This window comes from Neoarius graeffei, chromosome 16 (genome assembly GCF_027579695.1).
Source record: "Neoarius graeffei isolate fNeoGra1 chromosome 16, fNeoGra1.pri, whole genome shotgun sequence".
Classification (NCBI taxonomy): domain Eukaryota; kingdom Metazoa; phylum Chordata; class Actinopteri; order Siluriformes; family Ariidae; genus Neoarius; species Neoarius graeffei.
The window spans coordinates 60,622,595-60,694,683 of record NC_083584.1 but is presented as its reverse complement, the minus strand read 5'-3'; the positions used below and the strand labels follow the sequence as shown (position 1 = coordinate 60,694,683).

At 43.2% G+C, this 72,089-nt stretch overlaps 1 protein-coding gene across 1 annotated transcript; it reads right to left on the bottom strand.

Annotated features, from left to right (window-relative positions):
• Nucleotides 1–21,584: 21,584 nt before the first annotated feature.
• On the bottom strand, nucleotides 21,585–55,364 carry LOC132900927 (interleukin-1 receptor accessory protein). Its single transcript, XM_060943311.1, has 11 exons — nucleotides 55,275–55,364; nucleotides 51,431–51,516; nucleotides 37,667–37,943; nucleotides 37,190–37,364; nucleotides 34,726–34,891; nucleotides 34,320–34,388; nucleotides 33,707–33,839; nucleotides 33,397–33,545; nucleotides 23,943–24,086; nucleotides 23,660–23,803; nucleotides 21,585–23,324 (listed from the first exon to the last, which is right to left on the bottom strand). Exons 1-11 carry the CDS (start codon nucleotides 55,289–55,291, stop codon nucleotides 22,897–22,899), a joined length of 1,788 nt encoding a protein of 595 aa, XP_060799294.1. The 5' UTR covers nucleotides 55,292–55,364; the 3' UTR covers nucleotides 21,585–22,896.
• Between the last annotated feature and the right edge of the window lie 16,725 nt (nucleotides 55,365–72,089).

The window sequence follows — 72,089 nt, the reverse complement described above, 5'->3', positions numbered from 1 at the left end:
CTCGCTACTACTGTTGTCATGCCGACCGAGGCTGTCGTGTTTCCCGCTTGTGGTCTCGTCACTCGTCACTTCCGGAAGGGGCAGTGCTGAAGTAAGTAGCTCGACTACGTATCTCGATAGGGTTTACATGCACTAAGTAGCTCGGCAAAAAATCGCATAATCTAGGTCGTGTAGCTCGATTACGAGAAATCAAGTTCGGTTCAATTTCAGCCTAGCTAAGGTGTATCCATGGCATTTAGAACTTTGATTTCAGTCGAGCAACGGCAGAAATTCGATTTTCTCTATGTGCATGTAAACGCACTCACTAAGAGCATCTTAACTAGGAGAGAGAGTGTTCATTGTGATGCTCGTGTGACCATTTAATGATGATCTTTGTGCTACGATGCTTTTGGGAAACCCACCCCTGGCCATTTTCCTCTGACCTCTCTTATCAGCAAGGTGTTTGTTTCCACCCACAGAACTGTCCCTCACTTACTTGATGTTTTTTGTTTTTCGCACCATTCGGTGTAAATTCTAGAGACTGTTGTGAGCCCAGGAGATCAGCAGTTTCTGAAATACTCAAATAACCCAGTCCATCTGGCTCAAACCAACACCCATGCCACAGTGAAAGAAAGTCACACTTTGAGATCACAGTTTTTCCCATTCTAATGTTTGAAGTGAACATTAACCGAAGCTCTTGATTTGTATCTGCATGATTTGATGCATTGTGTTGCTGTAAAGGGATCGGCTGAGTAGAAAACTGCATCAAACAGCAGGTGGATGGATGGGTGTTCCTAATAAAGTGGCCGGTGAGTGTACTTGTTGTATGTTGTGTCCTTTGCCTTGTCTCTCTTTTGGTATGTTGTTATACCTGATGTCAGATTGCGCTGAAAAGATGTGAAAGCAACCCAATAGAAAAACAAGCAGAGTAATAAACACGACAACAAAACTAAAAATGTCAGTTGTTTATATAATTTTGTCACAAATGGAACCTCACTGTCTGGTGTTAAACACCAGGTTCATTTCAAGTGTTTCTAATCTTGGATAAAATTCATGTAATTCAGAGATACCATCCAGACCCATTTTTCCCCGCCCATAAATTAGCTCCGCCCCCACCCAGAATGGAGCTGTTCAGCCCTGCTCTTCAGGCTTACAGAGTAAATATACTGTATACTTTATTAATTTGCCTCTCATCTGATGAGCTTTTGGTATGCACCTTACGTTTCATGGCAAATTTTTATAATAGTGATGTGCTGCACTCTAGTGTTTGAAAGAGGAAACACAGCCCAAGTCAGAAAAAGTTGGGACGGTATGTCTCATCTCATCTCATTATCTCTAGCCGCTTTATCCTGTTCTACAGGGCCACAGGCAAGCTGGAGCCTATCCCAGCTGACTACGGGCGAAAGGCGGGGTACACCCTGGACAAGTCGCCAGGTCATCACAGGGCTGACACATAGACACAGACAACCATTCACACTCACATTCACACCTACGGTCAATTTAGAGTCACCAGTTAACCTAACCTGCATGTCTTTGGACTGTGGGGGAAACCGGAGCACCCGGAGGAAACCCATGCGGACACGGGGAGAGCATGCAAACTCCGCACAGAAAGGCCCTCACCGGCCGCTGGACTCGAACCCGGACCTTCTTGCTGTGAGGCGACAGCGCTAACCACTACACCACCGTGCCACCCAAAACTGAAAACTATGATTTTTAAATAATCTTTGACCTGTATTGCACTCAGAACAATACAACAGTACATTATTTGATGTTTTACCTTTTTTTTTTCCAAAATCAACACATTTCAATTTTGATTCTTGGGCCAAAAAAAAAAAGTTGTGACAGTAAAGCATTTACCACTTTATAATGTTCCCATTCTTTCTCACAATACTTAAAAGATGTTTAGGGACTGAAGACATCAAGTGATGAGGTGTTACTTTGTCCCATTGTTCCTACAAACAGGTCTGAATGTGTGCAACAGTACGGGGTCATCCTCTTGCTGACCTCTTCTGCTCCTCGGACCTGCCTGATCCATCCTGATGCCCGGTGTCTGGCTGGAGTCTCATCGCATCTCTCCTGTAGAGGACGGCCCCATATGGACAGTTGAAAGTCACACTTGGAAGATGCTCTGGAAACTTACAGTAATGCTTTAATGGCTGAGGACTTCAGTTGGCTTGCTAACTTTTAGGACTGCAGTTGTCATGAACAGTTTTGCACTCAAGTTTCCATCAATGAAGAATTATAACATCAATGAAACAGACTTCATGTTAAAACTGTTAAAAATGTTATAATCACATTATCTGTTATCACCCAAATGAGGATGGGTTCCCTTTTGAGTCTGGTTCCTCTCGAGGTTTCTTCCTCATGTCATCTGAGGGAGTTTTTCCTTGCCACCATCACCACAGGCTTGCTCATTGGGGATAGATTAGGGATAAAATTAGCTCATGTTTAAAGTCATTAAAATTCTGTTAAGCTGCTTTGCGACAATGTCTGTTGTTAAAAGTGCTATACAAATAAACTTGACTTGACTTGACTGGACATGATTGGGAAAGGTGCACTTCTGTGGATCAGGGAAGCTGGAGTTGGGAATGACATAATTTTGACCTCGGTGCATTCAAGATATGAGTTTGAAGGGAGGAGGGGTGGGGTGTTGATGGGGATGGGGATTGTTGTATTTGTCATTTCTAAATTCTCCACACAGTCTCTATTGGGGACACCCACTTCTTCCACAGCCACACCTTTGTAATGTGTACAGAATGTGGTTTTGCATTGTCTTGTTGAAATCTTCCTGGAAAAGACGTCGTCTTGAAGGCAGTATATGTTGTTCCAAAGTCTCAGTGTACTTTTCTGCATTAATGCTCTATCACAGAAGTGTAAGTTACCTTTGCCAAGGGCACTGACACAACCCCATACCATGACACACCCTGGCTTTTGGACTTGTTCCTGGTAACAGTCTGGATGGTCCTTTTTGTCTTTGGTCCAGAGCACACAGCATCCATTTCTTACAAAAAAGACCTGGAATACTGATTCATCTGACCACAATACAGATTTCCACTGTGTGATGGTCCATCCCAGATGCCTCCGAGCCCAGAAAAGTCGACAGTGCTTCTGGACACAGTTAACATAAGGCTTCCTTTTTACATAGTAAAGTTTTAACTGGGGCAGCACGGTGGTGTAGTGGTTAGCGCTGTCGCCTCACAGCAAGAAGATCCTGGGTTCGAGCCCCAGGGCCGGCGAGGGCCTTTCTGTGCGGAGTTTGCATGTTCTCCCCGTGTCCGCGTGGGTTTCCTCCGGGTGCTCCGGTTTCCCCCACAGTCCAAAGACATGCAGGTTAGGTTAACTGGTGACTCTAAAGTGAGTGTGAATGGTTGTCTGTGTCTATGTGTCAGCCCTGTGATGACCTGGCGACTTGTCCAGGGTGTACCCCGCCTTTCGCCCGTAGTCAGCTGGGATAGGCTCCAGGTTGCCTGCGACCCTGTAGAAGGATAAAGCGGCTAGAGATAATGAGATGAGATGAGTTTTAACTGGCATTTGTGGATGTAACTCCATATTGTACCTTGACAAAGGCTTGCCAAAGTAATCCCGAGCCCATGTGGTTATATCAGCTAGAGCTGAATGACGGTTCTTGATGCAGTGCCATCTGAGGGATCAGAGATCACGGGTGTTCAGATTAGGCTTGAGCCCTCGCCCTTTATACACTGAAATTCCTCCAGATTCCTTGAATTGTTTAATGGTATTCTGCACCGTAGAGGGTAAAATATCCCAATCCCTTCATAATTTTCTTTGAGGAACATTGTTTTTAAACATTTCAATAATTTTCTCACGTATTTATTGACAAACTGGAGATCCTTGCCCCATCTTTGCTCCTCAAAGACTAGGCCTTTCCTGGATACTGATGTTGTACCAAATCATGATTATAGTCGACTGTTGACATCACCTGTTTCAAATCACATCATTATTTCATTGTTTTACCTCATTACTAGCCATAAATTGCCCCATCCGACTTTTTTTTTTTGGAATGTGTTACAGTTCTGAAACGCAGGAATGGATATAGGTTAACAAATGAAATGAAGTTGACCAACAAAACACAAAACATCTTGGGTTCAGTCTGTCTGCAATAAAATACAAGTCAAAGTCAATTTAGAAATCACTGGGGATGTAGAATACACATTTTGCAATATACTCAGTATTCAACCTATTCGGATATGTAAGATATGTAAGACTTTTACATATTCATTAAAGTCTTTCAGTAGTGTATCCAGTTCAGATAATTAGTAGCCTAAATGTGTGTGTGAGAAAATGAGTTTGAACATTGTATAATTCAGCATGTGTGTGTGGTGTTCAGTGTATGGTCTGTCATTCAGAAATGTGTATATTTTCTGTTGTTTTCTATGTATAATGTTAATGTCCTGCCTGTGTGCATGTGTGTGTGTGTCAGCAGTGTGTGCTCTGTATTTTGCTGTTTCCACTGTTGTTGACCTGTTTACTGTCGCTTACACACACTGCACAACCACACACTCTTTCACTGCCTGTGTGCAGGTGAGTGTGTGTGCGAGTGTGTGTGTGCTGGAGTGCCACCGCTGCCAAGTCAGAGTGTGACGACGTGCTGTCGATGAGTCTCAGCCCGAGTGCAAGAGGCCGAACCGGGAGCGCAAGCCGCAATCGTTTCCAGAAGTGTGAGCTGAGGTGTTGGGATTGTGTGCCATGCCAGTGCACGCAGATGGCACGCCGGCGCAGTTCGGTGAGCTCACGACAACACGGTGTCCTGAGTGTGCGCCGCCAGCGTACCGTGATGAGTGGGGTACCACACATGCCATGCAGGTACACACACAGCCCGCACTCCAGCTTCTGCATGCTCTTCTCACACACACATGTTCCACTGAGCACCACCACAAGCCGCCGACTCGCCTGCATACACCTGAAGATGGACTCGGCCAGGTCTGAGACAGACATGCACACACAGAGGACACTAACATTACACATACATGTGGGACATGAACAGGACACACATAATAAGTGGCAGTTTGATCAAATATAGTTATTTTTTTCCATACAATTGTCCTTTACCCTTCATCGGTCTCAGGTTCTCAACCCTGCTGGTTGGAGGTTCTTGCTTGCTGGGCTGTTTCTCAACCCAGCAGTAACACTGAAGTCTTTAAAAATCCCAGCAATGCTACTGTGTCTGATGTACCACAGCAACACAGTACCAGGTCAGTGTTGCTATTCTGCTGAAAATGAGGTATAATGTAATAAACAAGCAACAGAGATTCCAGAGTCTGTTCTGGGAACTCTGGGCATGATGTGGAAATACACTCACACAATTATTCTCACTTAGGGGCAATTTATTCTAGCCAATCCACCTATTGGCATGTTTTTGGGAAGTGGGAGGAAACTGGAGAACCTGGATGAAACCCACATGGACACGGATGTCAGGTACATGAGGTAGGTGGACGTAAGTGCAGAAGTTTCAGTTTAATAATAAAGTGCAAAACACACACACAGGCAAACAATCCAAATCGACAGGCAAAATACAAAACGTGAAACAGGCAAAAGTGTCGAGCGAGGCGCAAACAGGATATCAGAGGCAAAGCGAGAACTAGAACGAGAAACAGGCACAGAAATCAGGAAACAGGAAATCAAGAACATGGGTAGAAAGGCTCAGTAATGCGTACAGACATATTGTAATATTTTGCACTGGTTGTGCATCAGCACAGTCCTTAAATAGGTGCACACATAGCTCCTTAATTAAGTTCAGGTGCGCATCGTTAACAGCGCCCGTGCTGGAGTCCACTTGACATGCACGCAGCCCAAGGCATGCCTTCAGGTGCCTGTGCCACAGTGTGCAGGACTGAGAGAATCCCCTCCCAAAGAGCTCCCACTGGGAGTGAAAATCCATCATACTCCGATGGGGGCTCAGGCTCAGGACACGACTTGGATTCTTGACTAGGAGTGGACTTGAGCTTGGGACTTGACTTGGGCTCTCGGCTGGAATCATGCTCAGACTCTGGACTTGACTTGGGTCTTGGACTGGGCTCGGATCCAGGACTGAAGGTGGACTCAAGCTTCGGGCTGGATTCGAGCTATGGAGATGAGTTGAGCTTTGGGCAGGACTCTGGCTCCAGCTCAGGAGATGACTCAAGCTTGAGCTCTGGATCTGGCTTGGACTCGGGGCTGGGCTCGAGCTCTGGAGACGGTTTGAGCTTTGGGCTGGACTCTGGCTCCAGCTCAGGAGATTACTCAGGCTGGAGTTTTGGATCTGGCTTGGACTCAGGGCTGGGCTCAAGCTCTGGAGATGACTTGAGCTCTGGGTTGGACTCTGGCTCCAGCTCAGGAGATGACTCAAGCTGGAGTGCTGGAATTGGCTTGGACATAGGGCTGGAAGTGTGCTTGAGCTCAGGGCTGGACTTCAGCTCTGGGGGTGTCTTAAGCTCTGGAGATGGCCTGAGCTCTAGACTGGTCTCTGGCTCGAGCTCTGGAGATGACTCAGGTTGGAGTTTTGGAACTGGCTTGGACTCAGGGCAGGAAGCGAGCTTCGACTCAGGCACTAGGAGAAATGTATGGAGAATGCATGGAGAAAGTATTCTGTCAGGTACGTGAGGTAGGCAGACGTAAGTGCAGAAGTTTCAGTTTAATAATAAAGTGCAAAACACACACAGGCAAACAATCCAAATTGACAGGCAAAATACAAAATGTGAAACAGGCAAAAGGATCGGGCGAGACGCAAACAGGATATCAGAGGCAAAGCAAGAACTAGAACGAGAAACAGGCACAGAAATCAAGAAACAGAAAATCAAGAACACAGGTAGAAAGGCTCAGTAATGCATCCAGATGTATTGTGATACTTTGCACTGGTTGTGCATCAGCACAATCCTTAAATAGGTGCACATATAGCTCCTTAATTAAGTTCAGGTGCACATCATTAACAGTGCGCATGGTGGAGTCCACTCGACATGCGTGAGGTGCGCCTTCAGGTGTACATGCTACAGCATGCAGGACTGACAACAGGGAGAACATGCACAGAAAATCCACACAGATTGAACCAGGGATGCTGGAGTTTGAAAAGATCTGGGACTTGGCTTCAAGGGTGTTTCTAAAGAGCAGCATACTGAGTGATCAAGAAGGGGAAAGGTGGAAAAATAATCAACATGGTCAAACGTTCATTCATTCATCCAATTCCTCTTTAGTAACTACTTTATCCTGTTCAGTTGGTGATTGGCGACAAGCTTTACACTTGGGTCTTATCAATATCCTCTGTTCAAAGTGAGGTTTGTTGTGGATTTGGCAGCAGTATAGCACACACTATCATATTCTGACAAGGATGTAATAAGAAAACAAAGTCAAGTTTATTTGTATAGCATTTTTAACAACAGACACTGTTACAAAGCAGCTTTACAGAAAATTAAAGACTTTAAACTTGAGCTAATTTTATCCCTAATCTATCCCCAATGAGCAAGTCTGGGCACTGGTGGCAAGGAAAAACCCCCTCAGAAGACATGTGGAAGAAACCTCGAGAGGAATCAGACTCAAGAGGGAACCCATCCTCATTTGGGTGATAACAGATAATGTGATTATAAATAACTCGCTTCTATAACTGTGTCCTATGCAGTCACCAAGTATAACTGTGAAACCAGGAAAATCATTATAGTTTTAACATGAAGTCTGTTTTGTTGCAGTTATAAACTGTTCATTGATGGAAACTTGAGTGCAAAACTGTTCATGACAACAGTAGTCCTAGAGTTAGCAAGTCAACTGTAGCCCTCAGACATAAAATATTACTGTAAGTGTCCAGAGCCATCTTCCAAGTGCAACTTTCAACTGTCCATATGGGGCCGTACTCCACAGGAGTGATAAGATGAGACTCCAGCCAGATGTAGGGTATCAGGATGGATCAGGCAAGTCCGAGGAGCAGAAGAGGTCAGCATCACTGGTGTCTCAGGATCGCCATGTAACTCAGAGGGAAAGACAGAGGGAAGAGACGGGAGGGGGGGTATTGGGGACACAGGTTGTTAGGCATGTCCACTGTCACCTAAAGAGTAATAACAGGATACATTTTGCATTGAGTGCAAGCAGGGACTCCAGCAAGACTAACTATGACAGCATAACTTGAAGGGGACAGCCAGAAGGTAACACAGGCATGAGAGCGCCCTGGGACATAAAGCAGCCAGCCACCACACTGTCAACAAACCTGAGTGAGCAAGTGTGTGTGTGTGTGGGGGGGGGGGGGGTTTGACAGCATCCATACATCCCAGTTTATCAAAATACTCTATGCCTGAGGACCCTCCGGATCTACTTCTTTACCTAATAACAACTATTAACAAAAGGCTTGACTAAACAGATATGTTTTCAGCCTAGACTTAAACACTAAGACTGTGTCTGAATCCCAAATGCTACTTGGAAGGCTGTTCCATAACTGTGGGGCTTTGTAAGAAAAGGTTCTGCCCCCTGATGTAGCCTTCACTCTCTGAGGTACTAACAAATAGCCTGCATCTTTTGATCTAAGTAGGCATGGCGGGTCATAAAGGACCAGAAGTTTGCTCGGGGACTGCGGCACGAGACCATTCAGTGCTTTAAAGGTTAATAGTAGTATTTTATAATCAATATGAAATTTGATTGGGAGCCAGTGCAGTGTGGATAAGACAGGGGTGATGTGGTCATATTTTCTAGTTCTAGTAAGGACTCTTGCTGCTGCATTTTGAACTAACTGGAGCTTGTTTATGCACTTATTGGAACATCCAGACAGTAAGGCAATAATCCAACCTGGAGGTAACAAAAGCATAGTTTTTCTGCGTCATGTAGTGACATTATATTTCTTAGCAATATTTCTGAGATGAAAGAAAGCTATCCAGGTAATGTTATCAGTATGAGTTTCAAATGAAAGACTGGAATCAGTGATTGCACCAAGGAGTCAATGATTACACTGCTGCATGTGAAGAAACAGAAAGGCCATCCAGAGTTACTGTGTAATCAGAAAACCTACTTCTAGCTGCATGTCTCATCTCATTATCTCTAGCCGCTTTATCCTGTTCTACAGGGTCGCAGGCAAGCTGGAGCCTATCCCAGCTGACTATGGGTGAGAGGTGGGGTACACCCTGGACAAGTTGCCAGGTCATCACAGGGCTGACACATAGACACAGACAACCATTCACACTCATGGTCAATTTAGAGTCACCAGTTAACCTAACCTGCATGTTTTTGGACTGTGGGGGAAACCAGAGCACCCGGAGGAAACCCACGCGGACACGGGGAGAACATGCAAACTCCATACAGAAAGGCCCTCGCTGGCCACGGGGCTCGAACCCAGACCTTCTTGCTGTGAGGCGACAGCGCTAGCCACTACACCACCATGCCACCGCTAGCTGCATGTGGTCCTAGTACAAGTACTTCTGTCTTGTCAGAGTTAAGCATAAGGAAGTTAATAAGCATCCAGTGTCTAATGTCCTTTACACATTCCTCAATTCTATTAAGCTGGTGTCTCTCATCTGGCTTTGCAGAAACATACAACTGTGTGTCATCAGCATAACAGTGGAAACTAATGCCATGCTTTTATATATATATATATATATATATATATATATATATATATATATATATATATATATATATATATATATATATAAAGAAAAAAGCAGTGGGCCTAAGACAAAACCTTGTGGAACACCAAGCTTTACCTCATTATGTCTAGAAAAATCACCATTTACATCAACAAACTGATAGCGATCAGTTAAATAAGACCTGAGCCAGGAGAGAGCCGTTCCCTTAACTCCCACAACATTTTCTAGTCTATCCAAGAGAATGGAATGATCAGTGGTGTCAAAGGCTGCACTAAGGTCAAGCAACATAAGCAGATCAGATGCCAACAGTAGGTCATTTACTACTTTAACCAGTGCTGTCTCTGGCTATGATGAGGTCTAAATCCTCACTGATACATTTCATGGATGTTATTCCTATGTAGGTATGAGCATAACTGCTGTGCCACAGCTTTTTCTCGGCTCTTAGAGATAAAGGGGAGGTTTGATATTGGCCTATTGTTGGACAGCTGACAGGGGTCGAGGTCAGGTATTTTAATAACTAGGAGTTATTAAACTACAGACAATTTAAGTAACCCTGTAGTTAACAATATAACTGTATCAGATCAGCAATTAGAATGTTTTACTCCCCTTCCAGAAATTGAACTAATTTCATTAATCTCCACCTCAAAATCTTCAACTTGTGTACTAGATCTAATGTACTACATTATCTAAAGTATAGTGGAACATTTAACTAGGAGTTTGATAACTGCTAGTTTAAAGAATTTGGGTACATAGCCAATTCTAAGGGAAGAATTTATTATTTTTAGAACCGGTTCAATTGCTTCTGGTATTATCTGTTTGAATAGTTGTGTAGGTAAGGGATCTAGTACACAAGTTGAAGATTTTGATGTGGAGATTAATGAAATTAGTTCGATTTCTGGAAGGGGAGTAAAACATTCTAATTGCTGATCTGATACAGTTATATTGTTAACTACAGGGTTACTTAAATTGTCTGGCCTTAAATTAGTAGTTTGAATTTTTTGTCGGATATTTTCAATTTTGGCACTGAAAAAATTCATGAAGTCGTTGCTACTACATACTGCAGGTGTGCATGTGTCTATAGTGGTCTTTTTCCTAGTTAATTTTGCTACAGTATTAAATAGGAATTTAGGATTATTTTTGTTATCTTCTATTAGGGAGGAGACATATGTTGATCTAGCAGCACTCAGAGCTTTTCTATACTTCAAGAAGCTCTCCTTCCAAGCTAATTTGAATGCTACCAATTTTGTTTGACACCATTTCCATTCTAATTTTTGAGTGGTCTGGTTTAAAATGTGAGTGTAATTCTTATACCAGGGTGCTAATTTTTTCTCTCTAATAATTTTTCTTTTAAGAGGAGCTACATTATCTAAAGTATAGTGGAACATTGACTCTAAGCATTCAGTTGCCTGATCAAGTTCTGTGGGGGCTGACAGTGACCCAATCAAAGTTGATAACTCTGGGAGACTATTTATAAAACTCTGTGCAGTAGTTGACATGAATATACATTTAATACAGTAGTGTGGTGAGGTGCATATATTATATGATAAGTGAATTTAAACAAGGATGGCATGGTGGTGTAGTGGTTAGCACTGTTGCCTCACAGCAAGAAGGTTCTGGGTTCGAGCCCAGCAGCCGACAGGGGCCTTTCTGTATGGAGTTTGCATATTCTCCCCGTGTCTGCGTGGGTTTCTTCCAGGTGCTCCAGTTTCCCTCCCCGGTCCAAAGACATGCAGGTTAGGTTAACTGGTGGCTCTAAATGATCTGGCGACTTGTCCAGGGTGTACCCCGCCTCTCACCCATAGTCAGCTGGGATAGGCTCCAGCTTTACCATGACCCTGCACAGGATAAGTGGTTACGGATAATGGATGGATGGAATTTAAACAACCCAATCAGCAGTGAGAATAAGTGCAACAGGCATGTGCAGGGTTTTCAAAAACATACCTTTTCCCATTCACTTGAAAAGAGAGCTTAAACCCATGAATAATGTTTTCAAAAAGCTTTGTTTTCAGTGACTGAAAACACTGTGAATTGAAAAAGCTGCCTTTTCAAAAAAAAAAAAAATCCAGATGTATGGACACAAATGATACAAATGATATGTGTTGCCAGATCCCTTCCACCAGAGGGGAAAAGCGGTCATTGGACAGTAAGCACATAATGAAGTGCAAAAAGAGAGTGGACATCAGTGAAAGTGATGCATGAGCATCATGAACACAACACTGTCATGTGGACGCCATTTTAGAATAAATTCAACTTGAGTATGTTTTTTTAGAATAGAATTTTTTGTAGTTAGGCACAATATGTATACTGCAAATTCAGAATGAGCCAATCACATTCTCACATTCAAACTCATGTTCAAAAGTAATTATCACACACCTGTCATCACTGAAGTGTGTGTGTGCACGTGTGTGAGAGAGAGAGAGAGAGAGTCTGTGATCCTTCAGAGACAGAGGGAAAGAGAGAGAGAGAGAGAGAGTTTGTGATATTTTAGAGAGTCTGTGATCCTTCAGAGAGAGAGAGACTGATATTTTAGATAGAGTCTGTGATATTTTAGAGAGAGAGCAAGAGAGAGAGAGAGTGTAAGTCTGTGATCCTTCAGAGAGAGAGAGAGAGAGAGAGAGAGAGATTGATATTTTAGAGAGAGAGAGAGAGACTGACTTTTGAAACATCTTTAATTACTTCAATGTTCCATTTATCTACTGGAAATAAAACTTAATAAAAATCTAAAAGAAAAAGTGCATTTGTAAACATTCATTATTACAACTCAAACACAAGGACCCTTCTCTATAAAACATTGTCACACACACACCAAATGTAATTTAAAATTAAATTTAAAAAACCCTAAAAAATTAAAAATTAAGAGCCAGTGAACCATCCCCTTCAAGTGAACATTGAAATACCCCACAAATCTATAAAAGTGTCCAGGTTGTTGGTCAGTTTGTAAAAAGCATGTTCTACTCGGAGACGAGCTGTAACGAACCCTTTCAAGCTCTGCACCACATCAGTCCAACCAAGGCCTTGCATCTGGTTTTTTCTGGTCTTCCATATTGCTAATCTTGCAGTTCCAAGCAGAAAGTTAATTAAGACCAGAGTCTGTCTTTTTTTAATTGTGTATTTGGGCCCAAAGATAAACAAAGAAACAGTACATTTCTCCCCCAGATTTTCCACCCACTCTTTCAGTACCCTAAACAGACCCACTAAGCGAGGACAAAGAGACACTAAATGTTCTAAATTTTCTTGTTGGTTACAAAAGGGACATCCTTCCCCAGTGCTTGGATCCAGGTGAGCCCTGTGTATGTTTGTAGCTATTGCTCCATGGATGATCCTCCACTGTAAGTCAGTCATCCGTTTTTCAACAGGTGGCTTGGATAAAATCCGCCAGCAGCCTTTAGGGGTACAGTCTGAAGTAAAAACCTGGGTCCACCTCGACTCCCTGACTTTGGCCAGTGAGAGGAAGTTCAGTATCTTCACACAGCTGTGATAGAGCTGCTTCTTCCCACAAGAGCTGAAGTTGCCCAGCACTGGTATTTTCAGGGACAGAAGCAGCCCACTCTCCTCTCGCCACTCCTCAATAGCGGGCCTGACGCTTAGTGTGGGAAAGATGTATTCCTGAGCCTCGTGCCATTGGCCAGTTAGGGTACAGTTTTGTGCATATACCCTCAGCGGTACAATCAGGGACTCCCAGACCTCCTCCACTATCCTCCTTAGCACCCTGGAAGACCTGATGTTAACAATTCTGCAAAGCCTTTCTGGAGATGTTCTTATAAGGTGGCCCAGTTTAATGACACCAGCTTCAACAAACTTGGCTCTTAATGATGTGAAGGAAAGCATAGTAGATGTGAAGAAGTCATTGTGGAACAGTGGCTCCTCAAAGATCCAAGTTCCAGGTCTGGGATCAGCGGTCCTTATGAACTTGAACGTCCTCCATGCTTCATGCACCGAGTTATAAAAGGGCATTATTACAGTCAGGTCAACTTCAGAAGATCTTAGGAGAAACAGCTGCTTGCCCAGTCCCAGCTGGCCAGCCTTCCTCAGAAGCAGCTGAGCAGAGGTCAGCCAGCAATAGCCACAGCCATATAGTAGCCTCCTTGCTGTCTGCAGTCTTGATAGGATGTCCATAAGACCATGTCCTCCCTCTGCTACAGGAAAATAGAGAACCGGTGCCTTAAGCCAATGTTGACCCGACCAGAAGTTGTTCACCAAGAGCCGCTGTATGTCTTTCATGAGGCCTGGTGGTGGCACTAAGATGATCAGTCTATGCCAAAGAGAGGAGGCAACCAGGTTATTACCTATCAGAACTCTTCCCCTGTAGGACAGCTGGGGAAGCAACCATTTCCACTTAGACAACTTGGCATCCACTTTCTCCAGCACTCCCTCCCAGTTCTGCTTTTGGAAGTCCTCGCACCCTAGGTACACTCCTAGAACTTTGATCCCTCTTTTTCCCCACCTTAGGTTCCCAGGAAGATCAGGGATGTCTCTTACACTCCACTGACCTACCAAGCAGGCTTCACATTTGTCCCAGTTTACTTTAGTGGAGGAAGCTTTTTCATACACTGCCAGGCTTTCTTTAAGTTCCTGGGTATCTTTCTGATCTTGGATAAAAACACTGACATCATCTGCATAAGCTGATACGTCTACAGAGTGGCTCTGAGCCAGCTCTGGGAGACATAAACCTTGTAACCTGTTCCTCAGCCTACACAGGAGAGGTTCAATAGCAAAATGTATCAGACGTACTGTAAATGGCACAGAACAATTTTCCGAAAGGACAAATAAATAAATATCCTATCCTATACTGTAGAGCTGGCCTGAGATGGGGCAGCCCTGTCTGATCCCTCTCTGAACTGGCACAGGGCAGCTCAACCCTCTGCCCACCTTCACTAAACAGCAAGCCTGATTGTATAGCAGTTTTACCCAAGATAAAAAAAAACTCCCCCCAATTCCAAAAGCCTGCAGAGTGGAGAAGAGAAACCCATGATCCACACGATCAAAACCCTTTTCTTGATCAATGGATATGATACCAACATTAACATTATATAATTTACATACATCAAAAACATCATTGGAAACTTTTATTTTATGAGTTTAATTTTCTTAACCATTATACTTTTGGATTCTTTTAGACCTTTCCTCAGACCAATGACATGCTTCTTTAAATGAAACTGCTTCTTTTCATCTAGTAAGTCTGTATCAACAACTTTTTGAAGAGTAGCAACTGATTTAATAAACTTTTCAACATCAGGGAAATAATCTTTAACATTCACTTTTTTACCAAACGTCTCATCCAGAAAACTACTCATTTCTTAGAACGAGTAAAGTTGTGAAATGCTGTCAACTACAGAGGCGCTGTCAGAGTCAGAGTTACACTCCATATCAGTCACACTGTTACCATAACAACCATCCGACTTCATCACCTTATCTGCCTCACTGTCAGGTCTAATGTTTAATAAATTGGCCTCGTGTAAAACTGGACACTCTGCATCCTGCTCAGATCTCCCTATACCGACCTTCCCCTGCTCCGTCCTACTCTGTTCAGCTTCCATCAACTCTGCTGACACGCTGCTACCGGCATCCGTAGCTCCAGGCACAGAGCTTCCGGACTCAACTTGAGCAGGCAGAGCAGATTCAGATGATGTTAGCCAACCGCTGTCAGTCACATCAGCCACACCACTGCCCCCTTCCCCACCGTCAGTCACAACATCCACACCACTGCCCCACTCCGCACTATCAGTCACATCAGCCACACTGCTGCCCCCCTCCCCACTCTCAGTCTCCACAGCCACACCACTACCCCCCTCCCCGCTGTCAGTCACGCTGCTTCCCCTTTCCTCACTAACAGTTCCAGCGGCAGCAGCTGGCTCTGTTACATGCTGTCTGATGCCCCTTTTCCACCAAAGCAGTTCCAGGGCTGGTTCGGGGCCAGTGCTTAGTTTGGAACTGGGTTTTCTGTTTCCACTGACAAAGAACTGGCTCTGGGGCCAGAAAAAACGGTTCCAGGCTAGCACCAACTCTCTGCTGGGCCAGAGGAAAGAACCGCTTATGTCAGCGGGGGGGGGGGGGGAGTTGTTAAGACCAACATAACAAGACCGTGAAAGATCGCCATTTTTAAGCGATGAGAAGCAGCAGCTGTACAAACGCGAAGTCATCCATTATTATTGTTGTTCCTGCTGCTTCTTCCGTGTTGTTTTTGCTTCGATATTCGCGCCAAGGTTTATGCAAACGTAGTGACGTAACTGACGTATACAGCGACGTAATGACGTATACAACGACGTAACTGACGTATACAGCCACGTAACGACGTGGCTTCCCTTAGCACTGCGAGCTATGGAAAAGCAAACTGGTTCTCAGCTGGCTCACAAGTTGAACGAGTTGTGAACCAGCACCAGCACTGGCCCTGAACCAGCCCTGGAACTGATTTGGTGGAAAAGGGGTATGTGAGGACAAGGGACCCGCTTGTGACTCACATCTCCACACTCAAAGCATTTCATGCTCCCCAAGCTCGCATACACCATGTAAAAACCTTCCTCATGTTTAACCCAGAAGGAAACATCCAGTGTTTGAGTCAAGGAATCCAAAAACATAAACACTTGTTTCCATAGAGACTGAACATGCTTCAATTTGTTGTTTTTGCAGCCCAAACTCACCGTCTGGAATCTGCTCGCGAACTTCCCGAAGCACTTCAGTTCTCACTCCAGCGTCTCGTTGGGAATAAATGGGGGGGATTCCGGACATGGTTACCCAGATGGAAGGCACCGCCAGTGGGGAAACTTGGACAAATTCATTATTTATGTATATATTGCTCTCTATGAGCTATATTTCTGCATAAATATGACCTAAAACATCATGAGATTTTCACACAAGTCCTAAAAGTAGATAAAGAGAACCCAGTTAAACAAATGAGACAAAAATATTATACTTGGTCATTTATTTATTGAGGAAAATGATCCAATATTACATATCTGTGAGTGGCAAAAGTATGTGAACCTCTAGGATTAGCAGTTAATTTGAAGGTGAAATTAGAGTCAGGTGTTTTCAATCAATGGGATGACAATCAGGTGTGAGTGGGCACCCTGTTTTATTTAAAGAACAGGGATCTATCAAAGTCTGATCTTCACAACACATGTTTGTGGAAGTGTATCGTGGCATGAACAAAGGAGATTTCTGAGGACCTCAGAAAAAGCATTGTTGATGCTCATCAGGCTGGAAAAGGTTACAAAACCATCTCTAAAGAGTTTGCACTCCACCAATCCACAGTCAGATTGTGTACAAATGGAGGAAATTCAAGACCATTGTTACCCTCCCCAGGAGTGGTCGACCAACAAAGATCACTCCAAGAGCAAGGTGTATAATAGTCGGCGAGGTCACAAAGGACCCCAGGGTAACTTCTAAGCAACTGAAGGCCTCTCTCACACTGGCTAATGTTAATGTTCATGAGTCCACCATCAGGAGAACACTGAACAACAATGGTGTGCATGGCAGGGTTGCAAGGAGAAAGCCACTGCTCTCCAAAAAGAGCATTGGTGCTTGTCTGCAGTTTGCTATAGATCACATGGACAAGCCAGAAGGCTACTGGAAAAATGTTTTGTGGATGGATGAGACCAAAATAGAACTTTTTGGTTTAAATGAGAAGCGTTATGTTTGGAGAAAGGAAAACACTGCATTCCAGCATAAGAACCTTATCCCATCTGTGAAACATGGTGGTGGTAGTATCATGGTTTGGGCCTGTTTTGCTGCATCTGGGCCAGGACGGCTTGCCATTATTGATGGAACAATGAATTCTGAATTATACCAGTGAATTCTAAAGGAAAATGTCAGGACATCTGTCCATGAACTGAATCTCAAGAGAAGGTGGGTCATGCAGCAAGACAACGACCCTAAGCACACAAGTCGATCTACCAAAGAGTGGTTAAAGAAGAATAAAGTTAATGTTTTGGAATGGCCAAAGTCCTGACCTTAATCCAATCGAAATGTTGTGGAAGGACCTGAAACAAGCAGTTCATGTGAGGAAACCCACCAACATCCCAGAGTTGAAGCTGTTCTGTACAAAGGAATGGGCTAAAATTCCTCCAAGCCGGTGTGCAGGACTGATCAACAATTACCGGAAATGTTTTGTCACAGTTATTGCTGCACAAGGGGGTCACACCAGATACTGAAAGCAAAGGTTCACATACTTTTGCCACTCACAGATATGTAATATTGGATCATTTTCCTCAATAAATAAATGACCAAGTATAATATTTTTGTCTCATTTGTTTAACTGGGTTCTCTTTATCTACTTTTAGGACTTGTGTGAAAGTCCGATGATGTTTTAGGTCACATTTATGCAGAAATATAGAAAATTCTAAAGGGTTCACAAATTTTCAAGCACCACTGTATTTTAGAGAGAGAGAGAGAGAGAGAGAGAGAGAGAGAGAGAGAGAGACTGTAATCCTTGAGCTCGACAGAGGGAGCGTCTCTGATCCTTCTGAGAAACTGACAGCATTTGCAGTCATTCAGACAAACATCGTCTTCAATCCTTCATTGAGCCTGAGATCCTTCAGAGGGACAGAAAGTCTGTCTGCAATCCTTCCAAAAGAATAACTGGAGGCTGTAAACTATGAGAGAAAGAAAACCTACAAGCTTTGAGAGAGAAGAAGTGCTCTGGAAACTTCACTACCGAAGAGACAGAAGGAGATTTTCAGAAATTAATTCGAAAGATGGTAGAGCTTCAGACCTGATCTTTATCCCAAATGTATTCTTTCATAACTCTATCTCTAACCATCATAGGTTAGGTTTCTGTCTGTCTGTCTTCTGCTATCCTCACAGTTGAGGGTCAGTGATCCAGTAAGTCATGAATTCTCTTGGGTGATTATCGTACACCACAGGGACCCAAACCCTCATCCTGTATCAGGTACACTTCAGGGCCAGGGGCATTGCTAGACATAAAGCTCTACTGGGGCACAACCCCCCCAATACCCATATCATTTTTTTGAAAGCGTATGAAATGTGCTATAGAACATACAGCTTCACTTAAAAATATATACTTTTGCTGCTTGAACTTGTGTGGCGTCACTGTACCTTCCTTCTCCAATTTTGCGTGCTTGGCTGCATGCGCGTTCCCTACATTCACATGGACGTGCACAGACGCACAGAATGTACGCCTTATATTTAGGGACAGAAAGTTGCCCATGTTGATGCACCTTGAAGTAGAAAAACATCCACTCTATTCCTGATATTATCAATCTAAATTAACCATAGGTTATTTTCAGGGTCCTTACTTTTAAGCTCATGGTCCATCTACATGCTATAATAACATAATCTATGTTTTTGTTTTTTCAGGACGGTCTAGGGTATGATAATATTTTCATATTTACATCAGGCTTTTTTATCAAGGAAAAACATTTTGCATTTATGAATTTTCCATGTTCTTGAATGTACGTCACTATAGGAAGCATGGCAACCGAAATATCTTTTCATACTTGTGTGGATTGTCTGGAATCTGGCAATATAAATATCATAATAGTGGGATAGCCTACTGTATGTCTTAGCAATAATTTGTAAAAAAAAAAAAAAAAAAAATATATATATATATATATATATATATATATATATATATATATATATATGTTCCGAAATAACTACGGAATGTACAACCCCGATTCCAAAAAAGTTGGGACAAAGTACAAATTGTAAATAAAAACGGAATGCAATGATGTGGAAGTTTCAAAATTCCATATTTTATTCAGAATAGAACATAGATGACATATCAAATGTTTAAACTGAGAAAATGTATCATTTAAAGAGAAAAATGAGGTGATTTTAAATTTCATGACAACAACACATCTCAAAAAAGTTGGGACAAGGCCATGTTTACCACTGTGAGACATCCCCTTTTCTCTTTACAACAGTCTGTAAACGTCTGGGGACTGAGGAGACAAGTTGCTCAAGTTTAGGGATAGGAATGTTAACCCATTCTTGTCTAATGTAGGATTCTAGTTGCTCAACTGTCTTAGGTCTTTTTTGTCGTATCTTCTGTTTTATGATGCGGCAAATGTTTTCTATGGGTGAAAGATCTGGACTGCAGGCTGGCCAGTTCAGTACCCGGACCCTTCTTCTACGCAGCCATGATGCTGTAATTGATGCAGTATGTGGTTTGGCATTGTCATGTTGGAAAATGCAAGGTCTTCCCTGAAAGAGATGTCATCTGGATGGAAGCATATGTTGCTCTAGAACCTGGATATACCTTTCAGCATTGATGGTGTCTTTCCAGATGTGTTAGCCGCCCATGCCACACGCACTAATGCAACCCCATACCATCAGAGATGCAGGCTTCTGAACTGAGCGCTGATGATAACTCGGGTCGTCCTTCTCCTCTTTAGTCTGAATGACACGGCATCCCTGATTTCCATAAAGAACTTCAAATTTTGATTCGTCTGACCACAGAACAGTTTTCCACTTTGCCACAGTCCATTTTAAATGAGCCTTGGCCCAGAGAAGACGTCTGCACTTCTGGATCATGTTTAGATACGGCTTCTTCTTTGAACTATAGAGTTTTAGCTGGCAACGGCGGATGGCACGGTGAATTGTGTTCACAGATAATGTTCTCTGGAAATATTCCTGAGCCCATTTTGTGATTTCCAATACAGAAGCATGCCTGTATGTGATGCAGTGCCGTCTAAGGGCCCGAAGATCACGGGCACCCAGTATGGTTTTCCGGCCTTGACCCTTACGCACAGAGATTCTTCCAGATTCTCTGAATCTTTTGATGATATTATGCACTGTAGATGATGATATGTTCAAACTCTTTGCAATTTTACAAGCCGCTGCCACTCCAAGATGCTCTTTTTATACCCAGTCATGTTAATGACCTATTGCCAATTGACCTAATGAGTTGCAATTTGGTCCTCCAGCTGTTCCTTTTTTGTACCTTTAACTTTTCCAGCCTCTTATTGCCCCTGTCCCAACTTTTTTGAGATGTGTTGCTGTCATGAAATTTCAAATGAGCCAATATTTGGCATGAAATTTCAAAATGTCTCACTTTCGACATTTGATATGTTGTCTATGTTCTATTGTGAATACAATATCAGTTTTTGAGATTTGTAAATTATTGCATTCCATTTTTATTTGCAATTTGTACTTTGTCCCAACTTTTTTGGAATCGGGGTTGTAAGCTACATTAGAATATCAGTCCGAAGTTGGAGACAAATTGTTGCTATAATTTGCTGTTGCTGTCATTTCAAAACCAGATTAATTGAGAAAGGCAAAAGGCCCAGATGAATAGTTTATACCATTTGAAACGGTAGGGACTTCTGTTTATTTTGATGTATGGTTTGTCGTGTAAACTCAGGAGTTAGTGAGGTATTGCATCGACAAGAACGGGTGTGGAGATGGACGCAGTACACAGAATATGATTAAATTTGATGTGAATTCATTGACGTTAATTTTATCGCCAACCGTTTAACAAAGCAACTAGTGGGTAGCACTGTTAGGAAGCTTGAGTTGTGTGGCTCCACGTGATAATTGTGTGATGAGTGTTCCACCAGCAATTTAATGGAGACGAATGGGTGCAATTTGGACGCATCGGTCGTATATGGTTATTCCGGAGTGCCAAAGATATTACTGTTTCTGAAATGTAATCAGAAAATTTTACTGGGACACAGAAGATATATACTGGGGCACGTGCCCCTGTAAAATGGGCCTGGTGACACCCAGGGCAATTTAGAGTAGCTAATTGACCTAATCTGCCTGTCTTTGGGAGGAAACCAGAGCACCCTGAGGAAACCCGTGCAGACACGAGGAGAACATGCAAACTCCACACAGACAGACCCACATCAGCCACTGGGCTCAAACCTAGAGCTTGCTTACTGTGAGATGAAAGTACTAAACCACTACACCACCGCGCCACCAGGTTAGGGTTGGTAGTTAATAAAAGAAATGACTGGATGTTGTCAACTAGAATTTGTTTTACTAGCATCACATTCTCTTTAGAATATGAATATCCCTGTATTCGGTGTGTATTCTGTCTGATCGGCTGCCTGTATGTCTGATCTGAATGTGAATGACATGCATGACTCTGTTGAATATGAACATGATGTTTATTCATTTTAGTAATAACAGTTGAAATGACATCACATGATCAATGAATTCATGACAAATAAAAGCAAAATGGCTGAATGGCATAAATACTGTAACACAATGAAATGCTTAATGATGTTTACAGGTTGTGTAAAACACACACACACACATTTAGATATTTGAAAGCAAGTGTGTGAAAAATATGACACGTTATACCGATAATTTACCAAAGGACCCTGTATCCTGGCTTATTTAATACCTTACTTTGGGTAACACTTTTGTATAGAATGATATTAGCTAACTCGCAAATCAGTTAAACTCAATTACTCTAGTGGCAACTCCTAAACATAACACTACCAAGATAAATATACAGAATACTGCAGTTTATGAAGCTATTAAAGTGCAAGCAATGGGTCCTTTTCACATTTGTGTTTTTTTGTTGTTTTTTTTCCTGCCAGAAGTCGCCCTGAATGAAGCTACAACACGATAAAGGCTGGTGCTATTATTGGTGTTAGCACTTTCACATTGGTACGTGCTATATTTTTGTCGAAAACTAGCATTAACATAGCTAACTTCAGCTAATTAGAGATGTAAACAAAGTGAATCTGGCTGACCTTTAAAAATTCAGCAGAAAAAGTAAACCACTGAGTGTTTGCTAGCAACTCAGCACCATTTAGCCAACTGCTTGACCTACATACAATTTTATCGTTGCGTAAAAGTGAGGAATGCAAATGAATTAAAAAATGGTAACGTGTAATATAATACACAAACAACATGATGTAACTACGAAGCTAGTTATCTTCCTGATCGCTGCGAAATAAGTTTCCTATGAAGAATTTATTATAAAAATAATAATAAGAATTATTCCTGAATTTCCGTTTTGAAAACAGTGAAGAGAGTAACGTCTTTCAATGACGAGTGAACTGATACACATCAGTGTTTATTTATTTGGTAGAAAAATCGTCCCGTGAACAGCAGAAATCTTTTACGTACTTCTGTTCACGTACTTCTGTTCTTTGTGAAAAGGGACGTTATGTTTAGCGAGCATCAATCACATGACATGTTACTTTCCTATGAATGAAATGCATTGTTCAGACTGATTAATTAATGATAAAAAACACTTTATCATGACCCTTAACAGCAGAAGCATTTATAAAATATACTTTTTTTGTGCATAAAAAACAATTAACCAAGTAATGCAGGTTAATTTTCTTACCCTGAGTCACATTATTGTTGGACACGCCCACAAAAATGATGGTGGCGATGGTGATTATGTTTTGTGTCATGCGTCTGTGGGTGTTGTGTTGTCGTACGTATGTTACGTTTCCAGCATTAGCCCTATACTCTCCGATTTCTGTTTATCGTCAGTATGTGAAGTATCCTGCGTATGTTTCGCAGTGTGTGTCAGCGTGCGGACAGGCAGCTGTAGCCGCAGTTTCTTCCAGAAGTGAGACGTGAGCGAGGTCGACTTGTCTCCTTCCCAACGGACAAGCGCGAGAGCGATACGTGCGCGGCGCAGCTCTTTCACGCACTTGTGCGTGTCCTGTTTGTGACTCTTGTCATGCATCACGTGAGTCGGTTTAAACTGGACCAGCACCAGCTTCACGTTGCCACCCCGCAGCATGGCAGACACACCCACCCGAACCTCCAGGAGAGCCTGGGCATCCCGAAATGCACTGCATGCACTCAGTATGACCAGCAAACGCCGACTACGACTGACGAATTGCAGAGTCTCCTCTGTCACAGCTACACAAACACACATACGATTTTGCAGAGTTAAATATGATCAGCCAATAACAAATCTAATATCATGTGACATTAGCCAAGCTGTGCCATTTTGGAACATCATGCTAGGAGTCTGGTTTGCTAGCCAACATTACACAAACTATCATCATCATTAAATCATACTAATCTGTATGTCAAGTTAAAAATAAATAAATAAATAAATAAATAAACTCCCAGTGCTAAAATTTACACCGAACACCTTCGTTGACCCGAGAACGTTATGGTGTCACTCGGTAAACTCATTAAACGCACTTTCTCATTCCGAGTCTGGAGTGTATCAGGGTTCATGTACTCACTTCCACCTGGCAGACTGTCTCTGTCGAATATACACACGGTGTATCCAAACTCTGCCTCCAGAACACGCCTCAGCGTTGCCATGACAAACTCCTCCTCCTCAGTGTTGCGTGCGTACGAGATGTACACATCATACTCCTTATTATCTACACACACACAGATAAGCAAAATCGTACAATGTATTGTAAGGTATGAAATGGCACGTGGTATGGAACACATCCACAGTGGAAGTTCAACAACAGTTCTGTGTGAAGTAAGGTGCATCGCTGCTTCTGTGTGTGTTACCTGTGTCTCTCTCGTCCGTGCCAAACCAGGAGCGATAGAGAAGGTGCACCTCGAGCCAGAACACACGATACAACACAAAGAGCAACAACGCGACAACCAGAGTTGCACCAAGACCACAGCCGAGCTCTACAGCAGGAATGTACTCTATACACACACACACACACACACACACACACACTTTTTAATAGCAGCATGTCAATAAATACAGAATAAAATGTCAAGTTATACATGTCTGTAAATACAAGCTTTCCTTATGAGAGAACATAAAACTAAAACATAGTACATGGGGACCTGAAGAAATCAGAGAACATGGGACCCAAGGAACTTCTACAAAGAACAGGAACAGTTCATCTCAGCAACAAACTGGACCCCCAATCCATCGGTATCACCTCATACTGTACCAGCTGGTTGTGGTGGTAGGATCATCATGCTCTGGGGCTGTTTTGCTGCCAGTGGAACTGGTTCATTGCACAAAGTGGATGGAATAATGAAGAAGGAGGACAACCTCAGAATTCTTCAGCATAAACCATCAGAAACTTGAACACGACTTGGGAGTTACAACAGGACAATGAACCCAAACACGCATCAGAGCTGGTTGTGGAGGATAAAGCAGGCCAACATTAAGCTTAAAACAAGTCCTGACTTCAACCCTATTGAAAATATATGGATTGTGCTTATAAGTCGAGTCCATGCCAAGAAAAAAAAAAACTAATTTAATTGAACTCTGCCAATTCTACCATGAAGAGTCGTGAAATATCCAACCAGAATTCTGCCAGAAGCTTGTTCATGGTAAACAAAAAATGTCTGGTCAAGGTGAATCTTGCGAAGAGACATTTTACCCAAATATTAGGTGTGCTGTATGTAAAATTTCGACCCTGTGTTGATTTCAGAAAACCCAAAGCAAATTAAAACTTGTGTACCAAGTTCTAGCGTTTTTTTTTAAATTAAAGCTGTATGCTGTACAATCATTCTGCCACAGAAAAAGAACAGTTCAGAGAAATTACTGAAAGCCCAAATATTGCCATGATGTTCATATCCAAGATGACATTCACATCACTGTCACATTCATTCTTTCAGTTGAGGTCATTTAAGTTTTTAATTTATCATTTATTTCTTCCGGGCGGCACGGTGGTGTAGTGGTTAGCGCTGTCGCCTCACAGCAAGAAGGTCCGGGTTCGAGCCCCGTGGCCGGCGAGGGCCTTTCTGTGCGGAGTTTGCATGTTCTCTGCTTGGGTTTGCTCCGGTTTCCGCCAAAGACATGCAGGTTAGGTTAACTGGTGGCTCTAAATTGACCGTAGGTGTGAATGCGAGTGTGAATGGTTGTCTGTGTCTATGTGTCAGCCCTGTGATGACCTGGCGACTTGTCCAGGGTGTACCCCGCCTTTCGCCCGTAGTCAGCTGGGATAGGCTCCAGCTTGCCTGCGACCCTGTAGAAGGATAAAGCGGCTAGAGATAATGAGATGAGAGATGAGACAATGTGAACTGATCACACTCACGCTACATAATTCAAACTTGCAAATTAGATATTTGTGGAAATTAAAACCTAGTAAGTAAAACCTACAGCTCATTTCCTTCAAAACTGCACTCCTTGTACCTGAGACTATTTTTTTAAAGCAAAGGGTCGTCTCACACCAAACACTGACTTTTTTTTCATGCTTTACTGCTTACTGACCTTTATGGTAAATTCTTAACGTAGAAACATTTCATTATTTTTGAAGGCATCTTTACTCTACATCATTTCACTGCATGTGCCTAAAACTTTTGTACTGTATTTTCAAGCCAATGTGTGTTTTTCTTTTTATTATACAGTTGTGGTCAGAAGTTTACATACAGTGGCATGAATGTCATCTTGGATATGAACGTCATGGCAATATTTCGACTTTCAGTGATTTCTCTGAACTGTTCTTTTTCTGTGGCAGAATGATTGTACAGCATACAGATTTAATTAAAAAAAAACTCGAATTTGGTGCACAAATTTTAATTTTCTTTGGGTTTTCTGAAATTAACACAGGGTCAAAAATATTCATACAGAATGCCTAATATTTGGGTAAAATGTCTCTTTGCAAGATTCACCTTCACCAAACATTTTTTGTTTACCATGAACAAGCTTCTGGCAAAATTCTGGTTGGATATTTCATGACTCTTCGTGGTAGAATTGGCAGAGTTCAATTAAATTTGTTTTTTTTTCTTGGCATGGACTCGACTTATAAGCACGGTCCATATATTTTCAATAGGGTTGAAGTCAAGACTTGTTTTAAGCTTAATGTTGGCCTGCTTTATCCTCCACAACCAGCTCTGATGCGTGTTTGGGTTCATTGTCCTGTTGTGACTCCCAAGTCGTGTTCAAGTTTCTGATGGTTTATGCTGAAGAATTCTGAGGTCGTCCTCCTCCTTCATTATTCCATCCACTTCGTGCAATGAACCAGTTCCACTGGCAGTAAAACAGCCCCAGAGCATGATGATTCTACCACCACCACCAGCTGGTACAGTGTCCCTCTGTACATGGTGGTCATTGTGGCCAAACAACTCAAGCTTTGTCTCATCTGACCATACAGCTTTCCTCCAGAAGGCTTTTTCTTTGTCCGTGTGGTCAGCTTCAAACTTTAGTTAAGCTTGAAGGTGTCAATTTTGAAGCAAGGGGTTATTTCTTGGATAGCAGCCTCTTAGTCCATGGTGATCTGAACTGTAGACAGTGATCCATCAGCTTTGGCAGGGCTGTGCCTTGGTGGTTCCCAGGTTGTTCCTGACCATCCGAACCAATTTCCTTTCAGCCGAGGGTGACAGTTTGGGCTTTCTTGAAGCAAAGTGGCTTAGCAAAGTGACTACACCTCACAATAACTTGCATGCAACTGTTTGAACTGATCTTGGAATTTGCAATTGTTTAGAAATGGCTCCAAGAGACATTCCAGAGTTGTGTATATCTGCGATCCTCTTTCTCAGATCTGCACTGAGCTCCTTGGACTTTCCCATTTTATTGTATGTTGGTCAATCCAATGAGTGCTGTAAACAAACCCTTTTTCTGAAGGCACAGAGAAGCTACCAGCTGTAGTCAATCATGATCGCTAACAGGAAGTTAAGAGACCTCGGCCTTGGCAAGATAAGAGACATTTTGGAAGTTTCAGCACCTCTGAATTAATAATCTAAGTGAGCGTATGTACATTTTTGATCCTGTATGTATAATTTTGACCCTGTGTTGATTTCAGAAAGCCCAAAGAAAATTAAAACTTGTGCACCAAATTCTAGTGTTTTTTTTAAATTAAATCTGTATGCTGTACAATCATTCTGCCACAGAAAAAGAACAGTTCAGAGAAATCACTGAAAGCCCAAATATTGCCATGACATTCATATCCAAGATGACATTCATGTCACTGTATGTAAACGTCTGACCACAACTGTATATATACACATTTACAAGTACCGCAAATTGGCCTAGTGGTTAGCGTGTCCGCCCCTCAATCAGGAAATCATGAGTTCTACTCGTGGTTGGGTCATACCGAACCCAAAAAGTCATCTTCGAACTTTTTGACTTACCTTCGTATTTGCCGTGCATCCTCAATCATCTCATCTCGTCTCATTATCTGTAGCCGCTTTATCCTGTTCTACAGGGTCGCAGGCAAGCTGGAGCCTATCCCAGCTGACTACGGGCGAAAGGCGGGGTACACCCTGGACAAGTCGCCAGGTCATCACAGGGCTGACACATAGACACAGACAACCATTCACACTCACATTCACACCTACGCTCAATTTAGAGTCACCAGTTAACCTAACCTGCATGTCTTTGGACTGTGGGGGAAACCGGAGCACCCGGAGGAAACCCACGCGGACACGGGGAGAACATGCAAACTCCACACAGAAAGGCCCTCGCCGGCCACGGGGCTCGAACCCGGACCTTCTTGCTGTGAGGCGACAGCGCCACCCACTACACCACTGTGCCACCCATCCTCAATCACTCCAATATAAATGTGTAATGGTTCAGTCCAAGGACAACATGTATGTCATTTCACTTCCAAACAATACTGAAAGGGACTAAAAACTAACTGAATCTTGGGGATGACTTCTAGCTTTCTGGATGTTGACACTAAACCAACTTCCACGTGTCTGTCCTTATATCCATGAAGTGCAGTCAATAACTTGATCTGTGCACAGGTTTTCCACTTATTGGTTCTCAGTAGGCCTGGTTTTTTTCTGCATTAAAAACATTCAAATATTCCATTTTTGTGAACACTGATTCCGACTGTAGTGTGTTAATGCAGTGTGAGTGAATGACAGTTCTTTGAATGTCATGTCGACACCATTTACTTGTCTGTTGTCGTGTCTGTGTGATGCCACCTGCAAAATCACAATCTAGTAGCTGTGCCAACTTTTACCCACTTACTGTTCAGCAGAACACACACTTCTTCTTGTGTGCACCTGTATTTTTTTTTAAGTGTGCTTTTAGTGCTTTATGTAACATAGTTTTATAGGTAAGATAGATTGGAATAAACTTATTAAGCATTACATAACAACTGCATGAGTGGCTATTTGTAGACTTTATACACTTGATTGAAAAATGTTATAAATGTATATATTGGCTTATCATCACAATAATAGATTTTAACACTTTCCCAAATAAGTGTGCAACTCAGGCTTGTAGTACTCGAGTCCGACTCGTGCCCTAATTTTAAGGACTTGTGACTCGACTTGGACTTGAGCACTGATGACTCGGACTCGTGCATTAGCTGCATTCGGACTCATAAATTGGAGACGAGGACTCTGATTTTTTACTTTATTTTTTTGTAACATGCCATAATAATTTGGCATAAGATATTTATATGTACATTAATCTTTATACTAATTTTGTGTAAGAGTGTCACACCTGCGCACCTTGGCACGTGCATCAGATAGACTCTCGGGCGCGCTCCGGACAGCACATGCACCAAGCGGACTCTCACGTGTGCCATAAATGACTCACATCTGCACAGGATTAAGGCAGAATCAGAGCACCGATATAAAAACTGTGAAAACACGCTTACTTTGCGAAGTATTGAGTTGTGTTGCTGACACATTACCGAGCCTTATTTCCTTGTTTGGTTTCCTGATTTCCTGTTTCTTGTCTTTGATTCTGCCAAGTCTACGATAGCCTGTTTGTGCCTCGTTCGACCTATTGCCTGTTTCACCGTTTTACGATTTTGTCTGCCGTTCTGGATTGATTGACGTCTTCACTTGTATTAATAAACACACCTTCTGCACTTACATCCGTCTCCCAACCGTCTCTGACAGAATACTTCACACTCTGACAAAGAGAAGCACATTCACCTGTTCATACATCATGTTCAGGAAGAAACTAATGTAATGGCACTGAAACAGACGCCGTCAGACGGTGCGGTTGGAGTCTTGGACTCGGACTCGACTCGGATCAATAGTGGACTCATCTCATCTCATCATCTCTAGCCGCTTTATCCTGTCCTACAAGGTCGCAGGCAAGCTGGAGCCTATCCCAGCTGACTACGGGTGAAAGGCGGGGTACACCCTGGACAAGTTGCCAGGTCATCACAGGGCTGACACATAGACACAGACAACCATTCACATTCACATTCACACCTACGGCCAATTTAGAGTCACCAGTTAACCTAACCTGCATGTCTTTGGACTGTGGGGGAAACCGGAGCACCCGGAGGAAACCCACGCAGACACGGGGAGAACATGCAAACTCCGCACAGAAAGGCCCTCGCCGGCCACGGGGCTCGAACCCGGACCTTCTTGCTGTGAGGCGACAGCGCTAACCACTACACCACCGTGCCGCCCCGCGTTACATTTCTTTGTTAGTGTATTTGCACTTTACTATTGAAAATGTGAATATATTTGAAATACAATAAAGTATATTTATTTTTCACTTGGGAAGAAATCTAAAATCAAGCTAAAGAGTAATGTGTTGAAATGTTAATTGTTGGATAAAACTGACACTGTTGCATCATTCAGGGTTTCCACTGGCGCTCGTCATTGACGACAATAATGCATCAGTGAGGAAAAGAAAATGACTAGCAGTCATCACAGTGACGAATGTATGTGTCATCATTATCATAAGTCATCTTTTATAGAAATCCCTCAACAAATACCTGTTTGCTGAAATCCAACCCGAGTGAAGAGACGATGGGAAGCCAGAGTGTAAACAACGAGCCCGTGCTTGTGACCAATAAAAATTGACGACACACAGTGACCACCAAGCTTTTAACCAATCACACTGCATCTTAATCGGCCTGGTGTGGTGATGTAATTATCTCTGTGTGAACCAAACAATGGTGCAGTCTAAGCTGGTGAATTTTTTTGAACGAGCTTCTTCAAGCACTGACGATGATTTAAGGGCCGAAACAGCTACAGGGGAGGCACACTCAGGGCCCTGACCGTCCCCGAGCACATCGGACAGTGTCAGTCATACAGGGGTTGGTTAAAAAAACACCAAAGTGAAAGTACTGTCAGCTGGCAAGCAACTGAAGGGAGCTCTGTTTTGGGTGGCATGGCGTGTTCAGTCCCCGTGGTGAACGCATGATGAAAAACGCTATGCCATTCTGTGTTCGATTTGTAAATCGACAGGAAATTTGTATTCCTTCACTATTGTTTGTTCCAAGATTCTTCTCGACTCTGTTCAATTGTAAATCAAGATTTGTGTTGAAGTAAAGGCTAAAGGGAGTCCTAATATCTCATCTCATTATCTCTAGCTGCTTTATCCTGTTCTACAGGGTCACAGGCAAGCTGGAGCCTATCCCAGCTGACTATGGGCGAAAGGCGGGGTACACCCTGGACAAGTCGCCAGGTCATCACAGGGCTGACACATAGACACAGACAACCATTCACACTCACATTCACACCTACGGTCAATTTAGAGTCACCAGTTAACCTAACCTGCATGTCTTTGGACTGTGGGGGAAACCGGAGCACCCGGAGGAAACCCACGCCGACACAGGGAGAACATGCAAACTCCACACAGAAAGGCCCTCGCCGGCCACGGGGCTCGAACCCGGACCTTCTTGCTGTGAGGCGACAGCGCTAACCACTACACCACCGTGCCGCCCTCCTAATATCTCTTTTGAATAATTCCATGCTAGAATAACCTTCAGTAAGCTCAAACTAAAGAGGTTTATTTTAGCCTGATGGTGCACGGGGCGTCCAAAATCAAGTCTCTTTTATTAGAGTCTGGAGTGGAGCCCAAATTATATCTGTAATGGTGAGGCGGAGCTGGATCTGTTCAAATATTTGAATTGCGCCAGTTTGGTTGGTATAAACCTGCATTAAGTCCACTTTGATAAGTCGGTAACTAAGAAAAAATACAGACTAAGTGAAGAAAAAATAAGAAAATACTTCTTTGACTTGATTTTTCAGAGAAAAAAGTGGAGAATAGTTTTCAGAACCTGGCAGGAACCCTGATCATTCTGTAAGAAAAGAGGAGTAAGAAATTCAAGAAATAAATTTAACACATTTTGTCTTCATACAGAAGTGACTCCAGCCTGAGAAATGTATTTATTAAGGATTATTGTGATGGTTGTGTTGCTGTTTTAGCTCCACCCACATGTTACCTGGGTAAGAAGGGTAACTAAATTCAGTACAGATACACTATATGGCCGAAAGTTTGTGGACACCTGACCATCACATCCAGATACGCTTGCTGAACATCTTATTCCAGACTGACTCCCCTACCACGGGGAGTGGGCAGCACGGTGGTGTAGTGGTTAGCACTGTCGCCTCGCAGCAAGAAGGTTCTGGGTTTGAACCTGGTGGCTGACGTGGGCCTTTTTGTGTGGAGTTTGCATGTTCTCCCTGTGTCTGCATGGGTTTCCTTCACATTTCAAAGACATGCAGGTTAGGATAACATGGGGTGGCCTTGGGCTGAAGTGCCCTTGAGCAAGGCATCTAACCCCCAACTGCTCCCTGGGTGCTGTAGCGTAGCTGCCCACTGCTCTGGGTATGTGTGTGTTCACTGCTTCAGATGGGTTAAATGCAGAGAGGAATTTCACAAGTGTACGTGTCATGAATAAAGTTGTTCTTCTTCTTTCTACCACTGTTCCTCAAGCGCCACTCTTCTCTTCTCTTCAGGCTGTCCACTAGATAATTTTGGGGTGTGGCTGTGGGGATTTGTGATCATTCAACTACAAGAGCGTGAGTGAGGTCGGGCCTGGGGTGCAGTCGGTGTTCCAGTTCATCCCACAGAGTTCAGTCAGGGCTCTGTGCAGGAATTCTTCCGCTCTGACATTAACACACCATGTCTGCACAGAGCTCAGTTTGGGGAAGACCCAAGCACATATGGGTGGGATGATCAGGTGTCCACATAGTGTACTTGGGTATTTTAGGGCTTGCTTGGCAGTGGAAATAGGGGCAACATGAAGGATTGTGGGTAATTTGCTGTAGACCCCGAAGCCGCCGCCAGGCGCCGCTAAAACCGCCATTTAGAATTTGAGCCGCCGCCAGCCAATAATTTTGTAAGCCAATTTGAGCCGCTATCTAATAAAATTTGGCTGAGCCACTAAAAATTGTGTACATCAAATAATGGGTTTATCCACATCATGAGCTACAAGAAAAGTGACACAAACATGATCAACTGTACACACTAGTAGTAACACAATAGAGACGTATAGGCATACACTGTAGAGATTTAGAACTGATATCACAGCACAGAGCGCCACCACAAGCTTGCCGTTGTGACTACCTGTCTGGCTTCCCGCCCCTCACACCGTTACCACGATACACTGGGGAACCCGGGAACCCACCCAGAGCATCAATCGACTCCGATATCGACGAGATGGCTGCATTCTTTGCCGCTGCTGAGGGAAAGTGTAAAGGTATTTTTTTGTTTGTTTGTTTGTTTGTTTCACATACTTCGAGATTGATAAAAAAAAAAAAAAAGTACTCCACCACTCTACTTTCATCATAGTAAGATAGCTGCCAGTCCTTCACTGGTCATTGCTAGTGAGAGTAGATAGCTAGATGCCTTCCTCGAACAATCCAGATTAGCTTATTATTAGCATTGAACTACAATCTTGCTAGATTTATATTTACAATGAAGTAAGAGACCAGGGGACCTGTGGTAATTTGCTATTTATTCCCCCCATTTGTTTGATCCGTTCGCCCGGATATATGCCACACAGTGACGTCCAGTATCAGCCATTTGTAGCCATAAACATTTTGGTGGCTGCAGCAGCCATTAAGGTTTTGGCTGAGTCAGCTAGCCAGCCAATAATTTCATCAGCCAGCCATTATCCTGAAAACAAACGGCTTCGGGGTCTAATTTGCCGAGCTGTGCCGCACCATCCAATGGAAAAAACAACAAAAAAAAAACCAACAAAAATCATGAAAAGATTTTGGGAACATGAGATTTTTTTGTGAATTTGGGCACATTGGGAAATGTCGAGTATCAACACTGAGCTATATTAGCTTGGGGTGTGTGTGTGTGTGTGTGTGTGTGTGTGTGTGTCTGTCTGTCTACCTTCTTTCTTCAATGTGGCAGCTTTGCTCTGGAATCCTTTACTGTTCTGAACGGAGCAGCGAAACTCTTTGTGCAGATCGTCTTCTTTAAATGGTGACACACTCAACACTCTCTGCACTTGACGGTCACCATAATCATCTAGTAGCACCCTACACACACACACACACACACACACACACACACACACACACACACACACACACAAAGGATTAAAAAACAATCATCGTGCAAAAACTGAGATTTGAAGGCAGAGAACTTATACACTGTACTGTGTGTGTGTGTGTGTGTGTGTGTGTGTGTGTGTGTGTACTTGACTGGAGGTGAGGTGTATCGAGGATCTAATAGTTCCTCCAGTGTCTTGTTGTTGATGCTCCACCACACCTGCAGCTCCTCATCATTAAGGTATGGAAAGAACGCACAGCAGGCCAACGTTGCAGTCTTTCCTGTAGGGTTACCATAGAAACCCACCGCTTAGCAAAATACCCCTACAGATGGAGTCACCACACTTTTGCTAGCTTCTGTCATACATTAACGGCTCTGCCATATTGAAAAGTATGGCGTTTAAATGGTACCGCCGATGGGGAATGAGGCTGAGAGTCACCGACCGTAACTTTCCCGCCTCCAAAGTCTTAAAATTCAATTTGAATCACAAACAAGTGGCACCAAAGCACGAGCTCATGCACACAGGATGAGTGAAGAGAAGCACACTCGCACACTGCATGTTCTGTTCGTTGCTCTTGCGAATACCTTCGTTTCCTCGCAAATCATTATTTTCCGACAACACATCCCAAAGAGTTTTATGCTACCTTGTTACAGACATACACCGTAATATTTGGACTGTAGTTTTCAATAAATACGTATTTATCACATTATCCTATTTGGGTGAAGGCTGCCTACGTAGAGGGACTATGAATGAGACTCACCCACGCTGACGGTGTAAATCTGACGATCAGCTGGATTCAGTATCTTTGGCTCTTTGTGCCCCTCGTTGGCTGTTCTCACACACACACACACACACACACACACACACACACACACACACACACACACACACACACACACACAGGTATCCTTGACCAATACTGCGTACAAATACAATAGCTATCATAAGCATACATTACACATTTGTTTACAAATAGTGCTTTAGCATGCTAGCATTATTAAGAAAATTTAAAAATGAGGTGCTATCATTAGAGAGTTAGCACATCGAGGCTGTCTGAGTGCAGTACTATGTTTGACATCAGGTCGTTTTAAATGCGCATAGGAAGTTGAATGATTGCAGTATTTGTATGTGTATTAGTGTGTGTGTTTGTGTGGGTAGGGTCATACACACGGCTCTGAGGGTGATGGTGTATGTGTAGTTGAGCGAAAGTCCGTTGCTCTGGTAGGTGACGATGCAGGTGTAACGACCGATGTATAAAATGAACATTTGGAAGATCACAAGCTCATCTCCGCGCAGTTCTTTGAAGCCATCGGATGAGGTACGACTGCAGTTCTACACACACACACACACACACACACACACACACATTTGTAACAATATCACAATACTGGTACTGATATAATGGCAAAACAGTGAAACCCAACCAAAAAAAAATAAATACAGCATCACACTGAAACACTATAGTGTTGTACTAAAAAAACTACAGTATTTTGCTAAAAAAAACCAAAAACCCACTATGGTATCATCCTAAAAAGCTACAGTATAGTACTGAAAAAACTACAGTATTGTACAGAAAGACTACAATATCATACTAAAAAAACTACAATATCGTACTAAAAAAACTACAGCATCGTACTAAAAAAACCTGCTGTATCTTACTAAAAAAAGAACAGTATCATACTAAAATAACCTACAGTATTGTACTTAAAAAACAGCTGTGTTGTACAAAAAAAAGACAGTATTGTACTAAAACATAATAGTATCGCACTAAAAAACATCAGTATTGTACAGTATCGCACTAAAAAAAATGACAGTATTGTACTAAAAACAATATAGAATCGTGCTAAAAAACTACAGTATCGTACTGAAACACCATAGTACTAAAAAACTACAGTATTGTATTTTTAAAAACTATAGTATCATACTAACAAAACAGTATCATACTAAAAAAAACCTACAGTATCGTATTAAAACCCTACAGTATCGTACTAAAAAAAAACCTACAGTATCGTACTAAAAAAACCAGTATCATACTAAAACACCACAGTATCTTACTAAAAAAAAAAAAAAAAAAAAAAGTATCGTACTGAAACACCATAGTATTACACTAAAAACTACAGCACTGTACTAAAAAACCCTACAGTATCGTACTAAAAAATACTCTACAGTATTGTACTAAAAAATGTCAGTATCGTACTAAAAAAATACAGTACCATACTGAAACGCAATAGTATTGTACTAAAAAACTACAGTATTGTACTAAAATAAACGACAGTATCGTACTAAAAAAATGACAGTATCGTACAAAAAAATACTCTACAGTATCGTACTAAAAAATGACAGTATCGTACTAAAAAAATACCCTACAGTATCATGCTAAAAATGTCAATATCATACTAAAAAATACAGTACCATATTGAAACGCAATAGTATTGTACTAAAAAACTACAGTATTGTACTAAAATAAACCTACAGTATCGTACTAAAAAATGACAGTATCGTACTAAAAAAAACCATACAGTATCCTACTAAAAAATGACAGTATCGTACTAAAAAAATACAGTATCGTACTAAAACACCACAGTATCTTACTAAAAAAACTACAGTATCATACTGAAACACAATAGCATTGTACTAAAAAACTACAGTATTGTACTAAAAAACCCTACAGTATCGTACTAAAAAATGACAGTATTGCACTAAAAAATACCCTACAGTATCGTACTAAAAATGTCAGTATCGTACTAAAAAACTACTGTATCATACTAAAACACCACAGTATCTTACAAAAAAAACTACAGTATCGTACTGAAACATCCTACAGTATCATGCTAAAAAAGCCTACAGTATCGTACTAAAAAAAATACAGTATCATACTAAAACTCCACAGTATCTTACTAAAAAAACTACAGTGCCATACTGAAACACAATAGTATTGTACTAAAAAACCCTACAGTATCGTACTAAAAAAATATCACTATATCGTACTAAAAAATACAGTATCATACTAAAACACCACAGTATCTTACTAAAAAAAAAACCTACAGTATCGTACTGAAAAACCCTACAGTATCGTACTAAAAAAATGACAGTATCATAATACAAAAACTACAGTATCGTATGAAAAAAATTACAGTATTGGACTGAACAATACAGCATTTTACTAAAAAACAAAAACAAAACCCTATGGTATTGTACTAAAAAGTGACTATCATACTAAAAAAAAAAAACCAAATAAAAAAAACAGTATCGTACTGAAACACTACAGTATCATTCGAAAAAAAAAAAGACTATCGTAAAGAGCCAGTATAAAAAACAAACATTTGGTAGATCACAGCCTCGTCTCTACACACTACCCTGGAGCCATTGGATGAGGCACCAATGCAGTTCCACACACACACACACACACACACACACACACACACACACACACACACACACACGTCACAATACTGGTACTGATATAAAACAGTGAAACCCAACTAAAAAACCAAACAAACAAAAAAAAACGACTGTATCGTGCTGAAAAAAGTACGGTATCATTCAACACTACAGTACTATACTGCGATACTTTTTTGTATTGTATCCTGTACAACCATAGCATGCGCACACACCCACACACACACTCACATGGTACCAGATGATGCTGTCCATTTTGCTTGGTAGGTACTGCACGTTGGGACAGCGAAGTGTGTAGTTGCTCTGCAGTGGGACAGAGATGTTACGGTGCAGCGTGTCGTCACAGTGACCTTTACGGGGAACCACATCCAATCTTACACTGATCTTCACACACGAGGACATGTTCCTGCACACGTGTGCGATAGCGTTGTTATTTATATATCAGCCAAACTGTAACATGCCCATTTATGAGTGCACACATGGGCATGCTTCTTCAGCAGTGAAGTACGTGAAGCCTATTTGTTAGTGTGTTTATGGTCGCTGTGCTACTGCAGCAGTTACATTACTCTGTCCATATGTTAGTGTATTTAGGGTAAGTGTACTATTCTGTAACAAAGAGTGTTAAGTTAGATATTTGTTATAAGGTGTGTGTGTGTGTGTGTGTGTGTGTGTGTGTGTGTGTGTGTGTGTGTGTGTGTGTATATGTACCTGAGAATGCAGATGTACTCTCCTTTGTCCTGCATGCTAGCTGGCTGTATCCACAGTGAGTCTCTGTGTTTGACGAACTTCGGTAGCTTGAGGTCAACCGGCTCCTCAAGCTCGTGTGTATGTCGGTACCAGAGCAGTGTGTGTCTCGTGGTCTGAATCTTTGCGTAGTTATACAGCTTCGAGTGTGAGAAGAGTGGGCAGTGTATTCTCCCCGCTTCACCTTCATACACTTTCACCACTTCTCTTTCATACACACCCCAGTTCACACATGGTGGCCCTGAAACACACCCACACAAGTACATTTTCAATCACAGTGTAAGATTAAAACCCATCTTGTCCTATGCGCAGATGTGTACGGTATGCTAACATGCCAATTCTAGCATGCTAACACACAAATGTTGATGTATTTCTGAAATTATTTCAGCATAACAACATTGAATACTTTTGCAGGTTTGTAACCAAGCAAGCAAACATTATGCTAATAATTATTCTGTGTAATAAAAATGAAGAACCATGCTTGCTGATGACCCACTGACATCACCAAACTGTTGCATTCTTCTTTTGTGATGCTTTCCCAGGCTTGTACCCCAGCTTCTTTCAGTTGTTGTTTGTTTTGGGGGTTTTCTCCCTTCAGTCTCCTCTTCAGGAGGGGAAATGATGCTCAGTTGGGTTATGGTCTTGTGATTGACTCGTCCGGTCTAAAATCTTCCACTGTTCCCCCGATGAAGTCCTTTGTTATGTTGGCAGTGTGCTTTGGGTCGTTGTCTTGCTGCATGAAGTTCCTCCCAATTAGGATGCCTTTCGCTGTAAAATTTCAGACAGAACATTTCTGTAGACTTTTCATTCTGCTGCTACCACCATGAGTTCCATCGTCAATTAAGATTAGTGAGTCCATTCCAAAAGCAGCCATGCAAATCCAAGCCATAACACAACCTCCACCGTGCCTGACCCATGAGCTTGTTTGTTTTGGAGCATGAGCAGATCCTTTCTTTCTCCACATGTTTTAGCCTTCCCATCACTTTGGTGGTCCAAGAACTTTTGTGGATCATCTCTGCATCTCTTTGCAAATTCCAATCTGGTCTTCTGATTCTCACTGCTGATGAGTGGTTTGTGGTATGGCCTCTAGATTTCAGCTTTCAAAGTCTTCTTCAGAGCCCCGGGGCCGGCGAGGGCCTTTCTGTGCGGAGTTTGCATGTTCTCCCCGTGTCCGCATGGGTTTCCTCCGGGTGCTCCGGTTTCCCCCACAGTCCAAAGACATGCAGGTTAGGTTAACTGGTGACTCTAAATTGAGCGTAGGTGTGAATGTGAGTGTGAATGGTTGTCTGTGTCTATGTGTCAGCCCTGTGATGACCTGGCGACTTGTCCAGGGTGTACCCCGCCTTTCGCCCGTAGTCAGCTGGGATAGGCTCCAGCTCGCCTGCGACCCTGTAGAACAGGATAAAGCGGCTAGAGATAATGAGATGAGATGAGATGAGATGAGATGAGATGAGATGAGATGAGATGAGAAGTCTTCTTCAGATGGTGAATTGTGATACCTTCATCCCTGCTCTGTGGAGGTTGCTAGTGATGTCACTGACTTATTTTGGGGGGTTTTCTTCACAGCTCGTACAATGTTTCTGTCATCAACTGTTTGATATCTGGTTGTTTGTGCACCAGTGGTTTCTTTCTTTTTCAGGACATTCCAAATTGTTGTACTGACAATGCCCAATGCTTGTGCAATGGCTCTGATCCGTTTTCCCTCTTTTCTCAGCTTCAAAATGACTTGCTTTTCTCCCATAAACAGCTCTATGGTCTTAAAAGATCGTAGGCAACGGTTTTCAGTTTATGCACATTTGAAACTTTATATGTTAAAAACCCCTCTGTAATTTTCTTCTGGTCCCAAGAAGTATTGTTAATAAGTAATAATTAAAATAAGTTAGTGCGGATCACGGCGAATTTCTGTTCGGCGATTTTCGTGACCACTCAGCGCGTGACGTCATTCAAGACAAACAAACCGCTTGAGTTGAGTCCACTTCCGTTTGACTTGCATTGCTGTTCGGCTTGAGTGCAGACGTGCGTTCGGGAATTTCCAAAGAAAAACCCCCATGCCTTATTGTTGTGCAGTGAACTGTAACAACGGGACCGGTTCAGGAAGAAGTTTTTACCTTTTTCTGAGAGAGGAGAAGAGGCGGAGAGAGTGGATTGGCTTTTTCTGAGAGAGGAGAAGAGGCGGAGCGAGCGGGTTGGCTTTTTCCAGAAGAGGAGACGAGGCGGAGAGAGTGGATTGTGCGCGTGAAGCCAGTGGGTTGGCTTTTTCCGAAAGAGGAGACAAAGCGGAGAGAGTGGATTGTGCACATTAAACAAAATCAAGCAGTCAAAGAAGAAACGGAGCAGCAACACTCAAGCAAAAAGGAGAAGATTGGAGATAAACCTTTTTACCTTTGCTTGCAATTGACAAGTCAAGAATCCTGAGGGATCCTGTACAATCATTGTGGAAATGAGACAAAGGGATATTTCCTCGCTTAGAGTCGGCTATAAATAGTATAATGCTGTGAATGGCAGGCTAATGTGGCCTACCGGCACACTGTCAAGTAATCATTACCTATCCACTAGGGAGAGCGGTTTAATTATTCTTCAAAAGGGCTCTTATTTAGTATTACGACGAAAGTAGGAATTTATCATAACGACCAGGATAAATCGTTTGGGCGCGAGTCTTGTTGAGGTCCGGGGTCACCACGATCAGAGTCAGCTGAGTCGCTGTCCGATTCCGAGGCCGCACGGTCAAACCAGTGAGCCACATTCACCGATTGCTTCGCAACGACCATAGGGTCATAAAAACATGGTTTCACCTCTTGATATTCAATTTGGAGAGTTCCTACTTCAAAATCGCTATCACTTTCAGACATTTTGCACAACCTCTCACGACCAAAGTCCGTACATGTGTGCTCGGTTTGCAAGTAAACACAGAGCTGCTCCCGGTCTGTTTGGCTTGAATGACGTCACGACAACGGTCCCCTGGCGGTGAAAGTGCACATAAGTGAGGTGTAAACAAACCTTCGGAACTTGCGCAAACCAGTATATTTTAACCGTTTTATTCAATTTTATGCTGCAAATTAGACACCAGGAAGACTGAATTCGCTTGATATTCTACGTTCCACCTCCGACCATTGCCTATGACCTTTAAGGTCGGTTTATCCTTTTTGACAACAAATGCAGTCTTCACAGGTGAAACCCAAAGCTTAAACCAAGAGCAGACATTCAGAGCTATTAATCATTGAAACAATCACACCTGGGCAACAGGAATCACATGTCAGTCACATGTTCCAATATTTTTGATTACTTGCAAATGGGTGGGTTCAAAGAAAAAGTGCCAGGTTCTATAAACAGATTTTAAACAAAAGGTTTAACACATCTAGATGTAAATATCAGGAAACGAAAGCTGTAATTCTGATCAATCGTCTCGTATTCAGCTTTCGATCTCAAACCCAAACGTCTTCAGTGTATAGCAAAAAACTAAAGTATCGGCCTTGCCGTTTTAATACTTTTGGTAGGGACTGTACAAGTCATAGTTTAGAAATACACATACACACACAGCTGAGCAACATATACAGACTCAGCAAACTACACCAAAATCAATCACTCTCATCCCTGACATTTATTTGTGCGCACACACGCGCACACACGCACACACACACACACACACTTTAAATCAATATTTAGAGCAAAAAATATAGGATGTACTGTAATGTACAAATTCCAAAATCGAAGACAGCAGTGGAAATTTACTTACACACACACACACACACCTGCTTTGGATTATGTTAATTCATTCTGCATGCTAACATCACCCCAGATAATATAACTGATTTACAATTCTGCATCAGAACAAAATATACGAGGCACACTCGGTATCCCCCTTCCCGCACACACCGGATCATCTGTGTTTCAGAAAACTCACTGCACTGCTGGCCCATCATACACCATAAACCCCAGTCTGTTCACTACATAGTGCACTATTTATGGAGTGCAACGTTTTATAGTCTTCCCTGAGTAACGTACATGAGAGTCAAATCAAAATGTAATTCTAAAATTATTTATTTTAAATAGGTGTGACAAACGTATAATCTTTCCGCACAACCTCCATTTGGTTCAATGCAAGTGAGTATAAAATCCGATAATGAAAGTTATTCTCTGAAAGGAGCAAAGCCTTGTGTAAGAGTACATTACCTCTTTTTGAGGCGTTCCCTTTATTTAGGAATAGCCATAATCCCAGAAAAAAAAAGCACTTTTCCTTCAGTAGGTAATCATATTTAAGCTGATTAAATGTAAGTAATGTGAAAAACATTTGACGTTGCGTACAGTGCACGATCTAGTGTAATTTAGAAACACTATACACATTTACCACATTGAAGATAAACCTTCATGTTGCTAAACTGGGTTGTTCCCTTTCCTTCTTATAGGAAAGTCTAAAATCAGACTTAAGGCAGGGGTGGACAAATCAGAAACCCTGATGCCTGGGACAAGCAGATTTCATGTCCACTATAAGGTTATTTGGAATAGAAAAGGAAAAAAAAAAAAGCTTTCTCTCTATTGACTTTGGCAAAACAAAATTTTCTTCTTGATATTTAAAGTTAATGTGTTTCGTAGTAGTGAGCTGGATCTAGATGTTGTAAATAGCCACCTGCTGGACTACACAAACCCGGCTGATGGTAGAACAGTCTTTACTGGGCGGTTTAAGTCTTTGTATGAAGGCGATCCTCTCTTTGTCTCTGACCCTCCCTCTTAATTTCAAACCATATTTATGCGATTTATGCACATTACCATTAATCAGTTGGGCCACATTTTGAGATACAAGCTGAATATCGAGAAGAGGGGGATTCATCCACTTAACAAAACAACCGGTCAACTTTCTTTTAGCATCATTTTTTACTCATGTAATTAGTTACTGTGGCAGCGGGAGCGTGGTCAAGCACCGGTCTGTGACAGGAGGGCGGAGTCAGGGAAGGTAAGTGGCAGAATCACTACACCTGAGAGCAATTAACCTGTGTTTGTGTGTCTTCCCAGTGACCGCGCCCTATATAAGGAGGGAGAGCGAGAGCAGAGGGATGATCCCTGAACAAGACGCCAGTCGTGTGTGTCTGTTAGAGTTCAGAATTGTGAAACTGAAAAGTGTAGCAATAAACGCTATTTTGAACCTGATCTCTGTTCTGCCGTCCTCTGTGCTCCACCCACCAATACTGAACCGCTACAGTTACCCAACTGATTAATGTCATTATAAGGTCAGGTCAGGCCAGGAGACCTGCTACTGGTATCCTGTAATCCAGTACTACCTGCTGCAGGGTCAGGTACTCGGTGACTAAACCATCTCCTCCACCGGTTCCTTGGAGTATGGTCAGGAAGGTGTCTGGACACCCTGATGGAATTAAATGCAAGCTCCATCTAAAGGGCGTCAGCTCTGGGAAGTCAACGACAGCCATTCGACAACTTCAAGTTGATTGCAAAGAGGCACTCCTTTGACTATTTTAGCCTTTAGTTTCTTAGAGAAGTGCCTAAGGCCCTTTAAGAGCTATGGCATGGTGAACCTGAATTAGTTATTCTCACACCATATTTCTAGCTTTTGCTTAATGAATACACTTGAACATGCTGAGGTGGCAGAGCAGGAAGTGTTGCTGGCTGAGAGCTCCAGGGTTCCCAGTTTGTTCACTAAGTGTCCATGTCCTCCCCATGGCTGTGGGAGTTTCCTTCAGGTTCCCCCGCTTTCAAAAAATATGCTGGTACTTTGTTGCTCATCAGAAGGTCAGGGTAAAAGCTCCAGCACCATTAATCTGCCACGGTTGGGCGCCAACTTCCTAACAAGCTGGGACATGCGAAGGAAAAAAAGTTTCAGTGTGCTGTAATGTCCATCCATCCATTATCCATAACCACTTATCTTGTGCAGGGTCACAGGCAAGCTGGCACCTATCCCAGCTGACTATGGGCAAGAGGCAGGGTACACCCTGGACAAGTCGCCAGATCATCGCAGGGCTGACACATAGAGACACACAACCATTTACACTCACATTCACACCTACGGTCAATTTAGAGCCACCAATTAACCTAACTTGCATGTCTTTGGACTGTGGAGGAAACCGGAGCACCCAGAGGAAACCCACGCAGACACAGGGAGAACATGCAAACTCCGCACAGAAAGGCCCTGTCGGCCACTGGGCTCAAACCCAGAACCTTCTTGCTATGAGGTGACAGTGCTAACCACTACACCATCGTGCCACCCGTGCTATGAGACAAATAAAATGTAACCAACTTACCGTATGTGGATGGATGATGTTCATCTTCAGTGAGGTATGAATGAATGTTTGAATGTGTGTGGAACACAATCCCATCCTACCTCATTTATTGGATAGGCTCTGGATTAATTGATAAGACACTTTCTGAAGAGCAATGATCAAATGAATGCACTCTGCAAAATTTTGCAAGGTGGTGTATGAAAGCCAATAGTGTTGGGTTGCTGAAGCAATTCCAGTCTTTTTCAGTCTATCCCTTTTTTTGCTTCCCAAACATTTCCTAAAAAGATAAAATTATGTCATATTTCATTTGGAACAAGAAATGACGATGATTCAGTAGCCAAAAAGGTGTGGAGGTACGGATTCACCCCATTTCCCAGTCATAATACTGGCCAACCAAGAGCCAAAGCATTCTGCTATACTGATTAGAGGCCAGATACCAATTCCAACAGCTCTAGTCCCTCTTCCTTATCTGCTCTTCTTTACTATCCTCTACCACTAACAATACTACCCTACTGTCAGAATGCAATCATTCGCATATAGTTTTAGAAACACTTTGGCTTGCGCTATATGTCTGTGTTTATGCCAATAGTTTTTATCCATTTATGTGGCAGCATTAGCAGATTATTCTCTTGAAAGAATGGCCATTACAAATATCAAAGCTTTAAAAAGATGAGGTCCACCAGTCTTATCACATCTATTGGACCACTGTAAGCAAGACAGCTAATTGTATTAAACTGCACAAGCCCGTTTGTCCTCTTTACAGCCATAGATAAAGGGACATTAAGCAGATCCTTATGTTGGGGGGGGGGGGGGGGGATCACACAGAGTTCAATTGATGGAATTGAAAAGAGACATAATGTTACACCTACCTCATAGCATTCTGATCTTAAAGTTCCAAAGGCTTCTACCATTACTGATTTTTTTTATTGTTTGGTATTACATATACTGTACATATTGGGGTGGAGAATTCATAAATTTATTGGCTAACCCACCAGGTCAGTCAAAACTCCATATTTTGGTTTTCAGAAACTGACAAACTGACTAAAAACTGCTAGCTAAAACAATCTACTAACAATAGCTAGATAACCATGGTGGTGTAGCAGTTAGCACCGTCACCTCACAGCAAGAAGGTTCAGGCTTCAAGCCCAATGGCCGATGGGGGTCTTTCTGTGTGGAGTTTGCATGTTCTCCCTGTGTCTGTATGAGTTTCCTCGAGGTGCTCCGTTTTCCCCCAAAGTCCAAAGACATGCAGTTAGGTTAACTGGCTACTGTACATTGCCGATAGACCCCTTTGCAGTAAACGTCATTCATATGTAAGAGGAAATTGCGTGCGCAGCCTGGACCCAAAAAAGACTCCGCGACCGGTAGAGACGAGAAGAAATATTTGGAAGAAATGCCTAGTTGTTGTGTTTTCGGGTGTCAGAATCGTAGCAGTGATGGGGTTAAAATGTTCAGAATTCCAGCAGGATCTCACCCATTCCAAAAAAATCGCCGACGTCTATGGGTACAAGCCATCAAACGTGTAGACTGGGATGAAAGCACCATCAAAAATGCGCGGGTTTGCAGCGCCCACTTCATCACAGGTAAGATCAGGCTATTTATTAAATTTTTCTTTTTTATTCTTTCTAGTCTTCGTTTATTGATGTAGCAAAATACTTTGGTAACGTTTGTCTGATTAGCTGGGTCATAGTTACACAATGTAATGAATATTGTTAGCATGTTAACTTAGCTTTGCATGCAGTTTTGTTTGTAGGAGAGGTCTCGCTTGACTCAAGCAGTCCAGATTTTGTGCCATCATTATTTGTGTATGCCGAAAATCACAATTTTAAAGCAAGGATGGAAAGGTAAAATTATGTGCCCTCACTCTAAATGCCAACTTACGTTGACTGCTCTAACCTAGCTCCCGCCCCGTTCAGTTTCATTTCTGCTCTCTGCCTCTCGCTTTTTACGCAGCTCTGATTTCTCTTAGCTGCACTCTTTACACTATTGCCGCTTTTCCACTACAAACGCGGCTGAGTCGGGCTGAGCCGTGCCGTGCTGAGTCGGGCTGAGCGGGGCTGTTGGAGTTGCATTTCGACTACAACCGCGCTGAACCGTGCTGGCTGGAAGTGGGTGGACACATTGGGTGGAGTTAGCGAAAGTGGGTGGACGTCAGGTGATGTCGTTAAGCAGCGCAAACAGTGACATCAGTGAGCTTTTAAGCGGTAGTCTCACAACCCGAATAGTAAACAATAAACATGGAGGACATGGAGTCGTTAGTGTTGCTGGTCTTGGTGCTGTGGCTTGTTGTCACCGACAACGCGGACAGATACTGGCAAGAGCGTATAGATGAGGCGAGGCGCATAAGGCTTCAGAAATTCTCATAATTCGTAATTCTTCTTCTTCCGGGTTTGCGGTGTTTACAGATCCCAGCGCGCTCGCGGGGCGTGTGTGGGCATGTGAGGACACTCCTCCTCACCAATCAGTGCACAGGGGAGTGTCTGCTCACGCCCCCAGCCTCACTCGGCTCGCTTCGGCTCGCTTCAGCCCCACTCCAAAACGGTGCGAGTTTTAGGGGCTAAGCAGGGCTGAAGCGAGCTGAGTCGTGCTGGTTTTTGGTAGTCGAAACGCGAGCCGTGTCGGGCTGAAGTGAGCTGAAGCGAGCTGAAGTGAGCTGAAAAAGGGTAGTGGAAAAGGGCCATAACATTCCTTTCATGCCATTACCTCCTGCAAATTGCTGTTTAGTGTTGGGATTTGCTGTTGTAGCTAAAGCCACATTGCCATCACATCACTGGCATAATTTGATTAAAACAAAATGAATATGAATGTCCCATTGTTAAACAAGTTGTAGTCTCGCTGTAACCAGAATGTTGATGGCAGGCTACTTTTGTAAATAGGTTTTTTTTTTTGAGTTTGACATTTTTTGTAAATAGTATGACTGCCTTCAGGTATCAGAGGAAAATGAGGAGGGAACTTACTAACATCGTCCGTCCACTCTTTAATTAAATGCGGATCCGGTAGGCGATGTCCACTTGTTAGAGTTAACTTATTTATGTAGCATTCTCGATCTTGTAACGACAATTGTTTGGCATAATCTGACAGCTCATAATGCCGGTCTATGGGCAGCGCCATTGTTTCTGAGTCCAGGCTGCGCGCGCATCCTGGCAACGGTCGGTTTGTTTACGAACATGCGAAGGGGTCTATAGGTGTGAATGTCTGAGCTGTGCTCTGTGGTCAGACATGAGTAGTATGGCGGCTGCTAGCGGTGCCTTTGTCTGCCTTCGACTTGTATGCCTTTGTAATCCAGCTATTCAGCTGCAAGAAAGGATGATAAGCCACCCCAAACTTCAAGTGAATTAATATATACTTGTGATTGTTATTCTTTTCTTACAATTATTTTTAATCATAGCACATTGTGATTGCACCATCCACAAAAAAACAACAAGTTGCTGAGCAAGGTTTTGGCCACAAGTTGTGGGGTTCTTCTCTCACATGGCATCTAAAAGATATTATTCAAGTCTGGTATGTTTAACTTTGAACTGACTGTTACTTTTAGCAGGAAAGTTAGCCGACATTCAGCTTTGCGCTGCAATGTGGACTCATGGTGGTAGATCAGTGTAGCAACAGCCATGGTGTTTACGTTCATTTTTAATACACCTCGAGCCCAATCTGTGCTCTCCATATGCTTCACACAGTCAATCAGTCTCCCTGTGCCTAAGAACAACAAATCATTATGCTAGAATGACTACAGTCCTGTGGCCCTAGTAGGCATCCGTCTATCTCGTCAGATAATTGGTGGCACATTAGTAGCAGTCAGTCCTGTTGAGAGCAGCGTCTGGAGTGACTCAGCAGTCCGATTCTTGTGTGACAATCTTTCCCGCACAGGTTGCAGGTGAACTGGGAATGCGGATTGGGGACCTGGGTTTCTTGTCTTTGCTGTCTCTGCTTCCTCCGTTGTCTTCTTTCCTCTGACTGTTGCTTGAGCTTTTTCTTGCCTGTTTTGATGCCTTCATGTATAGTATGTTTCCAACCTCTGCGGTCACCAGCAAGTAGTTCCCAGCTATCTTGGTCAATTCTAGTGAGTATCATATTGCACTTGCAGACGTCTTTAAAGCGCAGTACTGGACGGCCTACAGGGCAAAAACCACTGGCCAGCGCTCTGTATAAGATGGCCTTAGGTATTTGACTGTCTTGCATACGGTATACGTGCCCCAGCCAACATAAACGGCGCTGGCAAAGAAGGAGATGCTTGCTTTGGGAATCAGCTTGCTGCAGCACTGCAGTATTGGTGATTTTATCTTGCCATGTGATGCCAAGGATCTGTCGTAAGCAACGAAGGTGAAACCTTTCCAGGCAGTTTTCCTGTCTGGCATAAGTAGTCCAGGTTTCACTGCCACAGAGCAGCATACTTAGGATGCAGGCCTGATAAACCTGTTGCCCTAACAGACAACATAAGTGTCCCAAGTCCCCTGCTGATGTCCGTGTGGCCAACCACAGCTCCATCACTAAATTATCTGACAACATACTGTTGGTTGGTCTGATCATGAACAGGTATGTACAGACATACTTGAAGCAGGTGAAGGATTGGGTGTGGTGGTGCCTGCGCTGACCTGATCATCAGCAAGACCAAGGAGATGTTCATGGACCTCAGGAGGCAGCAGGTAGGAAACTGCACCCCTCTTAAGAACCACCTCAGATATTCAAAGTATCTGCCCACATCCAAAGGACATTCTAGACCTTTGCCATTCAGAGTATCACTGCCTGGTACAGCATCTGCTTCTTTCAAGACCACAACACCCTGCAGAATGTGGTACATTAAGTAGAACCAACCACTTGAACAATACTTACCTCTGACCAGGACACTTAAATCAGGCTGACTCACCAAGTTGGTTGGTAGGTTCTGCTTAATGTACCACCCTCTTCAGGGTTATGAGGTCTTGGATGGGGCAGGTCCCATACCATACAGTGACGCTTTCAAAGCAAAAGTCTAGAATGTCCTTTGAATGTGGGCAGATACCTTGAACTTCCAGAATTGTCTGAGGGGGTAAAACTGTTGTCTTGCTTTCAAATTGCTTTTGTTAGGCCAGAAATTTTTCAAGGACACTTCCTACCCCAGGCATGGTCTGTTCAGACTGCTGAGATCAAGGAAATGCTTCTGCAGCCACATGGCTAAAACAGAAAGGCTCAGGAGAAGCTTCAAGCCACGGACCATTGGGATCTTGAACTCCCATAGGTCACACAAGTCACTTTAGTCTGCTCCATCTGCAAACATACATATCCACTTTATTTATCTCAGGTTTTACACCAAGTGCATTGCACACCATGGTATATTGCACATGGAACTTTATTTCACTTCCAATGTGTGTTCCTGATTCTGAAAAGATCATTTGTCAGCCGTGAACGTTAATTAAATCTCATCTCATCTCATTATCTCTAGCCGCTTTATCCTTCTACAGGGTCGCAGGCAAGCTGGAGCCTATCCCAGCTGACTACGGGCGAAAGGCGGGGTACACCCTGGACAAGTCGCCAGGTCATCACAGGGCTGACACATAGACACAGACAACCATTCACACTCACATTCACACCTACGGTCAATTTAGAGTCACCAGTTAACCTAACCTGCATGTCTTTGGACTGTGGGGGAAACCGGAGCACCCAGAGGAAACCCACGTGGACACGGGGAGAACATGCAAACTCCACACAGAAAGGCCCTCGCCGGCCCCGGGGCTCGAACCCAGGACCTTCTTGCTGTGAGGCGACAGCGCTAACCACTACACCACCGTGCCGCCACGTTAATTAAATCACCCAGTAAAATGATTCTACTGTCAGCCAGATCACATCAAGTGTGTAGTGCAGCAGGTGGTGGTGGGACTCATCCCAAGTACTGCACGCTACAGTTACAGCATGCTGGCACACTGTGAAATGCATTAATGTTAAACATACACACCAAACAAAAGCTTTTGTTCTGCAAAGGTCAATAAGAAGCAGGATTTATGAAACCTACTTGTCCATTAAGAAATTACAAAAAAAAATCTAATAACCCAGCTACAATATCTGCTGACATAACATTTCAGCAACTTCACCCATGACCTTGATAACCTTTTATACAGACAGCACGAAGCCAAACTGTCAAACAAAACAAGACAAAAGTGTTCAGAATATCAACATTTCCCTCAGATGTGTTGATAAACTACTGAGAAAAGACTCCACTGCCTAAAATAACACTGCAGTTTGGAATTAGTCCACTGTGGAATAATATGAGTATCTAACAAGAACACTGAATACAAGTTTGTGGTTTGGGATACATCCACAGTGGAATAATGATGGTAGTTATTTAGCCTGTATTGAATAGGAAGTGTGGTTTGGGACGCCACCAGAATGAAATAACGATGGTATTTACTAACAGTGTAATGAGACATTGTGTCATGATGCATTACGATGCAAAAGATTTCATGATGTACATCATGGGAATATGTGATTCTCATTGTGTACATCAGAATTCCATTAATTATACATCTAATAAAATTGCACTGCTTGAACACCAGAGGGCCCAATCTGTACAGCCCACAAAATAAATTCCGAGCACACTGAGTGACAGCACCAGATCACAATGACTGACAAACAACAGTTTTACGGTTACACAGCCACATTATAACAGTTAAAAAGAGCTCTTCAATATCTTTCAAACAACATCAGTCCAGCGCTTCTGTGATTCACAGTGTCTGAGAAAGAGGCCATGGAAAATGGGCATTTTAGCCACTTTGGAGCTCTATTTCCAGTTAAAACGATGCTGTAGGTGCTGCTACTGAGCTCATTTTGTTTCCATCCATAATTTCCACCCTAGACTTTGTTTATTTAATCAAATTTTTGGAAGGTTTTACACATTTATTTATTTTTATTTCTGATTAAGATATGGTGAACCTGTAATACATTTTGATTACAATATTATAACATAGCTTTAACATAACCAATTTTTTAACGGATTTAGTTTTACACAGATAAAAACACATTGTTTTGCATTGTTCAGAAAGTACAATAGGACACTTTTCTTCATTCAAATTTTGTTCAAAATAATCTTGAGAATCAAATTCAATTGTGAATTGTGAAGACTGTTTCGTGAATCAATTCAAATCGTAACCAGAGTATATCATTACACCCTTAATACTCATTAACCCTCTGTAATGAATAGGAATTTGTGGTTTGGGACACATCCAGAATGGAATAATGGTGGTACAGTATTTATTTACCTTTGTAGTGTATAAAAAGAGTGATTTGGGACATGTCCATAGTGGAATGATGGTGGTAGTTATTTAACCTTTGTATTGAATAGGAAGTGTGGTTTGGGACACATCCGTAATGGAATAATTATGGTATTTTGTAGCCTTTCTAGTGAATAGTGAGTCTCTTTTAAACCTTACTGAAACATTAGTAATTTTAGTGAGTTTTCTAAACTTAAAATAAAGATAGCAGCAGGATAGAGAGGGCGGAGCCACATTTGTAACCAACTTATCAAAGCTCTTACCTGATTGGCTAGTGGGTGGGGTTTCTGACACGGTGGCATGAACCATCCACATCAAGCTGAGGAAGAGGAGAGCGGAAAGAAACATCCTGAACACACACAGAGAGAGAGAGAGAGAGAGAGAGAGTATTAGAGGAGCAGGGTTCATTGAGGTATGAATGATTTAATAAGAGAGACCGTCTCTGAGAGAATGTGTGTGTGTGTGTGTGTGTGTGTGTGTGTGTGTGTGTGTGTGTGTGTGTGAGACCAGAAAGTAATGGAACATCCACTGAGAGGCTGAGAGGAGGAGAGCAATTGGTCCCCTGTGTCACCACAACAGCATCCATCATTTTCTTTCTCTCTCTTTCTCTCTCTCTCTCACACACACACACACACACACACACACACACCTGCTCACATGGAAGTGGTTTATGAGTAAAGGATGTAGCAAATGAAGTGATGGAAAAACTGATGATGAAAGGAACGAGAAGTTAAGGAAATGATCCAAGCAGTAAAGGTGAAGGGATTAAAGATGAAGTGAGGATGGAGAGAGCGAGTGAAGATGAAAGGAGGAAGTGAAGGGGACACACACACACACACACACACAATCTTCCTTAATGATGTGCTTTAATTTCATTGAAAAACATTATGGGAAATCTGGAATGCCAATTATGCAAAAGCTACATGGACATTCAATTGATTCAAGTCAGACTTAAGCATTTAGAGGCCACTTGCTTGTGGCGCACACACACACACACACACACACACACACACACACACACACACACAGTTTAATCAAATTCTGTGCTTGATCAATAGCTGCTCAATCTGAGAGGCAATTACACAGTGTGCACCACACACACACACACACACACACACACAACCCTAAATGTATACAGCACTCAGTAAACCCAGTATTTAAGGACCAAAGAATCCAGTCAAGATTTTTTTTTATACTGTGAATGCTGTAACTATTAATGACAATAAATTAGACGGGGATTTTTTTTTTTTTTTTGAAGTGCAGTGGTGGTAGCTTTAGATTCAAATCAGTCAAAGTGGAAACTTTACTGCTTCCTGCACCTTTGAGTTCTTTCTTCTGGCTAGTGAAGTAATACTCTGCTCCTACATTTATATTTTACTGAGTAAAAAAATATGCAAATCAAAATCAAGTGTTAAACAATTTGTTTGAATTTTATTTTATTTTATTGCCAAGTGCTGTTTAAATTGTCTGGATATGGAAGTATGGAAATGTGCAGCCATATTACTTTTGTTTAAAAAATTTTAATGAAATATTTAAATATGAGTGATTCCACGCTTATGGGTACTGAAATGGGGACATGAACTTATTCACCTAAAACCATTTCTTTTTTTTACCATCAGGTCACAAAACATGTAATCTTTAATGAATGATATGTTAAAAGATAACTTTAATTTTCTGAGATGTAATAAAAACATATTTATATGCCAAAGTCAAGCCTATGAGTTCCAAAATGATGTCTGTTCCATTACTTCTGTTACGATTGTCCATCTCGCATCTGTTACAAATTAATTACAATCTAGCTCTATACCATGTTAATCTTATTGAAAGAATGTGTATGTTTATTCTACTACACATGTTTATTAATTATATTTGCTAAAACATCACCTTCCTATGTTTCAAAAAGTAATTCTACATTGTTAAAATTGAGAATATATATGTCCACAACACTTCTGTTACGTTCTGACTTTGGCATATAAATATGTTTTTATTACATCTCAGAAAATTAAAGTTATCTTTTAACATATCATTCATTAAAGATTACATGTTTTGTGACCTGATGGTAAAAAAAGAAATGGTTTTAGGTGAATTTTTAAAAATAAGTTCATGTCCCCATTTCAGTACCCATAAGCGTGGAATCACTCATATACAAATTAATCCAAGGGCGGCACGGTGGTGTAGTGGTTAGCGCTGTCGCCTCACAGCAAGAAGGTCCAGGTTCGAGCCCCGTGGCCGGCGAGGGCCTTTCTGTGTGGAGTTTGCAAGTTCTCCCTGTGTCCGCGTGGGTTTCCTCCGGGTGCTCCGGTTTCCCCCACAGTCCAAAGACATGCAGGTTAGGTTAACTGGTGACTCTAAATTGACCGTAGGTGTGAATGTGAGTGTGAATGGTTGTCTGTGTCTATGTGTCAGCCCTGTGATGACCTGGCGACTTGTCCAGGGTGTACCCCGCCTTTCTTTCGCCCGTAGTCAGCTGGGATAGGCTCCAGCTTGCCTGCGACCCTGTACAGGATAAGTGGCTAGAGATGATGGATGGATGGAATTAATCCAAATAATTAGCATTTACTTACGTAAATATACTTAGAAATATATTTTCTTTTTTTATATATATATATATATATATATATATATATATCACCGATGTGATTGGGTGGGGTGATGTGATGTGATGCAACCCATCGACCCAGATGTTGATTATTTTCCAATAACTGCACGTCTCGATATGTGCTATTCCTCTCACACCAGCAGTTACAAGTTTAATTCATTTAAGAATGGTATGTCATACTTTTTTATCCATTTATGGTTACATTTAAAGTGCATATCATGGGTAAATTCAGGAACAAGATCAATGTAATTCTCCTACTTTATATTAAACTTTGGTCAAATATCTGTCACATTCTGCATTCTCTGCAATTTTTTTCCCTTGCGCAATACCAGAAAGATTCAGTTGAAATCAAGCCATTTGAGGCGAATTGGTCCGCCTCTGAAAAAACTTGGCATTTGGATTTCCCAGGAAACATTGATTTTCGTGACGTCGCATGTGGGACGCCGCCCTCTGAATCCTACGTCGGCGCTGGTTTGTTTATGAGAAAACGACCTGGTGGTTTTCTGCAAATTTCTTCATCGTTATCGCGCAATTATTAAAATGGTTAACAGATGTATCGTAGGAGGGTGTAGCAACACCAATCTTGATGGGATTAGTACTCATCGTTTCCCAAAAGACCGGACAATGAGAGAGAAATGGGAGCGCTTGGTCTACACAGGCTGTGCACTGAAACCGTGCAAAGCTCTCGCAGCCTGCTGGCGCTTCCGCAGGTGACGTCACGAATCTGGCTCCAGACTCCCTTGGGATTTTTCCAGATGTGTTTTGTTATTTTATTTTTTTCTGCTGTAGACAGATGGGCTTGTGCAAAATTACCCTTCTGGATGAGTGTGTAAAGGGACATTCTTTCATATAAAATAAAAACCCCAAAATTGGTCCAGGATATGCACTTTAACGTTGTGGAACGTCGTTAATACAGATAGTTCGAAGCTGAAGTTCCTTCTCCAGCCTCTCATTTTAGTCGAGAAGACAGTAAAATGCACAGCTTGTCAAGAGCAAATTTCCATCCTGAAGATTTACTGAGGCTGACACTGGAGACTCCTTCCACAAGTTTTTGATTCAAATATATATATATATATATATATATATATATATATATATATATATATACATTGTATATATGTTGCAGAAAACTTCCCCAGATCAACGAGTATATGTTTTTCTTTGTTAAATAACAACACGTCCTTTAATGAAATATTAATTAACATTGCAAAATTACATATACTGTACATGAGCACTGTATGCGCATGCGCGCGCACACACTACCACGGAAACGACACACTGTGCAATCTCTTATAAAAGTAGCTGTGTCTCCAACATCTCTCTCTCTCTCAGAGATATTCATTATAATTAGCTTCAATAAATTAATTAACAGTCATCATTTGCATTACATATTCATTTTTCCACACACGTGATCAAACTCAGTGCCGTCAAATCACATCATTTATTTAAAATAAAGCCAAGCACGCGACACATCCAGCGCGTGCGGTGTTCCGCGCAACGTATCTTACCGGATCACACGCTTCATTCGCGGGCTCGCGCGTTTCGGTTCCGTATCACGCGCTTCCTGAGTGGTTCTGTCTGTTCGGCTCGGTGTAAACGGAAATGTTACGCCCTGTAAAGTCAGGCTCCTCCTACGGAAAACCCCGTGCTGCCCAAACCACAAATCCCACAATGCCTTGCAACACGGAAGCCGCACGAGCCCCCTCTGGGTGACGCCTACGTCAACGCGTCCGCCATGATGGAAAGGGCGACATTCGCGTTTACCTCAGTGCAAGTCCACACAGAGAAAGAAATTGAATAGTCACATCCTTTATCATACCCTAACTTCACCTCATGTACCTTTCTACATATCACAAATGAAAACATTTTAAATATACACTACCGTTCAAAAGTTTGGGGTCGCTTTGAAATGTCCTTATTTTTGAAAGAAAAGCACTGTTCTTTTCAATGAAGATCGCTTTAAGCTAATCAGAAATCCACTCTATACATTGCTAATGTGGTAAATGACTATTCTAGCTGCAAATGTCTGGTTTTTGGTGCAATATCTACATAGGTGTATAGAGGCCCATTTCCAGCAACTCTCACTCCAGTGTTCTAATGGTACAATGTTGCTGCATTCATGTGCTATGGGAATTATGGTAAATACCAAACGCCGACATGGAAAGCACACATGAACGCCCCCTCTTGTGGTATTTTCCACTGGGCAACTCGTAGAAAATTTTGATACACGAGTTGCCGAGAGGGCGGCACGGTGGTGTAGTGGTTAGCGCTGTCGCCTCACAGCAAGAAGGTCCTGGGTTCGAGCCCCGTGGCCGGCGAGGGCCTTTCTGTGTGGAGTTTGCATGTTCTCCCCGTGTCCGCGTGGGTTTCCTCCGGGTGCTCCGGTTTCCCCCAAAGACATGCAGGTTAGGTTAACTGGTGACTCTAAATTGACCGTAGGTGTGAATGGTTGTCTGTGTCTATGTGTCAGCCCTGTGATGACCTGGCGACTTGTCCAGGGTGTACCCCGCCTTTCGCCCGTAGTCAGCTGGGATAGGCTCCAGCTTGCCTGCGACCCTGTAGAAGGATAAAGCGGCTAGAGATAATGAGATGAGATGAGTTGCCGAGATGAGATGAACTTCAACCTTTTCAACATGGCGGCGAGCGGTACAAGACACACTTGAATGCTAAGCATTGTACGCTACTAAAGGTTTTTTTACTAGTACTAGTGGGTAGTTTTTGGTGTCTATGCAATGTTGCGTCATTAACAAGTGTAGTATAATACGTTAGAAATCCGTTTCCTTTAAAAATGTGTTGTTATGGTTTGTTTTTACCTATCCAGAGCAGACGCTATTGCTAACCATAGCTAACTAACTATTGCTAACTTGAATCTGGTCCACCATCTTTAATTTGTCAACAACAACAAAAGCATGTGAACACAACACACTGGTAAATACCACTTCCCAACTGGAAAATATCATCTTCCCATAGCACATGAACGCAGCATTGCCTCAGAAGGCTAATGGATGATTAGAAAACCCTTGTACAATCATGTTAGCACAGCTGAAAACAGTTGAGCTCTTTAGAGAAGCTATAAAACTGACCTTCCTTTGAGCAGATTGAGTTTCTGGAGCATCACATTTGTGGGGTCGATTAAATGTGAAAAATGGCCAGAAAAATGTCTTGACAATATTTTCTAATCATTTTACAACTTATGGTGGTAAATAAAAGTGTGACTTTTCATGGAAAACACTAAATTGTCTGGGTGACCCCAAACTTTTGAACGGTAGTGTAAATATGGATCTGTCTCAGAAACTGGGTACTGTGGGGGTCGCCCATTAAATATACTCAGTCAATAAACTATACGGTTTTGAATGATGATGTTGGTTTTAATTTGAAATAAAATGATGAAAGAAATAATACAGATAAAACTAAATCTTTGATGTGAATACTCTATTCAGAATTTGGCAAAAATTCTGCAAATTTGTGGAAAAATGGCGGCTTGATCTGGGACATGATAAATGGTTGACGACATCGCGTTCCCTTAAAAAGCTTGTCGTCCACTGAAAAGTCTACAGTTATCACTAATTGTGTTGAGTAAAGCTAAGCACGTCCTGGACTATAATTCACTCCACATTCTTTACTGTTCCCTGGTTTTACCGTACTTAAATTACTGCTCAGTGGTGTGGGGAAATACGTATAAATATTCACGTCACGCAATAACTATACTTCAAAAAAGAGCTATAAGAATAATTCATAGTGCTGGTTACCGAGATCATACTAATTCACTATTCTTCAATTCAAAATGTTTAAAATTCAGGGATATTATAGAATATAAAACTGCCTTAATAATGTACAAAGTAAGGAATTATAAAGTACCAAGGAATCTCCAAACGATGTTCTCAGATAGAGAGGAGGGCTATAATTTTAGGGGGAAATTGAAATTTAAAATTAGCAGTGCTAGGACAACGTTAAAAATGTTCAGTATTTCTATTTGTGGAGTAAAGCTATGGAACAGTTTGAATGTGGAGTTCATGAAATGTACAACTATAAACCAGTTCAAAAAAAGGTATAAGGAACAGATCTTTATGAGGTATAGGGAGGAGGAATTACAATAACATCTCATCATCTCTAGCCACTTTATCCTGTTCTACAGGGTCGCAGGCAAGCTGGAGCCTATCCCAGCTGACTACGGGCGAAAGGCGGGGTACACCCTGGACAAGTCGCCAGGTCATCACAGGGCTGACACATAGACAACCATTCACACTCACATTCACACCTACGCTCAATTTAGAGTCACCAGTTAACCTAACCTGCATGTCTTTGGACTGTGGGGGAAACCGGAGCACCCGGAGGAAACCCATGCGGACACGGGGAGAACATGCAAACTCCGCACAGAAAGGCCCTCGCCGGCCACGGGGCTCGAACCTGGGCCTTCTTGCTGTGAGGCGACAGCGCTAACCACTGCACCACCGTGCCGCCCCTAATAAAACATCATGCAAAATATTTGATCACCGTTGTAACTCCATTTTCCGCATACCCAAAACCAATACAATCTTATGCTTTGATCTAAACGGAAAGCCTCAGGGTCAAGGTCACTACCTCACCAAAAGTAGGAACTTAAAATCACTACACCATATAAACATTTAGTTATAAATCTGTGATTTTGTTTTTTAAAACGAAAGCTGAAAGTTAGGTATAGAATATGTTTCTTACAGAATATGTTACGATGGTAGCTGCTCTTGTATGAATTTCTGAGCTATAAAATGAGTTGTGGTCTATTTTTTACCGTAGTGTGTTTTTTGTGTGCGGGGAAGGACACACATTAACAATTTGCATGTGTAGAATGGAATTTTCCACTCCAACAGTTAGAAGTTGATCGCGCTTCCATTTGCGGTCTTTCTGTTACGCGGGTGATCTGTTCGGACGTTATCACTGAAAAGGTGAGTTTTGACAGTTTTATTTTGTTTTAGTCTTGCAGTATAAGGCAATAGAATGTTTCTTTTTCATCTTACTTTCATATTTCATAGTGTTTGCATATTTTTGGCCAATATTTTGCAACCATGGTCAATTTAGATCGAACTTTTGATAGAATCTACGGCCAATCATTTTGCCCCGACCCCGCCTCACGCTCTGTCCGGTGCGGTAGTGATGTCCCGTTGCTCGCGCGCCGCAGCAGAGACCCGCGCGACCTTCAGCCGGTACAGTCGCTGTTCTTTTACCACCGCCGTTATTCTCATCTTTCCAGTGTGTTCTTGATTTTTCCATTGTGTCCTATTTCGCCATATCAAATACCCAAAATGTATCATATTATTCATATTTAAGTGAATAATCAATTCAGTCATCATAACTTGGCATTTTTAACCCAAGCAATCAAAAAGAGGAAATTTATTCAATATTTTCACTCATCTGTGAAGGAGGGGCTTGAATTCTTCATGATGGAGTTATTTTATATGTAAATCAATTTTACAAAAGCATTTGAATTGTAATCAAAAAATTTTTTCCACAGTGGAGGCCAGATAAAGCAAGATACTATCTTTATTCTTATTAAACATGACAAAAGAAACATTGAGTGTTAGGTAAATGCAAAAAAAATAGTAAAATTAGAAAATTTATTTTTTGACCATAATGTCCCAAATGGGGCGGCACGGTGGTGTAGTGGTTAGCGCTGTCGCCTCACAGCAAGAAGGTCCTGGGTTCGAGCCCCGGGGCCAGCGAGGGCCTTTCTGTGTGGAGTTTGCATGTTCTCCCCGTGTCCGCGTGGGTTTCCTCCGGGTGCTCCGGTTTCCCCCACAGTCCAAAGACATGCAGGTTAGGTCAACCGGTGACTCTAAATTGACCGTAGGTGTGAATGTGAGTGTGAATGGTTGTCTGTGTCTATGTGTCAGCCCTGCGATGACCTGGCGACTTGTCCAGGGTGTACCCCGCCTTTCGCCCGTAGTCAGCTGGGATAGGCTCCAGCTTGCCTGCGACCCTGTAGAAGGATAAAGCGGCTAGAGATAATGAGATGAGATGTCCCAAATGAGAGACCAGTTTCTGAGATGGACCCATATACAAAAATATACATTCTGTGTTTTCATGAAAACTAATTCCTGGAAACTTCCAGAGAAACAGTCGTATGTTATATTTGTGCATAGCATGAATTGGATGCCCTATGTCTGGCTGGAGTCTCATCACATCGCTCCTGTAGAGGATGGCCCCATATGGCCAGTTGAAAGTCACACTTGGAAGACACTCTGGACTCTTATAGTAATGCTTTTATGGCTGAGGGCTACAGTTGACTTGCTAACTTTAGGACTGCAGTTGTCAGGAACAGTTTTGCACTCAAGTTTCCATCAATGAAGAGTTTATAACATCAACAAAACTGACTTCATGTTAAAACTGTTAATATTATAGTCATGTTGTCTGTTGTTGTCCAGGTGAGGATGGGTTCCCTTTTGAGTCTGGTTCCTCTTGAGGTTTCTTCCTTGTGTCGTCTGGGGGAGTTTTTCCTTGCCACCGTCGCCACGGGCTTGCTCACTGAGGATAGATTAGGGATAAAATTGGCTCATGTCATGGTCATTCAGATTCTGTAAAGCTGCTTTGGGACAATGTCTATTGTTAAAAGTGCTATACAAACAAACTTGACTTGACCTGACTTGACATCAACATGAACCAAAACAAGACTTTTGGTATTAAAGTAAAATGTGTACAGGTTATTTTGCATAAAATTCCTTGCTTAAAAGTATGGATAAGTGCCTACAGCAACTTAATGGTGATGACAAGTTTCCTGTTAATGTGTATTCATATTTCATACTGACTCATTCATTCATTCATTCATTCATTTACAATGGATCTGGGTCTTGAGAATGCTCAAGGCCCTGCACTTGGGCTTTTTAATAAATAAATAAATAAATAAATAAATAAATATTTTATTCATTTACATGATATAGAAATGTACATTCCACTAACAGTTGGGATCTTTATCTGGTGAGGTAATAATGCTCAGCTGTTACCATGCTACGCTTATGATTTAGTGGAAATTTCAATAGACTTTGGTGTAGTGGTTAGCACTGTCACCTCACAGCAAGAAGGTTCTGGGTTCACGGCCTTTCTGTGTGGAGTTTGCTTGTTCTCCCCGTGTCTGCGTGCGTTTGCTCCGGTTTCCCCCAAAGACACGCAGGTTAGGCTAATTGGTGGCTCTAAATTGACCGTGAGTGTGAATGGTTGTTAGATGGATGGACTTCGAGGTAATTTTAGTGATGTGTGGGCCTCAGAAGTCATTTTGCCTACCAAGCTTTTCACTTCTTCCCCACTAAAAGCAAATCATGGTGGACATAATGGACACAAATTACTTTTTAAAGAACATCTGAAGGCAGCTCTTAAGGAATTTCCATCCATCCATTATCTGTAGACGCTTATCCTGTCCTACAGGGTCGCAGGTAAGCTGGAGCCTATCCCAGCTGACTACGGGCGAAAGAAAGGCGGGGTACACCCTGGACAAGTCGCCAGGTCATCACAGGGCTGACACATAGACACAGACAACCATTCACACTCACATTCACACCCACAGTCAATTTAGAGCCACCAATTAACCTAACCTGCATGTCTTTGGACTGTGAGGGAAACCAGAGCACCCGGAGGAAACCCACACAGACACAGGGAGAACATGCAAACTCCACACAGAAAGGCCCCCATTGGCCACTGGGCTCGAACCCAGAACCTTCTTGCTGTGAGGCGACAGTGCTAACCACTACACCACTGTGCACCTACATCTAAGTCATGAAGTCAAATTGATCATATCTCTTACATAACACTAAGGCAGCATCACCAGCGTCACCCTGTACAGCAGTATGATGTGTACAGCAATTATATTTTGCTGTAAATAAGGCTTAATAAGTGGCAGCACTTCTTCAGTGGCAGCTCAAAACCCAGTAAAATCCACAGCCAATCATGAAATATATAAATGTGCTATAATGCTACTGGTATATCTCAGAGACATTGGTATGAGGCGTTCATTTTCAGAGTAACCACTTTATCCTGGTCAGGGTCATGGTGGATCCAGAGTTTATCCCGGGAATACTGGGTGCAAATCAGAGATATCCATACAGACCAGTACAGATCTAAAGGTATCCCACACAGAGATTGGACACACACACACACACACACACACACACACACACACACACACACACACACACACTTTACCCAGGTCCTAGCTGTGATTTACTGTAAGGAACTCAGTCCTAAGTCAGCACTCTGTCTCTGTGTGTGTGTGTGTGTGTGTGTGTGTGTGTGTGTGTGTGTGTGTGTGTGTGTGTGTGTGTGTGTGTTAGACTAATGGCTGAGTGTGACTGCGAGCTTCTATTTCATCACGATCACTGTCATGCTGTTCCTCTTCCCACACACACACACACACACACACACACACACACAAAACGCTGTGATGTTAACAGCTTCTGTCAGGAATTTTTATAACAGATGTGTTGCTGTCGAATGCAGTCTCTCTCTCTCTCTCTCTCTCTCTCTCTCTCTCTCTCTCTCTCATTCCCTTTCCAACTGTCTGTCTCTTTCTGTCTTTCTCTCTCCGTATAACTTTCTTCTCCTGTTGCTTTGGCAGTCATCACAGACTGGATTAGATGCTAATGTACTCACTGAACGTACTGTATGTTAGAAGTAAATAAATTAATGTAAAGCTGACAGATGTCTAGCTTTTTTACCACATTAGCATTTATATATTTACAAATTTAAATAAGCAAAGAAGTATTTAGTAAGAAGAGTCAGGACACTGGATCTGTTTACTGCATGCTTTCTGGGAGCTATGAAAAACATTCACATAATTTTGTCCCTTGTAATGTTACATACATTATGTTATGTCTAAACAATGCTATTTTTGGCTTCTGCAATTATGCTGTGATACTCCTGCTAAAAAAAATAAAAAGATTTAACTTCAGTGGGAAGATGTGAGTCTGATGTCATTAGAGATAGGCACTGCATGTAAAGCAGAGAAATGTTCACAGCCAGATGTTCTCACTATGTAGTGGAAGTTCATTATGTCTAACTGTTTAAGTATTTTTAAGTTCGTTTCTTAGACAAGGATTTTAAGATCGTTACCTTGTTGACAGTTCACCACCTGACATCTGGTGACAGTTCTGAGGAAGGCAGAAGATTCACGCTGAAACTGTCAACAAGGTAACGATCTTAAAATCCTTGTCTAAGAAACGAACTTAAAAATACAGATGTTCTCACCCTTCTTGCCCATTTTGTACATCTAACACATGATGATGCAATTCAGGGTGTTTCTATTTGAAGGTGCAAAATACAGGACAGCATCAGTGCAAACTGATTGCTACACTGAACTACACAAGGACTGGTGTTGCAATCACCTGCACTATCACCACACAGCCCAATCAGAGGCCTTGGCCAAATTCAGAGGTCCACATTGGTGAATGCAGAGATCCACATTCTGATTTATAACCCGTGATGTTGCATTCAAATCAGGCAACGGAATAGTGCTCAAGACAACAAGAACCAATGTAACACTTCCTGATGTGGGTGGAGCACAGAAGCATGGCAGGTGAGAGTTGATGTTTTACACAAATACTTTTTATTCGGGCTTTTCAGCTTTCTTTCATCACTCACTCACTCACACATGCATTGTGGTTGGGGAGAGAGCGCCCTTTCTCTGCTCTCTCTCTCTCCTTTTATGCTCTCTCCCTGTAACAAACACACACACACACACACATTAATTGACAGCAGGTGGAATGACTTAGCCACTTACCTTCCCGACCCCGCCCTCCATTCACAGACTGATGCTTGGCCAAGCCCCCTCAGCCACATACCCCCATCGCCCGACTCAGGCCGGGGAGCCGTCCGGCCTGAAGCTGACTTCCCCCCCCCGATGGGACAGGAAATCCGCCACCACCATCTGCACCCCCGGCCTGTGGATCACCTCAAACTTAAATGGCTGGAGGGCAAGATACCAACGGGTGATCCGCGCATTGGCATCCTTCATGTGGTGGAGCCACTGGAGGGGCGCGTGGTCCGAACAGAGAGTGAAAGGGCGCCCCAGCAGGTAGTATCAGAGGGTTACTACAGTGGTGCTGAAACCTGGGAGCACTGTAGTATGAGAGTGGGTGGGTGGAGCACAGAAGTACGGCAGGCCAGAACTGAGTTCCAAAAACTCTTTATTTTCCACTTTTCAGTGTAAATTTATTCTCCCAGGCGCGCACACACACACACACACACACACACACACACACACACACACACAAGTCGCCTGGTTGGGGAGAGAGCTCCCTTCCTCTGCTCTCTTTCTCCTTATAGAGGGCGCGGTCACTGGGGAAGACACACAAACACAGATTAACAGACATCAGGTGCAGTGATTCTCCCACTTACCTTCCCTGACTCCACCCTCCAGTCACAGACCGACGCTTGACCATGCCCCTGCTGCCACATTCATTTTATTTCCTCAATAATTTTCCTTGATTGAGAAATCGGTCTGGTCTCTTATGGGTTAATCAGTAGCCTGCATGCTAGTATATGTTCCATTTACAGTCAAACATTTTGATGTACTCCAGGCTCAATGTTGATTAATCAAAAATCTGTGTAGTAGTACAGTCTGAAGATGCTCTTGCACATTCGGTGTCAATTGAGCAAAAATTATGGGAGGATATAGGTTTAATAAGTTTTACAATTTTTGAAGTGAGTGACGGATTGATAAGTTTAGATGTGTTCAATATTTTCTTATCTTCAGACATAATAGTGTAGGAGATGTTTCTTTACCTGCTTGATAGTTTCGACCGAGACTCCAATCTTCCTCAGAAGAGTCATTAGTCCTTAAATTAAATTCATTATAGACATGATCTTAAAATCATTGTTTTATTTTATGGCCTTGGTGCCCTGGCTTTTGGCCTTCGTGCCCTCAAAAAATTGACAGCACAAAAGGCCAAGTGGCCTTGCCCCTAAAATGATGAAATTCCAGGCCTGCACCCCACACAGTGCAGCTTTTACCTCAGAGAGGGCCTGTTGGCACTGCTCCATCCACTGGACCGGATCTGGAGCCCCCTTTTTAGTGAGATCGGTTAGCGGGCTGGTGACGTCCGAATAATTAGGTAGAAACCTACGATAATAGCCAGCCAGCCCCAAGAACCATCTCACCTCCTTTTTGGTCTTGGGCCTCAGGCAGGCCGCAATTGCTGTGGTCTTGTTAATTTGGGGACACACCTGCCCATGGCCCAAGCGGAACCCCAGATACCGTACTTCCACCCGCCCAATCGCACACTTTTTTGGGTTAGCTGTGAGGCCCGCTTGCCTCAGCGACTTTAGAACAGCCCTCAGGTGTTCCAAGTGCCGCGGCCAATCATTACTGTAAATTATGATGTCATCTAGATAGGCGGCCGCGTAGGCAGCGTGAGGGCGGAGGACCCTGTCCATAAGCCGCTGGAATGTAGCGGGTGCCCCAAACAACCCAAAAGGGAGCATGACAAATTGGTGTAATCCAAATGGTGTGGAAAAGGCCGTTTTCTCTCGGAATAGAGGAGTCAAGGGGATCTGCTAGTATCCCTTTGTTAGATCCAGTGTCGAATAAAAGTGAGTAGCACCTAACCGATCAAGCAACTCATCAATACGAGGCATTGGGTATGCGTCAAATTTAGACACCGCATTGACCTTTCTATAGTCCATACAGAACCGGACCGACCCATCGGTCTTGGGAACCAGGACCACTGGGCTGCTCCAGTCACTGTGGGACTCCTCAACTATGCCCATTTCAAGCATGGCCTTGAGTTCGTCTCGAACCACCTTTTTCTTGTGTTCGGGCAATCGGTAAGGGCGGCCATGCACTACCACCCCCGGGGTCATTTCAATGTGGTGTTCTATGAGGTGGGTACGACCAGGAAGGGGCGAGAACACGTTGGAAAATTCCTTCTACAACTTGGCTACCTCCATGAGTTGGGCCGGTGAAAGGTGGTCTCCACAAGGGACCAGAGTCGTCCGAGATGTTATCTTTTTTACCTCTGGCCCCAGCTCCGCCTTCTCTGGGACTACCGACGCCAATGCCACGGGGGCCCCTCATTCCAGCGTTTTAAAAGGTTGAGGTGGTAGATTTGCAGTGCCCTGCCCCTATCCGTTCGCTTCACCTCATAGTCGATGTCCCCGACTAGCCATGTGACCTCAAAGGGCCCTTGCCACTTGGCGACTAATTTAGAACTCGACGTGGGCAATAATACAAGCACTTTGTCTCCCGGCATGAACTCTCTAAGGCGCGTGCCCCTGTCATACAGCCGGCTTTGACGTTCTTGTGCCTGCTGTAAATACTCCTGGGTTAGGTCCATGAGGGTGTGGAGTTTTGCACACAGGTCAAGAACATACTGGATTTCATTTTTACTCGGTGAAGGTCCCTCCTCCCAATTTTCCCGTAGCACGTTCAGAATGCCATGCGGCTTACGCCCATATAATAATTTGAAGGGAGAAAACCCTGTGGAGGCTTGCGGGACCTCTCGTACTGTGAACAACAGGGGCTCGAGCCACTTATCCCAATTACGCGCATCTTCACTTGCGGATTTACGGATTATGTTTTTGAGTGTCTGGTTAAATCGCTCTACTAAGCCATCCATTTGTGGATGATAGACACTGGTGCGGATAGACTTAATCCCCAGTAACCCATATAGCTCGCGCAGTGTGTGTGACATAAACGAAGTGCCTTGGTCTGTCAGGATTTCTTTCGGAATCCTGACTCGGAAGATAAAGAGGAAGAGCGCTTCCGTAATACTGCATGCTGAGATATTGCGGAGAGGCACTGCTTCCAGATATCGCATTGCATAGTCCACTAGAACTAAAATAAAGCGATATCCTCATGCTGACTAATCTAATGGCCTGACAAGATCCATCCCAATTCACTCAAACAGGGTCTCGATTAGAGGAAGAGGGCACAAAGGCACTTTTGGAGTGGCCGCGGGATTTACTAATTGGCATTCATGGCATGCCGCACACCACCGACGGACATCCCCGTGAATCCCGGGCCATTATTTGGGCTAGTGTTTTATCTTGCCCCAAGTGTCCAGCCATGGGATTAAAGTGAGCCGCATGGAACACGAGTTCCTTACAGCTCTTTGGGATTAACAACTGGGTTATTTGTTCCTTGGTTTGAGTGTCCTGCATAACTCGGTACAATCTATCTTTAATAATGGCAAAATAGGGGAAGGTCGGTGCTGCGCTTGGCTGAAGAGTTTGACCATCGATTACTCTCACTTGGTCAAACGCATGCCGCAGAGTCTTGTCTTGTGACTGCTCTAACGGGAAATTCCCAAGGGAATCCCCAAGAGAGGGAGGAGGAGCGGGCTGCTCCTCACTCTGACACAGTGTTGACATTGACGGCTCTGCAACAGCTTCTCCAGTCAACGCCACACTGGGATCTTCCCGTGACCTACTAGGGCAGGACCCACTGTGTGTTAAATATTCCATTAGGTTTTTAAATCCCGGCCAATCAGTACCCAAAATCAACAAGTGGGTGAGACAGGGACTAACCGCCACCTTTATTCTATGCATTTGGCCCCAGAATAGAATTTGGACAGACACTAGAGGGTAATGGTGAACATCCCCGTGCACACACAACACTTTCACCGCTTGTGCTCCCCCCAATGCCTCACCTTGTACCAGGCATTGGTGAATTGAGGTCTGATTACAACTGGAATCCACCAAAGTGTGATATGTAGCCCCTTGAATACTCACCAGTATGTGATACGTTCTAGCCTGATCAGGGGCGGTTTCTGGCATGTCGGGGAACCAGATTACAACACCCATCTCCCTTGTGGAGCTCTGACCTTGGAGATGCTCTGATTCCCCACCGTGCCAGCACACTGGCCCAGGCTTTCCCTCTGCACTGGTGTTATGGGTGTCACTTACCAGACGGGGAGACAAAACAGACACAGGAGAGGGAGAAGGGAGGACACCACGGGTGCGATGGGCCGGCTGGGGAGGAGCCAGCTGCCGTCTCCATGGCAGGGGAACGGGGTGGGGAGGGGGATGAGAGACAGGGGAAGAAAAGAGAGAGAAGAGAAGCGAGGGGAAACGCCTCGTCTGCCTGCCGTCAGACCCGCCTCCAGATGGTCCTCCGCCAGCTCGATGGCTTGCTCCAGCGATGCCAGGTGATGACACTGGACTCATTCCGCCGTTCCTTCCGGAAGTCAAAAGACAAACTGCTCCAGTGCCACCAGATCGATGATCTCGTCGGCGTTGCAGTTTTCCGCCCTCAGCCACCGCCAGCAGGCGTCCCAGAGTTGCTGGCCGAATGCAAAAGGCCAGCCGACCTCCTCCAATGCCAGCGTCCGGAAGCGCTGGTGATGTTGCTCCGGGAGTGGCTGAGCCACTGCAGGATGGCTTTCTTTAGGTCCACATAGACCAGCCGGCTGTCGGCAGGGAGCTGCTGCGCTACGAGCTGTGCTGCGCCAGTCAGGAGCGGGAGAAGGTGCGCCGCGTGCTGCTCCAGCAGCCACCCCCACGCCTTGGCTGCTTGCTCAAAAAGAGTGAGGAACACTTCTGGATTGTCCTGCAGTCCCATTTTCGTGAGGGTGGCAGCAGCGGTGGTCGACGCCCCTGCTGACACGAGCAGGTGCTGGAACGCCTGGTGATCTTCCTGCTGGGCCAGCATTAAGGCTTCAAAGCGTTGCTCCTGCTCCTTTTGGAGGGCGATCAGCGCTTGATGCTGGTTCTGCTGGGCGGTAGCGAGGGCAAGGATGAGCTCTTCGAATGGCGGGGACTCCATGGGGTGGTTCTCTTCTGTGCTCCTGGGTTTCGGCACCACTGTAACACTTCCTGATGTGGGTGGAGCACAGAAGCACGGCAGGTGAGAGTTGATATTTATACAAATACTTTTTATTCAGGCTTTTCAGCTTTCTTTCATCACTCACTCACTCACACATGCATTGTGGTTGAGGAGAGAGATCCCTTTCTCTGCTCTCTCTCTCCTTTTATGCTCCATCCCTGTAACAAACACACACACACATTAATTGACAGCAGGTGGAATGACTTAGCCACTTACCTTCCCTGACCCCGCCCTCCATTCACAGACTGCTGCTTGGTCACGCCCCCGCTGCCACAACCAACTCACCAATGGCACCAAGAGAGCCAAGACCTGCGCCAATGACACCTCCTTCCCAAAAGCTTTAAAAGCCCAGTTTAAAACATCCAAAACATAGGTAGCAGCAATGATTATAACCTTTCCCGGTGAGCAAGTGCTGACATTCAGAAACAGGAAAACTTTGCTGAGGGCAAACCAGCGCAAGGCTGCTGGTTCCACAACCTCTAAGGCTGTGTGCTGTAGGAATGCACCCACCACTTGTTAGAAGTCTTCACAGACATCTTCAGCATCTCGCTGGTACTGATTTATGTCCCCAACTGCTTCAAATCAGTTACCATCTTCTCAGTGCCAAATATGTTTACAAATATGTCCATACCTAAATGATTACCAACCTGTTGCACTCATCTGGGTAGTCACGAAGTGTGTCACGCAACTGGTAATGCCCCACATTCAGGTCTCCATACCAGCTACACTCTACCTTCACCAGTACACATACTGGCAAAATGATGTCATCATAGATCCCATATCTCTTGCCATCTACCTAGCCTCATTCCACATGGGCAACCAGGACTCTTATGTGATGATGCTGTTCATCAACTTCAGCTCAGCATTCAACACCGGCAAACACTGGTCCACAAGATCCATTTACTTAGACAGATCTCTTTAGTGTACTTCCTTAGCAGCAATCCTCAGAAAGCCATGATCCAGCATAGATCATCCCATTCCACCACCTTGAATACCAGAACTACCCCAGGTTATACACAGTGCTTATTCATGACTGTGTTGCCAAACAACACCTTCATTTTTGGGTTCATCATCAACAGCAATGAAGCAGCTGGCTTGAGGTCTGGTGCAAGGACAACAATCTCTCAGTTATGTCGATATATTTAGTGTTAATATCAGTGAGATTAAAGAGTTGATTGTTGTCTTCTGAAAGACCCAACTAACTCAGATCCCTCTACTCATTGGTGGTGCAACTTCAGAAACAGTTCTTCACTAGAAACATTAAGCAACTTCAAGGTTCTGGGAGTGTATATCATGGTCCTTGAATACCAACATCTACTTCCTATCAAGACTAAAGAGGGCTGAAATGTATATGTTTCTGTTCTGTCTCAGACAATAAGGCACTATAGTGATCGGTGAAGACTGTCCAGTCCATATTTTGTCACATTTTCCTCCCATTGAGGACATCTACACTAGTCAGTGTATAAGGAAGGTCTGAAGCAACAGAAAGGATTTCTCTCACCCTCTCCCACCCTCTCTCACCCTTTCCTCAGTACGTCGAGAGAGTACAGAAGGGCTCTTCTGCTCATCAGCCTTGCCATGAATGCCCTCCAGCCTGCAGTCAGTCCGAGCTCACTCAGGACATCAGTGTTGCATCTCAGCCATTTTCCCTGACAGCCTATCAGGAAATCCTGCATCTGCACCATTTATGCTCCAACCACTTTGCCAATCAGGTCTTTCACCGGTAAGTAGTGTGCGACTTTTTGCAGCAGCCTGTTGCAGTGTCTTGGGCCCCGTCTCATACCTAATGGTACAAGAGACTCAATCCCTCAGGACTCTCTACACAGTTTACTCTTCAACAATACTTACTTTGCATCGAGTTAAGTGTAGCACCATGGTTTTATACTACATATATCTCTGATGGGAGACCTACAGAGAATGGCTTGAAGAGACCATGCTAACTTTCCCAATGGTGTACCTGACAATGTAAAGATTTTAAAGTCTAGTGGGGGCAGATACAAGAGAGCCGCTAGAAAGTGCTGAAAGTCACATTTTTTTCCCCCAAAACTCTGCTGACGTTTGTATTTTTTGTTCTGACTGGTCACAAATTTCCAGAGTTGTGTAGCTGTAAGACACTGGAATTAATGAAACAAAATTTAAAGTTTGGAGGAGTTACATAAATTCTAACAGTTAATTAAGTGGTCTATTCATTTTCACGTGTATACTCCAGAATCTGGATTATCACCTCATCTCATTATCTCATCATCTCATTCATCTCTAGCCACTTTATCCTTCTACAGGGTCGCAGGCAAGCTGGAGCCTATCCCAGCTGACTACGGGCGAAAGGCGGGGTACACCCTGGACAAGTTGCCAGGTCATCACAGGGCTGACATCTCATTATCTCTAGCCGCTTTATCCTGTTCTTCAGGGTCACAGGCAAGCTGGAGCCTATCCCAGCTGACTACGGGCAAAAGGCGGGGTATACCCTGGACAAGTCACCAGGTCATCACAGGGCTGACACATAGACACAGACAACCATTCACACTCACATTCACACCTACAGTCAATTTAGAGTCACCAGTTAACCTAACCTGCATGTCTTTGGACTGTGGGGGAAAATGGAGCACCAGGAGGAAACCCACACGGACAACATGCAAACTCCGCAAAGAAAGGCCCTCGCCAGCCACAGGGCTCGAACCCGGACTTTCTTGCTGTGAGGCGACAGCGCTAACCACTACACCACCGTGCCGCCCTGGGTTATCACCTCATCTCATCTCATCTCATTATCTCTAGCTGCTTTATCCTGTTCTACAGGGTCACAGGCAAGCTGGAGCCTATCCCAGCTGACTACGGGCGAAAGGCGGGGTACACCCTGGACAAGTCGCCAGGTCATCACAGGGCTGACACATAGACACAGACAACCATTCACACTCACATTCACACCTACGGTCAATTTAGAGTCACCAGTTAACCTAACCTGCATGTCTTTGGACTGTGGGGGAAACCGGAGCACCCGGAGGAAACCCACGTGGACATGGGAAGAACATGCAAACTCTGCACAGAAAGGCCCTCGCCGGCCACAGGGCTCGAACCTGGACCTTCTTGCTGTGAGGCGACAGCGCTAACCACTACACCACCGTGCCGCCCTGGGTTATCACCTGTCTGAAGTAATTTTCTAAGACAAAGGCATTTACTTACCATGAGGTACCATGAGTAAGTACCATGAGGTCCACTACCATGAGTTGAGAAAGCATTTCTAAGGCAAATATTCACGTGTAGCATGACTGTACATTACTCTCTCCAGGCATGTATCTATGTTTAGAAATGTAGTGCTGTATTCTAGCTGTCTGGGCTGTCCATTACTTTTTACATTGCAATTTACAACCCAGCTGCTTACAATGCAGCTGACCTGTAAAATCTGCCTCAAGATCCTAGGTACATACTTGGATACTCCCTAAAAGCTGTGCTGCAGTTAGCATTATTGCTTTGAAGCAGTTCCTGACAGAGTGAGTCATAGATGGCATAGTGCATGGCAACCCCAACTAGCCCATCTGATTCTGGA

Bases quoted from the DNA above. Each gene is read 5' to 3' on its own strand.
- LOC132900927 (XM_060943311.1), bottom strand. The intron at 24,087-33,396 runs GTAGACAGACAG...GTGTGTGTATAG, and splicing joins TGCCACATTGAAGAAAGAAG to AGTACATTCCTGCTGTAGAG. The intron at 23,804-23,942 runs GTAACACACACA...GTGTGTGTGTAG, and splicing joins CACGGACGAGAGAGACACAG to ATAATAAGGAGTATGATGTG.